Raw genomic sequence first — 68,732 nt, forward strand, 5'->3', positions numbered from 1 at the left:
GTTAGGGTTAGGGTTAGGGTTAGCATCAGCCCTAGGATAGTGTTAGGGTTAGGGTTAACATAAACCCTAGGATAGTGTTAGGGTTACGGTTAGGGTTATCATCAGGCCTAGGATAGTGTTAGGGTTAGGGTTAGGGTTAGCATCAGTTCAAGGATAGTGTTAGGGTTAGCGTTAGTGTTAGCATCAGCCCTAGGATAGTGTTAGGGTTAGGGTTAGCATCAGCCCTAGGATCGTGTTAGGGTTAGGGTTAGCATCAGCTCTAGGATAGTGTTAGGGATAGGGTTAGGGTTAGCATCAGCCCTAGGATAGTGTTAATGTTAGGGTTAGGGTTATCACCAGGCCTAGGATAGTGTGAGGGCTAGGGGTAGCATCAGACTTAGGATAGTGTTAGGGTTAGGGTTGGGTTAGCATCAGCCCTAGGTTGTGTTACGGTTAGGGTTAGCATCAGCCCTAGGAGAGTGTTAGGGTTAGGGATAGGTTTAGCATCAGGCCTAGGATAGTGTTAGGGTTAGGGTTAGCATCAGCCCTAGGAGAGTGTTACGGTTAGGGTTAGGGTTAGCATCAGCCCTAGGATAGTGTTAGGGTTAGGGTTAACATCAGCCCTAGGATAGTGTTAGGGTTGGGGTTAGCATCAGACCTAGGATAGTGTTAGGGTTAGGGTTAGGGTTAGCATCAGCCCAAGGATAGTGTAAGTGTTAGGGTTAGGGTTAGCATCAGGCCTAGGATAGTGTTAGGGTTAGGGTTAGGGTTAGCATCAGCCCTAGGATAGTGTTAGGGTTAGGGTTAACATCAGCCCTAGGATAGTGTTAGGGTTAGGGTTAGGGTTAGCATCAGCCCTAGGATAGTGTTAGGTTTAGGGTTAGCATCAGACCTAGGATAGTGTTAGGGTTAGGGTTAGGGTTAGCATCAGTCCTAGGATAGTGTTAGGGTTAGGGTTAGCATCAACCCTAGGATAGTGTTAGGGTTAGGGTTAGGGTTAGCATCAGCCCTAGGATAGTGTTAGGTTTAGGGTTAGCCTCAGCCCTAGGAGAGTGTTAGGGTTAGGGATAGGGTTAGCATCAGGCCTAGGATAGTGTTAGGGTTAGGATTATGGTTAGCATCAGCTTTAGGATAGTGTTAGGGTTAGGGTTAGCATCAGGCCTAGGATAGTGTTAGGGTTAGGGTTAGCATCAGCCCTAGGAGAGTGTTAGTGTTAGGGTTAGCATCAGCCCTAGGATAGTGTTAGGGTTAGGGTTAGGGTTAGCATCAGCCCTAGGATAGTGTTAAGGTTAGGGTTAGGGTTATCATCAGGCCCAGGATAGTGTGAGGGCTAGGGTTAGCATCAGCCCTACGATAGTGTTAGGGTTAGGGTTAGGGTTAGCACCAGGCCCAGGATAGTGTTAGTGTTAGGGTTAGCATCAGCCTTAGGATAGTGTTAGGGGTAGGGTTAGGGTTAGCATCAGCCGTAGGATAGTGTTTTGGTTAGCGTTAGCCTCAGCCCTAAGATAGTGTTAGAGTTATGGTTAGGGTTAGCATCAGCCCTAGGATAGTGTTAGGGTTAGGGTTAGGGTTAGCATCAGCCCTAGGATAGTGTTAGTGTTAGGGTTAGCATCATCCCTAGGATAGTGTTAGGGTTAGGGTTAGGGTTATCATCAGGCCTAGGATAGTGTTAGGGTTAGGGTTAGGGTTAGCATCAGCCCTAGGATAGTGTTAGGGTTAGGGTTATGGTTAGCATCAGCCCTGGGATAGTGTTAGGGTTAGGGTTAGCATCAGCCCTAGGATAGTGTTAGGGTTAGGGTTAGGGTTACCATCAGGCCTAGGATAGTGTTAGGGTTAGGGTTAGCATCAGCTCTAGGATAGTGTTAGATTTAGGGTTAGGGTTAGCATCAGCCCTAGGATAGGGTTAAGGTTAGGGTTAGGGTTATCATCAGGCCTAGGATAGTGTGAGGGCTAGGGTTAGCATCAGACTTAGGATAGTGTTAGGGTTAGGGTTAGGGTTAGCATCAGCCCTAGGATAGTGTTAGGGTTAGGGTTAGGGTTAGCATCAGCCCTAGGATAGTGTTAGGGTTAGGGTTAGCATCAACCCTAGGTTAGTGTTAGGGTTAGGGTTAGGGTTAACATCAGCCCTAGGATAGTGTTAGGGTTAGGGTTACCCTCAGACCTACAAGAGTGTTAGGGTTAGGGATAGGGTTAGCATCAGGCTTAGGATAGTGTTAGGGTTAGGGTTAGGGTTAGCATCAGCCCTATGATAGTGTTAGGGTTAGGGTTAGCATCAGGCCTAGGATAGTGTTATGGTTACGGTTAGCATCAGCCCTAGGAGAGTGTTAGGGTTAAGGTTAGGGTTAGCATCAGCCCTAGGATAGTGTTAGGGTTAGGGTTAACATCAGCCCTAGGATAGTGTTAGGGTTAGGGTTAGGGTTAGCATCAGCCCTAGGATAGTGTTAGGTTTAGGGTTAGCATCAGACCTAGGATAGTGTTAGGGTTAGGGTTAGTTTTAGCATCAGCCCTAGGATAGTGTAAGTGTTAGGGTTAGGGTTAGCATCAGGGCTAGGATAGTGTTAGGGTTAGGGTTAGCATCAGCCCTAGGATAGTGTTAGGGTTAGGGATAGGGTTAGCATCAGCCCTAGGATAGTGTTAGGGTTAGGGTTAGGGTTAGCATCAGCCCTAGGATAGTATTAGGGTTAGGGTTAGCATCAGCCCTAGGATAGTGTTAGTGTTAGGGTTAGCATCAGCCCTAGGATAGTGTTAGGGTTAGGGTTAGGGTTAGCATCCGCCCTAGGATAGTGTTAGGGTTAGGGTTAGGGTTAGCATCAGCCCTAGGAGAGTGTTAGGGTTAGGGTTAACATAAACCCTAGGATAGTGTTAGGGTTATGGTTAGGGTTATCATCAGGCCTAGGATAGTGTTAGGGTTAGGGTTAGGGTTAGCATCAGTTCAAGGATAGTGTTAGGGTTAGCGTTAGGGTTAGCATCAGCCCTAGGATAGTGTTAGGGTTAGGGTTAGCATCAGCCCTAGGATCGTGTTAGGGTTAGGTTTAGCATCAGCTCTAGGATAGTGTTAGGGATAGGGTTAGGGTTAGCATCAGCCCTAGGATAGTGTTAAGGTTAGGGTTAGGGTTATCACCAGGCCTAGGATAGTGTGAGGGCTAGGGTTAGCATCAGACTTAGGATAGTGTTAGCGTTAGGGTTAGGGTTAGCATCAGCCCTAGGATAGTGTTAGGGTTAGGGTTAGCATCAGCCCTAGGAGAGTGTTAGGGTTAGGGATAGGTTTAGCATCAGGCCTAGGATAGTTTTAGGGTTAGGGTTAGGGTTAGCATCAGCCCTAGGATAGTGTTAGGGTTAGGGTTAACATCAGCCCTAGGATAGTGTTAGGGTTAGGGTTAGGGTTAGCATCAGCCCTAGGATAGTGTTAGGTTTAGGGTTAGCATCAGACCTAGGATAGTGTTAGGGTTAGGGTTAGGGTTAGCATCAGTCCTAGGATAGTGTTAGGGTTAGGGTTAGCATCAACCCTAGGATAGTGTTAGGGTTAGGGTTAGGGTTAGCATCAGCCCTAGGATAGTGTTAGGTTTAGGGTTAGCCTCAGCCCTAGGAGAGTGTTAGGGTTAGGGATAGGGTTAGCATCAGGCCTAGGATAGTGTTAGGGTTAGGATTATGGTTAGCATCAGCTTTAGGATAGTGTTAGGGTTAGGGTTAGCATCAGCCCTAGGAGAGTGTTAGTGTTAGGGTTAGCATCAGCCCTAGGATAGTGTTAGGGTTAGGGTTAGGGTTAGGGTTAGCATCAGCCCTAGGATAGTGTTAAGGTTAGGGTTAGGGTTATCATCAGGCCCAGGATAGTGTGAGGGCTAGGGTTAGCATCAGCCCTACGATAGTGTTAGGGTTAGGGTTAGGGTTAGCACCAGGCCCAGGATAGTGTTAGTGTTAGGGTTAGCATCAGCCTTAGGATAGTGTTAGGGTTAGGGTTAGGGTGAGCATCAGCCGTAGGATAGTGTTTTGGTTAGCGTTAGCCTCAGCCCTAAGATAGTGTTAGAGTTATGGTTAGGGTTAGCATCAGCCCTAGGATAGTGTTAGGGTTAGGGTTAGGGTTAGCATCAGCCCTAGGATAGTGTTAGTGTTAGGGTTAGCACCATCCCTAGGATAGTGTTAGGGTTAGGGTTAGGGTTAGCATCCGCCCTAGGATAGTGTTAGGGTTAGGGTTAGGGTTAGCATCAGCCCTAGGATAGTGTTAGGGTTAGGGTTATGGTTAGCATCAGCCCTGGGATATTGTTAGGGTTAGGGTTAGCATCAGCCCTAGGATAGTGTTAGGGTTAGGGTTAGGGTTACCATCAGGCCTAGGATAGTGTTAGGGTTAGGGTTAGCATCAGCTCTAGGATAGTGTTAGATTTAGGGTTATGGTTAGCATCAGCCCTAGGATAGGGTTAAGGTTAGGGTTAGGGTTATCATCAGGCCTAGGATAGTGTGAGAGCTAGGGTTAGCATCAGACTTAGGATAGTGTTAGGGTTAGGGTTAGGGTTAGTATCAGCCCTATGATAGTGTTAGGGTTAGGGTTAGCATCAGCCCTAGGATAGTGTTAGGGTTAGGGTTAGGGTTAGCATCAGCCCTAGGATATTGTTAGGGTTAGGGTTAGCATCAACCCTAGGATAGTGTTAGGGTTAGGGTTAGGGTTAACATCAGCCCTAGGATAGTGTTAGGGTTAGGGTTAGCCTCAGCCCTAGGAGAGTGTTAGGGTTAGGGATAGGGTTAGCATCAGGCCTCGGATAGTGTTAGGGTTAGGGTTAGGGTTAGCATCAGCCCTATGATAGTGTTAGGGTTAGTGTTAGCATCAGGCCTAGGATAGTGTTATGGTTACGGTTAGCATCAGCCCTAGGAGAGTGTTAGGGTTAGGGTTAGGGTTAGCATCAGCCCTAGGATAGTGTTAGGGTTAGGGTTAACATCAGCCCTAGGATCGTGTTAGGGTTAGGGTTAACATAAACCCTAGGATAGTGTTAGGGTTATGGTTAGGGTTATCATCAGGCCTAGGATAGTGTTAGGGTTAGGGTTAGGGTTAGCATCAGTTCAAGGATCGTGTTAGGGTTAGGGTTAGCATCAGCTCTAGGATAGTGTTAGGGATAGGGTTAGGGTTAGCATCAGCCCTAGGATAGTGTTAAGGTTAGGGTTAGGGTTATCATCAGGCCTAGGATAGTGTGAGGGCTAATGTTAGCATCAGACTTAGGATAGTGTTAGGGTTAGGGTTAGGGTTAGCATCAGCCCTAGGATAGTGTTAGGGTTAGGGTTAGGGTTAGCATCAGCCCTAGGATAGTGTTAGGGTTAGGGTTAGCATCAACCCTAGGATAGTGTTAGGGTTAGGGTTAGGGTTAGCATCAGCCCTAGGATAGTGTTAGTGTTAGGGTTAGCATCAGCCCTAGGATAGTGTTAGGGTTAGGGTTAGTGTTAGGGTTAGCATCAGCCCTAGGATAGTGTTAGGGTTAGGGTTAACATAAACCCTAGGATAGTGTTAGGGTTATGGTTAGGGTTATCATCAGGCCTAGGATAGTGTTAGGGTTAGGGTTAGGGTTAGCATCAGTTCAAGGATAGTGTTAGGGTTAGCGTTAGTGTTAGCATCAGCCCTAGGATAGTGTTAGGGTTAGGGTTAGCATCAGCCCTAGGATCGTGTTAGGGTTAGGGTTAGCATCAGCTCTAGGATAGTGTTAGGGATAGGGTTAGGGTTAGCATCAGCCCTAGGATAGTGTTAATGTTAGGGTTAGGGTTATCACCAGGCCTAGGATAGTGTGAGGGCTAGGGGTAGCATCAGACTTAGGATAGTGTTAGGGTTAGGGTTAGGGTTAGCATCAGCCCTAGGATAGTGTTACGGTTAGGGTTAGCATCAGCCCTAGGAGAGTGTTAGGGTTAGGGATAGGTTTAGCATCAGGCCTAGGATAGTGTTAGGGTTAGGGTTAGCATCAGCCCTAGGAGAGTGTTAGGGTTAGGGTTAGGGTTAGCATCAGCCCTAGGATAGTGTTAGGGTTAGGGTTAACATCAGCCCTAGGATAGTGTTAGGGTTGGGGTTAGCATCAGACCTAGGATAGTGTTAGGGTTAGGGTTAGGGTTAGCATCAGCCCTAGGATAGTGTTAGGGTTAGGGTTAACATCAGCCCTAGGATAGTGTTAGGGTTAGGGTTAGGGTTAGCATCAGCCCTAGGATAGTGTTAGGTTTAGGGTTAGCATCAGACCTAGGATAGTGTTAGGGTTAGGGTTAGGGTTAGCATCAGTCCTAGGATAGTGTTAGGGTTAGGGTTAGCATCAACCCTAGGATAGTGTTAGGGTTAGGGTTAGGGTTAGCATCAGCCCTAGGATAGTGTTAGGTTTAGGGTTAGCCTCAGCCCTAGGAGAGTGTTAGGGTTAGGGATAGGGTTAGCATCAGGCCTAGGATAGTGTTAGGGTTAGGATTATGGTTAGCATCAGCTTTAGGATAGTGTTACGGTTAGGGTTAGCATCAGCCCTAGGAGAGAGTTAGTGTTAGGGTTAGCATCAGCCCTAGGATAGTGTTAGGGTTAGGGTTAGGGTTAGGGTTAGCATCAGCCCTAGGATAGTGTTAAGGTTAGGGTTAGGGTTATCATCAGGCCCAGGATAGTGTGAGGGCTAGGGTTAGCATCAGCCCTACGATAGTGTTAGGGTTAGGGTTAGGGTTAGCACCAGGCCCAGGATAGTGTTAGTGTTAGGGTTAGCATCAGCCTTAGGATAGTGTTAGGGTTAGGGTTAGGGTGAGCATCAGCCGTAGGATAGTGTTTTGGTTAGCGTTAGCCTCAGCCCTAAGATAGTGTTAGAGTTATGGTTAGGGTTAGCATCAGCCCTAGGATAGTGTTAGGGTTAGGGTTAGGGTTAGCATCAGCCCTAGGATAGTGTTAGTGTTAGGGTTAGCACCATCCCTAGGATAGTGTTAGGGTTAGGGTTAGGGTTAGCATCCGCCCTATTATAGTGTTTGGGTTAGGGTTAGGGTTAGCATCAGCCCTAGGATAGTGTTAGGGTTAGGGTTATGGTTAGCATCAGCCCTGGGATAGTGTTAGGGTTAGGGTTAGCATCAGCCCTAGGATAGTGTTAGGGTTAGGGTTAGGGTTACCATCAGGCCTAGGATAGTGTTAGGGTTAGGGTTAGCATCAGCTCTAGGATAGTGTTAGATTTAGGGTTATGGTTAGCATCAGCCCTAGGATAGGGTTAAGGTTAGGGTTAGGGTTATCATCAGGCCTAGGATAGTGTGAGGGCTAGGGTTAGCATCAGACTTAGGATAGTGTTAGGGTTAGGGTTAGGGTTAGTATCAGCCCTATGATAGTGTTAGGGTTAGGGTTAGCATCAGCCCTAGGATAGTGTTAGGGTTAGGGTTAGGGTTAGCATCAGCCCTAGGATATTGTTAGGGTTAGGGTTAGCATCAACCCTAGGATAGTTTTAGGGTTAGGGTTAGGGTTAACATCAGCCCTAGGATAGTGTTAGGGTTAGGGTTAGCCTCAGCCCTAGGAGAGTGTTAGGGTTAGGGATAGGGTTAGCATCAGGCCTCGGATAGTGTTAGGGTTAGGGTTAGGGTTAGCATCAGCCCTATGATAGTGTTAGGGTTAGTGTTAGCATCAGGCCTAGGATAGTGTTATGGTTACGGTTAGCATCAGCCCTAGGAGAGTGTTAGGGTTAGGGTTAGGGTTAGCATCAGCCCTAGGATAGTGTTAGGGTTAGGGTTAACATCAGCCCTAGGATCGTGTTAGGGTTAGGGTTAACATAAACCCTAGGATAGTGTTAGGGTTATGGTTAGGGTTATCATCAGGCCTAGGATAGTGTTAGGGTTAGGGTTAGGGTTAGCATCAGTTCAAGGATCGTGTTAGGGTTAGGGTTAGCATCAGCTCTAGGATAGTGTTAGGGATAGGGTTAGGGTTAGCATCAGCCCTAGGATAGTGTTAAGGTTAGGGTTAGGGTTATCATCAGGCCTAGGATAGTGTGAGGGCTAATGTTAGCATCAGACTTAGGATAGTGTTAGGGTTAGGGTTAGGGTTAGCATCAGCCCTAGGATAGTGTTAGGGTTAGGGTTAGGGTTAGCATCAGCCCTAGGATAGTGTTAGGGTTAGGGTTAGCATCAACCCTAGGATAGTGTTAGGGTTAGGGTTAGGGTTAGCATCAGCCCTAGGATAGTGTTAGTGTTAGGGTTAGCATCAGCCCTAGGATAGTGTTAGGGTTAGGGTTAGTGTTAGGGTTAGCATCAGCCCTAGGATAGTGTTAGGGTTAGGGTTAACATAAACCCTAGGATAGTGTTAGGGTTATGGTTAGGGTTATCATCAGGCCTAGGATAGTGTTAGGGTTAGGGTTACGGTTAGCATCAGTTCAAGGATAGTGTTAGGGTTAGCGTTAGTGTTAGCATCAGCCCTAGGATAGTGTTAGGGTTAGGGTTAGCATCAGCCCTAGGATCGTGTTAGGGTTAGGGTTAGCATCAGCTCTAGGATAGTGTTAGGGATAGGGTTAGGGTTAGCATCAGCCCTAGGATAGTGTTAATGTTAGGGTTAGGGTTATCACCAGGCCTAGGATAGTGTGAGGGCTAGGGGTAGCATCAGACTTAGGATAGTGTTAGGGTTAGGGTTAGGGTTAGCATCAGCCCTAGGATAGTGTTACGGTTAGGGTTAGCATCAGCCCTAGGAGAGTGTTAGGGTTAGGGATAGGTTTAGCATCAGGCCTAGGATAGTGTTAGGGTTAGGGTTAGCATCAGCCCTAGGAGAGTGTTAGGGTTAGGGTTAGGGTTAGCATCAGCCCTAGGATAGTGTTAGGGTTAGGGTTAACATCAGCCCTAGGATAGTGTTAGGGTTGGGGTTAGCATCAGACCTAGGATAGTGTTAGGGTTAGGGTTAGGGTTAGCATCAGCCCTAGGATAGTGTTAGGGTTAGGGTTAACATCAGCCCTAGGATAGTGTTAGGGTTAGGGTTAGGGTTAGCATCAGCCCTAGGATAGTGTTAGGTTTAGGGTTAGCATCAGACCTAGGATAGTGTTAGGGTTAGGGTTAGGGTTAGCATCAGTCCTAGGATAGTGTTAGGGTTAGGGTTAGCATCAACCCTAGGATAGTGTTAGGGTTAGGGTTAGGGTTAGCATCAGCCCTAGGATAGTGTTAGGTTTAGGGTTAGCCTCAGCCCTAGGAGAGTGTTAGGGTTAGGGATAGGGTTAGCATCAGGCCTAGGATAGTGTTAGGGTTAGGATTATGGTTAGCATCAGCTTTAGGATAGTGTTAGGGTTAGGGTTAGCATCAGGCCTAGGATAGTGTTAGGGTTAGGGTTAGCATCAGCCCTAGGAGAGTGTTAGTGTTAGGGTTAGCATCTGCCCTAGGATAGTGTTAGGGTTAGGGTTAGGGTTAGCATCAGCCCTAGGATAGTGTTAAGGTTAGGGTTAGGGTTATCATCAGGCCCAGGATAGTGTGAGGGCTAGGGTTAGCATCAGCCCTACGATAGTGTTAGGGTTAGGGTTAGGGTTAGCACCAGGCCCAGGATAGTGTTAGTGTTAGGGTTAGCATCAGCCTTAGGATAGTGTTAGGGTTAGGGTTAGGGTTAGCATCAGCCGTAGGATAGTGTTTTGGTTAGCGTTAGCCTCAGCCCTAAGATAGTGTTAGAGTTATGGTTAGGGTTAGCATCAGCCCTAGGATAGTGTTTGGGTTAGGGTTAGGGTTAGCATCAGCCCTAGGATAGTGTTAGTGTTAGGGTTAGCATCATCCCTAGGATAGTGTTAGGGTTAGGGTTAGGGTTAGCATCCGCCCTAGGATAGTGTTAGGGTTAGGGTTAGGGTTAGCATCAGCCCTAGGATAGTGTTAGGGTTAGGGTTATGGTTAGCATCAGCCCTGGGATAGTGTTAGGGTTAGGGTTAGCATCAGCCCTAGGATAGTGTTAGGGTTAGGGTTAGGGTTACCATCAGGCCTAGGATAGTGTTAGGGTTAGGGTTAGCATCAGCTCTAGGATAGTGTTAGATTTAGGGTTAGGGTTAGCATCAGCCCTAGGATAGGGTTAAGGTTAGGGTTAGGGTTATCATCAGGCCTAGGATAGCGTGAGGGCTAGGGTTAGCATCAGACTTAGGATAGTGTTAGGGTTACTGTTAGTGTTAGCATCAGCCCTAGGATAGTGTTAGGGTTAGGGTTAGCATCAGCCCTAGGATAGTGTTAGGGTTAGGGTTAGGGTTAGCATCAGCCCTAGGATAGTGTTACGATTAGGGTTAGCATCAACCCTAGGATAGTGTTAGGGTTAGGGTTAGGGTTAACATCAGCCCTAGGATAGTGTTAGGGTTAGGGTTAGCCTCAGCCCTAGGAGAGTGTTAGGGTTAGGGATAGGGTTAGCATCAGGCCTAGGATAGTGTTAGGGTTAGGGTTAGGGTTAGCATCAGCCCTATGATAGTGTTAGGGTTAGTGTTAGCATCAGGCCTAGGATAGTGTTATGGTTACGGTTAGCATCAGCCCTAGGAGAGTGTTAGGGTTAGGGTTAGGGTTAGCATCAGCCCTAGGATAGTGTTAGGGTTAGGGTTAACATCAGCCCTAGGATAGTGTTAGGGTTAGGGTTAGGGTTAGCATCATCCCTAGGATAGTGTTAGGTTTAGGGTTAGCATCAGACCTAGGATAGTGTTAGGGTTAGGGTTAGGGTTAGCATCAGCCCTAGGATAGTGTAAGTGTTAGGGTTAGGGTTAGCATCAGGGCTAGGATAGTGTTAGGGTTAGGGTTAGCATCAGCCCTAGGATAGTGTTAGGGTTAGGGATAGGGTTAGCATCAGCCCTAGGATAGTGTTAGGGTTAGGGTTAGGGTTAGCATCAACCCTAGGATAGTATTAGGGTTAGGGTTAGCATCAGCCCTAGGATAGTGTTAGGGTTAGGGTTAGGGTTAGCACCAGCCCTAGGATAGTGTTAGTGTTAGGGTTAGCATCACCCTTAGGATAGTGTTAGGGTTAGGGTTAGGGTTAGCATCAGCCGTAGGATAGTGTTTGGGTTAGGGTTAGCCTCAGCCCTAAGATAGTGTTAGAGTTAGGGTTAGGGTTAGCATCAGCCCTAGGATAGTGTTAGGGTTAGGGTTAGGGTTAGCATCAGCCCTAGGATAGTGTTAGTGTTAGGGTTAGCATCAGCCCTAGGATAGTGTTACGGTTAGGGTTAGGGTTAGCATCCGCCCTAGGATAGTGTTAGGGTTAGGGTTAGGGTTAGCATCAGCCCTAGGATAGTGTTAGGGTTAGCGTTAACATAAACCCTAGGATAGTGTTAGGGTTATGGTTAGGGTTATCATCAGGCCTAGGATAGTGTTAGGGTTAGGGTTAGGGTTAGCATCAGTTCAAGGATAGTGTTAGGGTTAGCGTTAGGGTTAGCATCAGCCCTAGGATAGTGTTAGGGTTAGGGTTAGCATCAGCCCTAGGATCGTGTTAGGGTTAGGGTTAGCATCAGCTCTAGGATAGTGTTAGGGATAGGGTTAGGGTTAGCATCAGCCCTAGGATAGTGTTAAGGTTAGGGTTAGGGTTATCATCAGGCCTAGGATAGTGTGAGGGCTAATGTTAGCATCAGACTTAGGATAGTGTTAGGGTTAGGGTTAGGGTTAGCATCAGCCCTAGGATAGTTTTAGGGTTAGGGTTAGGGTTAGCATCAGCCCTAGGATAGTGTTAGGGTTAGGGTTAGCATCAACCCTAGGATAGTGTTAGGGTTAGGGTTAGGGTTAACATCAGCCCTAGGATAGTGTTATGGTTAGGGTTAGGGTTAGCATCAGCCCTAGGATAGTGTTAGTGTTAGGGTTAGCATCAGCCCTAGGATAGTGTTAGGGTTAGGGTTAGGGTTAGCATCCGCCCTAGGATAATGTTAGGGTTAGGGTTAGGGTTAGCATCAGCCCTAGGATAGTGTTAGGGTTAGGGTTAACATAAACCCTAGGATAGTGTTAGGGTTATGGTTAGGGTTATCATCAGGCCTAGGATAGTGTTAGGGTTAGGGTTAGGGTTATCATCAGTTCAAGGATAGTGTTAGGGTTAGCGTTAGTGTTAGCATCAGCCCTAGGATAGTGTTAGGGTTAGGGTTAGCATCAGCCCTAGGATCGTGTTAGGGTTAGGGTTAGCATCAGCTCTAGGATAGTGTTAGGGATAGGGTTAGGGTTAGCATCAGCCCTAGGATAGTGTTAAGGTTAGGGTTAGGGTTATCACCAGGCCTAGGATAGTGTGAGGGCTAGGGGTAGCATCAGACTTAGGATAGTGTTAGGGTTAGGGTTAGGGTTAGCATCAGCCCTAGGATAGTGTTACGGTTAGGGTTAGCATCAGCCCTAGGAGAGTGTTAGGGTTAGGGATAGTTTTAGCATCAGGCCTAGGATAGTGTTAGGGTTAGGGTTAGGGTTAGCATCAGCCCTGGGATAGTGTTAGGGTTAGGGTTAGGATCAGGCCTAGGATAGTGTTAGGGTTAGGGTTAGCATCAGCCCTAGGAGAGTGTTAGTGTTAGGGTTAGCATCAGCCCTAGGATAGTGTTAGGGTTAGGGTTAGGGTTAGCATCAGCCCTAGGATAGTGTTAAGGTTAGGGTTAGGGTTATCATCAGGCCCAGGATAGTGTGAGGGCTAGGGTTAGCATCAGCCCTACGATAGTGTTAGGGTTAGGGTTAGGGTTAGAACCAGGCCCAGGATAGTGTTAGTGTTAGGGTTAGCATCAGCCTTAGGATAGTGTTAGGGTTAGGGTTAGGGTTAGCATCAGCCGTAGGATAGTGTTTTGGTTAGCGTTAGCCTCAGCCCTAAGATAGTGTTAGAGTTATGGTTAGGGTTAGCATCAGCCCTAGGATAGTGTTTGGGTTAGGGTTAGGGTTAGCATCAGCCCTAGGATAGTGTTAGTGTTAGGGTTAGCATCATCCCTAGGATAGTGTTAGGGTTAGGGTTAGGGTTAGCATCCGCCCTAGGATAGTGTTAGGGTTAGGGTTAGTGTTAGCATCAGCCCTAGGATAGTGTTAGGGTTAGGGTTATGGTTAGCATCAGCCCTGGGATAGTGTTAGGGTTAGGGTTAGCATCAGCCCTAGGATAGTGTTAGGGTTAGGGTTAGGGTTACCATCAGGCCTAGGATAGTGTTAGGGTTAGGGTTAGCATCAGCTCTAGGATAGTGTTAGATTTAGGGTTAGGGTTAGCATCAGCCCTAGGATAGGGTTAAGGTTAGGGTTAGGGTTATCATCAGGCCTAGGATAGTGTGAGGGCTAGGGTTAGCATCAGACTTAGGATAGTGTTAGGGTTACTGTTAGTGTTAGCATCAGCCCTAGGATAGTGTTAGGGTTAGGGTTAGCATCAGCCCTAGGATAGTGTTAGGGTTAGGTTTAGGGTTAGCATCAGCCCTAGGATAGTGTTACGGTTAGGGTTAGCATCAACCCTAGGATAGTGTTAGGGTTAGGGTTAGGGTTAACATCAGCCCTAGGATAGTGTTAGGGTTAGGGTTAGCCTCAGCCCTAGGAGAGTGTTAGGGTTAGGGATAGGGTTAGCATCAGGCCTAGGATAGTGTTAGGGTTAGGGTTAGGGTTAGCATCAGCCCTATGATAGTGTTAGGGTTAGTGTTAGCATCAGGCCTAGGATAGTGTTATGGTTACGGTTAGCATCAGCCCTAGGAGAGTGTTAGGGTTAGGGTTAGGGTTAGCATCAGCCCTAGGATAGTGTTAGGGTTAGGGTTAGGGTTAGCATCAGCCCTAGGATAGTGTTAGGGTTAGGGTTAGCATCAGCCCTAGGATAGTGTTACGGTTAGGGTTAGGGTTAGCATCCGCCCTAGGATAGTGTTAGGGTTAGGGTTAGGGTTAGCATCAGCCCTAGGATAGTGTTAGGGTTAGCGTTAACATAAACCCTAGGATAGTGTTAGGGTTATGGTTAGGGTTATCATCAGGCCTAGGATAGTGTTAGGGTTAGGGTTAGGGTTAGCATCAGTTCAAGGATAGTGTTAGGGTTAGCGTTAGGGTTAGCATCAGCCCTAGGATAGTGTTAGGGTTAGGGTTAGCATCAGCCCTAGGATCGTGTTAGGGTTAGGGTTAGCATCAGCTCTAGGATAGTGTTAGGGATAGGGTTAGGGTTAACATCAGCCCTAGGATAGTGTTAAGGTTAGGGTTAGGGTTATCATCAGGCCTAGGATAGTGTGAGGGCTAATGTTAGCATCAGACTTAGGATAGTGTTAGGGTTAGGGTTAGGGTTAGCATCAGCCCTAGGATAGTTTTAGGGTTAGGGTTAGGGTTAGCATCAGCCCTAGGATAGTGTTAGGGTTAGGGTTAGCATCAACCCTAGGATAGTGTTAGGGTTAGGGTTAGGGTTAACATCAGCCCTAGGATAGTGTTATGGTTAGGGTTAGGGTTAGCATCAGCCCTAGGATAGTGTTAGTGTTAGGGTTAGCATCAGCCCTAGGATAGTGTTAGGGTTAGGGTTAGGGTTAGCATCCGCCCTAGGATAATGTTAGGGTTAGGGTTAGGGTTAGCATCAGCCCTAGGATAGTGTTAGGGTTAGGGTTAACATAAACCCTAGGATAGTGTTAGGGTTATGGTTAGGGTTATCATCAGGCCTAGGATAGTGTTAGGGTTAGGGTTAGGGTTATCATCAGTTCAAGGATAGTGTTAGGGTTAGCGTTAGTGTTAGCATCAGCCCTAGGATAGTGTTAGGGTTAGGGTTAGCATCAGCCCTAGGATCGTGTTAGGGTTAGGGTTAGCATCAGCTCTAGGATAGTGTTAGGGATAGGGTTAGGGTTAGCATCAGCCCTAGGATAGTGTTAAGGTTAGGGTTAGGGTTATCACCAGGCCTAGGATAGTGTGAGGGCTAGGGGTAGCATCAGACTTAGGATAGTGTTAGGGTTAGGGTTAGGGTTAGCATCAGCCCTAGGATAGTGTTACGGTTAGGGTTAGCATCAGCCCTAGGAGAGTGTTAGGGTTAGGGATAGTTTTAGCATCAGGCCTAGGATAGTGTTAGGGTTAGGGTTAGGGTTAGCATCAGCCCTGGGATAGTGTTAGGGTTAGGGTTAGGATCAGGCCTAGGATAGTGTTAGGGTTAGGGTTAGCATCAGCCCTAGGAGAGTGTTAGTGTTAGGGTTAGCATCAGCCCTAGGATAGTGTTAGGGTTAGGGTTAGGGTTAGCATCAGCCCTAGGATAGTGTTAAGGTTAGGGTTAGGGTTATCATCAGGCCCAGGATAGTGTGAGGGCTAGGGTTAGCATCAGCCCTACGATAGTGTTAGGGTTAGGGTTAGGGTTAGAACCAGGCCCAGGATAGTGTTAGTGTTAGGGTTAGCATCAGCCTTAGGATAGTGTTAGGGTTAGGGTTAGGGTTAGCATCAGCCGTAGGATAGTGTTTTGGTTAGCGTTAGCCTCAGCCCTAAGATAGTGTTAGAGTTATGGTTAGGGTTAGCATCAGCCCTAGGATAGTGTTTGGGTTAGGGTTAGGGTTAGCATCAGCCCTAGGATAGTGTTAGTGTTAGGGTTAGCATCATCCCTAGGATAGTGTTAGGGTTAGGGTTAGGGTTAGCATCCGCCCTAGGATAGTGTTAGGGTTAGGGTTAGTGTTAGCATCAGCCCTAGGATAGTGTTAGGGTTAGGGTTATGGTTAGCATCAGCCCTGGGATAGTGTTAGGGTTAGGGTTAGCATCAGCCCTAGGATAGTGTTAGGGTTAGGGTTAGGGTTACCATCAGGCCTAGGATAGTGTTAGGGTTAGGGTTAGCATCAGCTCTAGGATAGTGTTAGATTTAGGGTTAGGGTTAGCATCAGCCCTAGGATAGGGTTAAGGTTAGGGTTAGGGTTATCATCAGGCCTAGGATAGTGTGAGGGCTAGGGTTAGCATCAGACTTAGGATAGTGTTAGGGTTACTGTTAGTGTTAGCATCAGCCCTAGGATAGTGTTAGGGTTAGGGTTAGCATCAGCCCTAGGATAGTGTTAGGGTTAGGTTTAGGGTTAGCATCAGCCCTAGGATAGTGTTACGGTTAGGGTTAGCATCAACCCTAGGATAGTGTTAGGGTTAGGGTTAGGGTTAACATCAGCCCTAGGATAGTGTTAGGGTTAGGGTTAGCCTCAGCCCTAGGAGAGTGTTAGGGTTAGGGATAGGGTTAGCATCAGGCCTAGGATAGTGTTAGGGTTAGGGTTAGGGTTAGCATCAGCCCTATGATAGTGTTAGGGTTAGTGTTAGCATCAGGCCTAGGATAGTGTTATGGTTACGGTTAGCATCAGCCCTAGGAGAGTGTTAGGGTTAGGGTTAGGGTTAGCATCAGCCCTAGGATAGTGTTAGGGTTAGGGTTAACATCAGCCCTAGGATAGTGTTAGGGTTAGGGTTAGGGTTAGCATCATCCCTAGGATAGTGTTAGGTTTAGGGTTAGCATCAGACCTAGGATAGTGTTAGGGTTAGGGTTAGGGTTAGCATCAGCCCTAGGATAGTGTAAGTGTTAGGGTTAGGGTTAGCATCAGGGCTAGGATAGTGTTAGGGTTAGGGTTAGCATCAGCCCTAGGATAGTGTTAGGGTTAGGGATAGGGTTAGCATCAGCCCTAGGATAGTGTTAGGGTTAGGGTTAGGGTTAGCATCAACCCTAGGATAGTATTAGGGTTAGGGTTAGCATCAGCCCTAGGATAGTGTTAGGGTTAGGGTTAGGGTTAGCACCAGCCCTAGGATAGTGTTAGTGTTAGGGTTAGCATCACCCTTAGGATAGTGTTAGGGTTAGGGTTAGGGTTAGCATCAGCCGTAGGATAGTGTTTGGGTTAGGGTTAGCCTCAGCCCTAAGATAGTGTTAGAGTTAGGGTTAGGGTTAGCATCAGCCCTAGGATAGTGTTAGGGTTAGGGTTAGGGTTAGCATCAGCCCTAGGATAGTGTTAGTGTTAGGGTTAGCATCAGCCCTAGGATAGTGTTACGGTTAGGGTTAGGGTTAGCATCCGCCCTAGGATAGTGTTAGGGTTAGGGTTAGGGTTAGCATCAGCCCTAGGATAGTGTTAGGGTTAGCGTTAACATAAACCCTAGGATAGTGTTAGGGTTATGGTTAGGGTTATCATCAGGCCTAGGATAGTGTTAGGGTTAGGGTTAGGGTTAGCATCAGTTCAAGGATAGTGTTAGGGTTAGCGTTAGGGTTAGCATCAGCCCTAGGATAGTGTTAGGGTTAGGGTTAGCATCAGCCCTAGGATCGTGTTAGGGTTAGGGTTAGCATCAGCTCTAGGATAGTGTTAGGGATAGGGTTAGGGTTAGCATCAGCCCTAGGATAGTGTTAAGGTTAGGGTTAGGGTTATCATCAGGCCTAGGATAGTGTGAGGGCTAATGTTAGCATCAGACTTAGGATAGTGTTAGGGTTAGGGTTAGGGTTAGCATCAGCCCTAGGATAGTTTTAGGGTTAGGGTTAGGGTTAGCATCAGCCCTAGGATAGTGTTAGGGTTAGGGTTAGCATCAACCCTAGGATAGTGTTAGGGTTAGGGTTAGGGTTAACATCAGCCCTAGGATAGTGTTATGGTTAGGGTTAGGGTTAGCATCAGCCCTAGGATAGTGTTAGTGTTAGGGTTAGCATCAGCCTTAGGATAGTGTTAGGGTTAGGGTTAGGGTTAGCATCCGCCCTAGGATAATGTTAGGGTTAGGGTTAGGGTTAGCATCAGCCCTAGGATAGTGTTAGGGTTAGGGTTAACATAAACCCTAGGATAGTGTTAGGGTTATGGTTAGGGTTATCATCAGGCCTAGGATAGTGTTAGGGTTAGGGTTAGGGTTATCATCAGTTCAAGGATAGTGTTAGGGTTAGCGTTAGTGTTAGCATCAGCCCTAGGATAGTGTTAGGGTTAGGGTTAGCATCAGCCCTAGGATCGTGTTAGGGTTAGGGTTAGCATCAGCTCTAGGATAGTGTTAGGGATAGGGTTAGGGTTAGCATCAGCCCTAGGATAGTGTTAAGGTTAGGGTTAGGGTTATCACCAGGCCTAGGATAGTGTGAGGGCTAGGGGTAGCATCAGACTTAGGATAGTGTTAGGGTTAGGGTTAGGGTTAGCATCAGCCCTAGGATAGTGTTACGGTTAGGGTTAGCATCAGCCCTAGGAGAGTGTTAGGGTTAGGGATAGGTTTAGCATCAGGCCTAGGATAGTGTTAGGGTTAGGGTTAGGGTTAGCATCAGCCCTGGGATAGTGTTAGGGTTAGGGTTAGGATCAGGCCTAGGATAGTGTTAGGGTTAGGGTTAGCATCAGCCCTAGGAGAGTGTTAGGGTTAGGGTTAGGGTTAGCATCAGCCCAAGGATAGTGTTAGGGTTAGGGTTATCATCAGCCCTAGGATAGTGTTAGGGTTAGGGTTAGCATCAGACCTACGATAGTGTTAGGGATAGGGTTAGGGTTAGCATCAGCCCTAGGATAGTGTAAGTGTTAGGGTTAGGGTTAGCATCAGGCCTAGGATAGTGTTAGGGTTAGGGTTAGGGTTAGCATCAGCCCAAGGATAGTGTTAGGGTTAGGGTTAGCATCAGCCCTAGGATAGTGTTAGGGTTAGGGTTAGGGTTAGCACCAGGCCCAGGATAGTGTTAGTGTTAGGGTTAGCATCAGCCTTAGGATAGTGTTAGGGTTAGGGTTAGGGTTAGCATCAGCCCTAGGATAGTGTTAGGGTTAGGGTTAGGGTTAGCATCAGCCCTAGGATAGTATTACGGTTAGGGTTAGCATCAGCCCTAGGATAGTGTTAGGGTTAGGGTTAGGGTTAGCACCAGGCCCAGGATAGTGTTAGTGTTAGGGTTAGCATCAGTCTTAGTATAGTGTTATGGTTAGGGTTAGGGTTAGCATCAGCCGTAGGATAGTGTTTGGGTTAGGGTTAGCCTCAGCCCTAAGATAGTGTTAGAGTTAGGGTTAGGGTTAGCATCAGCCCTAGGATAGTGTTAGGGTTAGGGTTAGGGTTAGCATCAGCCCTAGGATAGTGTTAGTGTTAGGGTTAGCATAAGCCCTAGGATAGTGTTAGGGTTAGGGTTAGGGTTAGCATCCGCCCTAGGATAGTGTTAGGGTTAGGGTTAGGATTATCATCAGCCCTAGGATAATGTTAGGGTTAGGGTTAAGATAAACCCTAGGATAGTGTTAGGGTTAGGGTTAGGGTTATCATCAGGCCTAGGATAGTGTTAGGGTTAGGGTTAGGGTTAGCATCAGTTCAAGGATAGTGTTAGGCTTAGCGTTAGGGTTAGCATCAGCCCTAGGATAGTGTTAGGGTTAGGGTTAGGGTTAGCATCAGCCCTAGGATAGTGTTAGGTTTAGGGTTAGCATCAGCACTAGGATAGTGTTAGGGTTAGGGTTAGGGTTATCGTAAGGCCTAGGATAGTGTTAGGGTTAGGGTTAGCATCAGCTCTAGGATAGTGTTAGGGTTAGGGTTAGGGTTAGCATCAGCCCTAGGATAGTGTTAAGGTTAGGGTTAGTGTTATCATCAGGCCTAGGATAGTGTGAGGGCTAGGGTTAGCATCAGACTTAGGATAGTGTTAGGGATAGGGTTAGGTTAGCATCAACCCTAGGATAGTGTTAGTGTTAGGTTTAGCATCAGCCCTAGGATAGTGTTAGGGTTAGGGTTATGGTTAGCATCAGCCCTAGGATAGTGTTAGTGATAGGGTTAGCATCAGCCCTAGGATAGTGTTAGGGTTAGGGTTAGGGTTAGCATCAGCCCTAGGATAGTGTTAGGGTTAGGGTTAGCATCAACCCTAGGATAGTGTTAGGGTTAGGGTTAGGGTTAGCATCAGCCCTAGGATAGTGTTACGGTTAGGGTTAGCATCAGCCCTAGGAGAGTGTTAGGGTTAGGGATAGGTTTAGCATCAGGCCTAGGATAGTGTTAGGGTTAGGGTTAGGGTTAGCATCAGCCCTGGGATAGTGTTAGGGTTAGGGTTAGGATCAGGCCTAGGATAGTGTTAGGGTTAGGGTTAGCATCAGCCCTAGGAGAGTGTTAGGGTTAGGGTTAGGGTTAGCATCAGCCCTAGGATAGTGTTAGGGTTAGGGTTAACATCAGCCCTAGGATAGTGTTAGGGTTAGGGTTAGCATCAGACCTAGGATAGTGTTAGGGTTAGGGTTAGGATTAGCATCAGCCCTAGGATAGTGTAAGTGTTAGGGTTAGGGTTAGCATCAGGCCTAGGATAGTGTTAGGGTTAGGGTTAGGGTTAGCATCAGCCCTAGGATAGTGTTAGGGTTAGGGTTAGCATCAGCCCTAGGATAGTGTTAGGGTTAGGGTTAGGGTTAGCACCAGGCCCAGGATAGTGTTAGTGTTAGGGTTAGCATCAGCCTTAGGATAGTGTTAGGGTTAGGGTTAGGGTTAGCATCAGCCCTAGGATAGTGTTAGGGTTAGGGTTAGGGTTAGCATCAGCCCTAGGATAGTATTACGGTTAGGGTTAGCCTCAGCCCTAAGATAGTGTTAGAGTTAGGGTTAGGGTTAGCATCAGCCCTAGCATAGTGTTAGGGTTAGGGTTAGGGTTAGCATCAGCCCTAGGATAGTGTTAGTGTTAGGGTTAGCATAAGCCCTAGGATAGTGTTAGGGTTAGGGTTAGGGTTAGCATCCGCCCTAGGATAGTGTTAGGGTTAGGGTTAGGATTATCATCAGCCCTAGGATAGTGTTAGGGTTAGGGTTAAGATAAACCCTAGGATAGTGTTAGGGTTAGGGTTATCATCAGGCCTAGGATAGTGTTAGGGTTAGGGTTAGGGTTAGCATCAGTTCAAGGATAGTGTTAGGCTTAGCGTTAGGGTTAGCATCAGCCCTAGGATAGTGTTAGGGTTAGGGTTAGGGTTAGCATCAGCCCTAGGATAGTGTTAGGTTTACTGTTAGCATCAGCACTAGGATAGTGTTAGGGTTAGGGTTAGGGTTATCATCAGGCCTAGGATAGTGTTAGGGTTAGGGTTAGCATCAGCTCTAGGATAGTGTTAGGGTTAGGGTTAGGGTTAGCATAAGCCCTAGGATAGTGTTAAGGTTAGGGTTAGTGTTATCATCAGGCCTAGGATAGTGTGAGGGCTAGGGTTAGCATCAGACTTAGGATAGTGTTAGGGTTAGGGTTAGGTTAGCATCAACCCTAGGATAGTGTTAGTGTTAGGTTTAGCATCAGCCCTAGGATAGTGTTAGGGTTAGGGTTATGGTTAGCATCAGCCCTAGGATAGTGTTAGTGATAGGGTTAGCATCAGCCCTAGGATAGTGTTAGGGTTAGGGTTAGGGTTAGCATCAGCCCTAGGATAGTGTTAGGGTTAGGGTTAGCATCAACCCTAGGATAGTGTTAGGGTTAGGGTTAGGGTTAGCATCAGCCCTAGGATAGTGTTAGGTTTAGGGTTAGTCTCAGCCCTAGGAGAGTGTTAGGGTTAGGGATAGGGTTAGCATCAGGCCTAGGATAGTGTTAGGGTTAGGGTTAACATAAACCCTAGGATAGTGTTAGGGTTATGGTTAGGGTTATCATCAGGCCTAGGATAGTGTTAGGGTTAGGGTTAGGGTTAGCATCAGTTCAAGGATAGTGTTAGGGTTAGCGTTAGTGTTAGCATCAGCCCTATGATAGTGTTAGGGTTAGGGTTAGCATCAGCCCTAGGATCGTGTTAGGGTTAGGGTTAGCATCAGCTCTAGGATAGTGTTAGGGATAGGGTTAGGGTTAGCATCAGCCCTAGGATAGTGTTAAGGTTAGGGTTAGGGTTATCACCAGGCCTAGGATAGTGTGAGGCCTAGGGGTAGCATCAGACTTAGGATAGTGTTAGGGTTAGGGTTAGGGTTAGCATCAGCCCTAGGATAGTGTTACGGTTAGGGTTAGCATCAGCCCTAGGAGAGTGTTAGGGTTAGGGATAGGTTTAGCATCAGGCCTAGGATAGTGTTAGGGTTAGGGTTATGGTTAGCATCAGCCCTGGGATAGTGTTAGGGTTAGGGTTAGGATCAGGCCTAGGATAGTGTTAGGGTTAGGGTTAGCATCAGCCCTAGGAGAGTGTTAGGGTTAGGGTTAGGGTTAGCATCAGCCCTAGGATAGTGTTAGGGTTAGGGTTAACATCAGCCCTAGGATAGTGTTAGGGTTAGGGTTAGGGTTAGCATCAGCCCTAGGATAGTGTTAGGGTTAGGGTTAGCATCAGACCTAGGATAGTGTTAGGGTTAGGGTTAGGGTTAGCATCAGCCCTAGGATAGTGTAAGTGTTAGGGTTAGGGTTAGCATCAGGCCTAGGATAGTGTTAGGGTTAGGGTTAGGGTTAGCATCAGCCCTAGGATAGTGTTAGGGTTAGGGTTAGCATCAGCCTTAGGATAGTGTTAGGGTTAGGGTTAGGGTTAGCATCAGCCCTAGGATAGTGTTAGTGTTAGGGTTAGGGTTAGCATCAGCCCTAGGATAGTATTAGGGTTAGGGTTAGCATCAGCCCTAGGATAGTGTTAGGGTTAGGGTTAGGGTTAGCACCAGGCCCAGGATAGTGTTAGTGTTAGGGTTAGCATCAGCCTTAGGATAGTGTTAGGGTTAGGGTTAGGGTTAGCATCAGCCGTAGGATAGTGTTTGGGTTAGGGTTAGCCTCAGCCCCAAGATAGTGTTAGAGTTAAGGTTAGGGTTAGCATCAGCATTAGGATAGTGTTAGGGTTAGGGTTAGGGTTAGCATCAGCCCTAGGATAGTGTTAGTGTTAGGGTTAGCATAAGCCCTAGGATAGTGTTAGGGTTAGGGTTAGGGTTAGCATCCGCCCTAGGATAGTGTTAGGGTTAGGGTTAGGATTAGCATCAGCCCTAGGATAGTGTTAGGGTTAGGGTTAGCATAAACCCTAGGATAGTGTTAGGGTTAGGGTTAGGGTTAACATCACGCCTAGGATAGTGTTAGGGTTAGGGTTAGGGTTAGCATCAGTTCAAGGATAGTGTTAGGCTTAGCGTTAGGGTTAGCATCAGCCCTAGGATAGTGTTAGGGTTAGGGTTAGGGTTAGCATCAGCCCTAGGATAGTGTTAGGTTTAGGGTTAGCATCAGCCCTAGGATAGTGTTAGGGTTAGGGTTAGGGTTATCATCAGGCCTAGGATAGTGTTAGGGTTAGGGTTAGCATCAGCTCTAGGATAGTGTTAGGGTTAGGGTTAGGGTTAGCATCAGTCCTAGGATAGTGTTAAGGTTAGGGTTAGGGTTATCATCAGGCCTAGGATAGTGTGAGGGCTAGGGTTATCATCAGACTTAGGATAGTGTTAGGGTTAGGGTTAGGTTAGCATCAACCCTAGGATAGTGTTAGTGTTAGGTTTAGCATCAGCCCTAGGATAGTGTTAGGGTTAGGGTTATGGTTAGCATCAGCCCTAGGATAGTGTTAGTGTTAGGGTTAGCATCAGCCCTAGGATAGTGTTAGGGTTAGGGTTAGGGTTACCATCAACCCTAGGATAGTGTTAGGGTTAGGGTTAGCATCAACCCTAGGACAGTGTTAGGGTTAGGGTTAGGGTTAGCATCAGCCCTAGGATAGTGTTAGGTTTAGGGTTAGTCTCACCCTAGGAGAGTGTTAGTGTTAGGGATAGGGTTAGCATAAGGACTAGGATAGTGTTAGGGTCAGGATTATGGTTAGCATCAGCTTTAGGATAGTGTTAGGGTTAGGGTTAGCATCAGGCCTAGGATAGTGTTAGGGTTAGGGATAGCATCAGCCCCAGGAGAGTGTTAGTGTTAGTGTTAGCATCAGCCCTAGGATAGTGTTAGGGTTAGGGTTAGGGTTAGCATCAGTCCTAGGATAGTGTTAAGGTTAGGGTTAGGGTTAGCACCAGGCCCAGGATAGTGTTAGTGTTAGGGTTAGCATCAGCCTTAGGATAGTGTTAGGGTTAGGGTTAGGGTTAGCAACGGCCGTAGGATAGTGTTTTGGTAAGCGTTAGCCTCAGCCCTAAGATAGTGTTAGAGTTAGGGTTAGGGTTAGCATCAGCCCTAGGATAGTGTGAGGGTTAGGGTTAGGGTTATCATCAGCCCTAGGATAGTGTTAATGTTAGGGTTAGCATCAGCCCTAGGATAGTGTTAGGGTTAGGGTTAGGGTTAGCATCCGCCCTAGGATAGTGTTAGGGTTAGGGTTAGGGTTAGCATCAGCCCTAGGATAGTGTTAGGGTTAGGGTTAACATAAACCCTAGGATAGTGTTAGGGTTAGGGTTAGGGTTATCATCAGGCCTAGGATAGTGTTAGGGTTAGGGTTAGGGTTAGCATCAGTTCAAGGATAGTGTTAGGCTTAGCGTTAGGTTTAGCATCAGCCCTAGGATAGTGTTAGGGTTAGGGTTATGGTTAGCATCAGCCCTAGGATAGTGTTAGGGTTAGGGTTAGCATCAGCCCTAGGATAGTGTTAGGGTTAGGGTTAGGGTTACCATCAGGCCTAGGATAGTGTTAGGGTTAGGGTTAGCATCAGCTCTAGGATAGTGTTAGATTTAGGGTTAGGGTTAGCATCAGCCCTAGGATAGTGTTAAGGTTAGGGTTAGGGTTATCATCAGGCCTAGGATAGTGTGAGGGCTAGGGTTAGCATCAGACTTACGATAGTGTTAGGGTTAGGGTTAGGGTTAGCATCAGCCCTAGGATAGTGTTAGGGTTAGGGTTAGCATCAGCCCTAGGATAGTGTTAGGGTTAGGGTTAGGGTTAGCATCAGCCCTAGGATAGTGTTAGGGTTAGGGTTAGCCTCAGCCCTAGGAGAGTGTTAGGGTTAGGGATAGGGTTAGCATCAGGCGTAGTATAGTGTTAGGGTTAGGGTTAGGGTAAGCATCAGCCCTATGATAGTGTTAGGGTTAGGGTTAGCATCAGGCCTAGGATAGTGTTAGGGTTACGGTTAGCATCAGCCCTAGGAGAGTGTTAGGGTTAGGGTTAGGGTTAGCATCAGCCCTAGGATAGTGTTAGGGTTAGGGTTAACATCAGCCCTAGGATAGTGTTAGGGTTAGGGTTAGGGTTAGCATCAGCCCTAGGGTAGTGTTAGGTTTAGGGTTAGCATCAGACCTAGGATAGTGTTAGGGTTAGGGTTAGGGTTAGCATCAGCCCTAGGATAGTGTAAGTGTTAGGGTTAGGGTTAGCATCAGGCCTAGGATAGTGTTAGGGTTAGGGTTAGCATCAGCCTTAGGATAGTGTTAGGGTTAGGGATAGGGTTAGCATCAGCCCTAGGATAGTGTTAGGGTTAGGGTTAGGGTTAGCATCAGCCCTAGGATAGTATTATGGTTAGGGTTAACATCAGCCCTAGGATAGTGTTAGGGTTAGGGTTAGGGTTAGCACCAGGCCTAGGATAGTGTTAGTGTTAGGGTTAGCATCAGCCTTAGGATAGTGTTAGGGTTAGGGTTAGGGTTAGCATCAGCCGTAGGATAGTGTTTGGGTTAGGGTTAGCCTCAGCCCTAAGATAGTGTTAGAGTTAGGGTTAGGGTTAGCATCAGCCCTAGGATAGTGTTAGGGTTAGGGTTAGGGTTAGCATCAGCCCTAGGATAGTGTTAGTGTTAGGGTTAGCATCAGCCCTAGGATAGTGTTAGGGTTAGGGTTAGGGATAGCATCCGCCCTAGGATAGTGTTAGGGTTAGGGTTAGGGTTAGCATCAGCCCTAGGATAGTGTTAGGGTTAGGGTTAGGGTTAGCATCACCCCTAGGATAGTGTTAGTGTTAGGGTTAGCATCAGCCCTAGGATAGTGTTAGGGTTAGGGTTAGTGTTAGCATCCGCCCTAGGATAGTGTTAGGGTTAGGGTTAGGGTTAGCATCAGCCCTAGGATAGTGTTAGGGTTAGGGTTAACATAAACCCTAGGATAGTGTTAGGGTTATGGTTAGGGTTATCATCAGGCCTAGGATAATGTTAGGGTTAGGGTTAGGGTTAGCATCAGTTCAAGGATAGTGTTAGGGTTAGCGTTAGGGTTAGCATCAGCCCTAGGATAGTGTTAGGGTTAGGGTTAGCATCAGCCCTATGATCGTGTTAGGGTTAGGGTTAGCATCAGCTCTAGGATAGTGTTAGGGATAGGGTTAGGGTTAGCATCAGCCCTAGGATAGTGTTAAGGTTAGGGTTAGGGTTATCATCAGGCCTAGGATAGTGTGAGGGCTAGGATTAGCATCAGACTTAGGATAGTGTTAGGGTTAGGGTTAGGGTTAGCATCAGCCCTAGGATAGTGTTAGGGTTAGGGTTAACATCAGCCCTAGGATAGTGTTAGGGTTAGGGTTAGGGTTAGCATCAGCCCTGGGATAGTGTTAGGGTTAGGGTTAGCATCAGCCCTAGGAGAGTGTTAGGGTTAGGGTTAGGGTTAGCATCAGCCCTAGGATAGTGTTAGGGTTGGGGTTAACATCAGCCCTAGGATAGTGTTAGGGTTAGGGTTAGGGTTAGCATCAGCCCTAGGATAGTGTTAGGTTTAGGGTTAGCATCAGACCTAGGATAGTGTTAGGGTTAGGGTTAGGGTTAGCATCAGCCCTAGGATAGTGTAAGTGTTAGGGTGAGGGTTAGCATCAGGCCTAGGATAGTGTTAGGGTTAGGGTTAGGGTTAGCATCAGCCAAAGGATAGTGTTAGGGTTAGGGTTAGCATCAGCCCTAGGATAGTGTTAGGGTTAGGGTTAGGGTTAGCACCAGGCCCAGGATAGTGTTAGTGTTAGGGTTAGCATCAGCCTTAGGATAGTGTTAGGGTTAGGGTTAGGGTTAGCATCAGCCCTAGGATAGTGTTAGGGTTAGGGTTAGGGTTAGCATCAGCCCTAGGATAGTATTAGGGTTAGGGTTAGCGTTAGCACCAGGCCGAGGATAGTGTTAGTGTTAGGGTTAGCATCAGCCTTAGGATAGTGTTAGGGTTAGGGTTAGGGTTAGCATCAGCCGTAGGATAGTGTTTGGGTTAGGGTTAGCAACAGCCCTAAGATAGTGTTAGAGTTAGGGTTAGGGTTAGCATCAGCCCTAGGATAGTGTTAGGGTTAGGGTTAGGGTTAGCATCAGCCCTAGGATAGTGTTAGTGTTAGGGTTAGCATAAGCCCTAGGATAGTGTTAGGGTTAGGGTTAGGGTCAGCATCCGCCCTAGGATAGTGTTAGGGTTAGGGTTAGGATTAGCATCAGCCCTAGGATAGTGTTAGGGTTAGGGTTAACATAAACCCTAGGATAGTGTTAGGGTTAGGGTTAGGGTTATCATCAGGCCTAGGATAGTGTTAGGGTTAGGGTTAGGGTTAGCATCAGTTCAAGGATAGTGTTAGGCTTAGCGTTAGGGTTAGCATCAGCCCTAGGATAGTGTTAGGGTTAGGGTTAGGGTTAGCATCAGCCCTAGGATAGTGTTAGGTTTAGGGTTAGCATCAGCCCTAGGATAGTGTTAGGGTTAGGGTTAGGGTTATCATCAGGCCTAGGATAGTCTTAGGGTTAGGGTTAGCATCAGCTCTAGGATAGTGTTAGGGTTAGGGTTAGGGTTAGCATCAGCCCTAGGATAGTGTTAAGTTTAGGGTTAGGGTTATCATCAGGCCTAGGATAGTGTGAGGGCTAGGGTTAGCATCAGACTTAGGATAGTGTTAGGGTTAGGGTTAGGTTAGCATCAACCCTAGGATAGTGTTAGTGTTAGGTTTAGCATCAGCCCTAGGATAGTGTTAGGGTTAGGGTTATGGTTAGCATCAGCCCTAGGATAGTGTTAGTGTTAGGGTTAGCATCAGCCCTAGGATAGTGTTAGGGTTAGGGTTAGGGTTAGCATCAGCCCTAGGATAGTGTTAGGGTTAGGGTTAGCATCAACCCTAGGATAGTGTTAGGGTTAGGGTTAGGGTTAGCATCAGCCCTAGGATAGTGTTAGGTTTAGGGTTAGTCTCACCCTAGGAGAGTGTTAGAGTTAGGGATAGGGTTAGCATCAGGCCTAGGATAGTGTTAGGGTTAGGATTATGGTTAGCATCAGCTTTAGGATAGTGTTAGTGTTAGGGTTAGCATCAGGCCTAGGATGGTGTTAGGGTTAGGGTTAGCATCAGCCCTAGGAGAGTGTTAGTGTTAGGGTTAGCATCAGCCCTAGGATAGTGTTAGGGTTAGGGTTAGGGTTAGCATCAGCCCTAGGATAGTGTTAAGGTTAGGGTTAGGGTTATCATCAGGCCCAGGATAGTGTGAGGGCTAGGGTTAGCATCACCCCTACGATAGTGTTAGCGTTAGGGTTAGGGTTAGCACCAGGCCCAGGATAGTGTTAGTGTTAGGGTTAGCATCAGCCTTAGGATAGTGTTAGGGTTAGGGTTAGGGTTAGCATCAGCCCTAGGATAGTGTTAGGGTTAGGGTTAACATCAGCCCTAGGATAGTGTTAGGGTTAGGGTTAGGGTTAGCATCAGCCCTAGGATAGTGTTAGGTTTAGGGTTAGCATCAGACCTAGGATAGTGTTAGGGTTAGGGTTAGGGTTAGCATCAGCCCTAGGATAGTGTAAGTGTTAGGGTTAGGGTTAGCATCAGGCCTAGGATAGTGTTAGGGTTAGGGTTAGGGTTAGCATCAGCCCTAGGATAGTGTTAGGGTTAGGGTTAGCATCAGCCCTAGGATAGTGTTAGGGTTAGGGTTAGGGTTAGCACCAGGCCCAGGATAGTGTTCGTGTTAGGGTTAGCATCAGCCCTAGGATAGTGTTAGGGTTAGGGTTAGGGTTAGCATCAGCCCTAGGATAGTGTTAGGGTTAGGGTTAGGGTTAGCATCAGCCCTAAGATAGTGTTAGAGTTAGGGTTAGGGTTAGCATCAGCCCTGGAATAGTGTTAGGGTTAGGGTTAGGGTTAGCATCAGCCCTGGGATAGTGTTAGTGTTAGGGTTAGCATAAGCCCTAGGATAGTGTTAGGGTTAGGGTTAGGGTTAGCATCCGCCCTAGGATAGTGTTAGGGTTAGGGTTAGGATTAGCATCAGCCCTAGGATAGTGTTAGGGTTAGGGTTAACATAAACCCTAGGATAGTGTTAGGGTTAGGGTTAGGGTTATCATCAGTCCTAGGATAGTGTTAGGGTTAGGGTTAGGGTTAGCATCAGTTCAAGGATAGTGTTAGGCTTAGCGTTAGGGTTAGCATCAGCCCTAGGATAGTATTAGGGTTAGGGTTAGGGTTAGCATCAGCCCTAGGATAGTGTTAGGTTTAGGGTTAGCATCAGCCCTAGGATAGTGTTAGGGTTTGGCTTAGGGTTATCATCAGGCCTAGGATAGTGTTAGGGTTAGGGTTAGCATCAGCTCTAGGATAGTGTTACTGTTAGGGTTAGGGTTAGCATCAGCCCTAGGATAGTGTTAAGGTTAGGGTTAGGGTTATCATCAGGCCTAGGATAGTGTGAGGGCTAGGGTTAGCATCAGACTTAGGATAGTGTTAGGGTTAGGGTTAGGTTAGCATCAACCCTAGGATAGTGTTAGTGTTAGGTTTAGCATCAGCCCTAGGATAGTGTTCGGGTTAGGGTTATGGTTAGCATCAGCCCTAGGATAGTGTTAGTGTTAGGGTTAGCATCAGCCCTAGGATAGTGCTAGGGTTAGGGTTAGGGTTAGCATCAGCCCTAGGATAGTGTTAAGGTTAGGGTTAGGGTTATCATCAGGCCCAGGATAGTGTGAGGGCTAGGGTTAGCATCAGCCCTACGATAGTGTTAGGGTTAGGGTTAGGGTTAGCACCAGGCCCAGGATAGTGTTAGTGTTAGGGTTAGCATCAGCCTTAGGATAGTGTTAGGGTTAGGGTTATGGTTAGCATCAGCCGTAGGATAGTGTTTTGGTTAGCGTTAGCCTCAGCCCTAAGGTAATGTTAGAGATAGGGTTAGGGTTACCCTCAGCCCTAGGATTGTGTTAGGGTTAGGGTTAGGGTTTGGGTTAGCATCAGCCCTAGGATAGTGTTATTGTTAGGGTTAGCATCAGCCCTAGGATAGTGTTAGGGTTAGGGTTAGGGTTAGCATCCGCCCTAGGATAGTGTTAGGGTTAGGGTTAGGGTTAGCATCAGCCCTAGGATAGTGTTATGGTTAGGGTTAGCATCAACCCTAGGATAGTGTTAGGGTTAGGGTTAGGGTTAGCATCAACCCTAGGATAGTGTTAGGGTTAGGGTTAGCCTCAGCCCTAGGAGAGTGTTAGGGTTAGGGATAGGGTTAGCATCAGGCCTAGGATAGTGTTAGGGTTAGGGTTAGGGTTAGCATCAGTCCTATGATAGTGTTAGGGTTAGGGTTAGCATCAGGCCTAGGATAGTGTTAGGGTTACGGTTAGCATCAGCCCTAGGAGAGTGTTAGGGTTAGGGTAAGGGTTAGCATCAGCCCTAGGATAGTGTTAGGGTTAGGGTTAACATCAGCCCTAGGATAGTGTTAGGGTTAGGGTTAGGGTTAGCATCAGCCCTAGGATAGTGTTAGGTTTAGGGTTAGGATCAGACCTAGGATAGTGTTAGGGTTAGGGTTAGGGTTAGCATCAGCCCTAGGATAGTGTATGTGTTAGGGTTAGGGTTAGCATCAGGCCTAAGATAGTGTTAGGGTTAGGGTTAGCATCAGCCCTAGGATAGTGTTAGGGTTAGGGATAGGGTTAGCATCAGCCCTAGGATAGTGTTAGGATTAGGGTTAGGGTTAGCATCAGCCCTGGGATAGTATTAGGGTTAGGGTTAGCATCAGCCCTAGGATAGTGTTAGGGTTAGGGTTAGGGTTAGCACCAGGCCGAGGATAGTGTTAGTGTTAGGGTTAGCATCAGCTTTAGGATAGTGTTAGGGTTAGGGTTAGGGTTAGCATCAGCCGTAGGATAGTGTTTGGGTTAGGGTTAGCCTCAGCCCTAAGATAGTGTTAGAGTTAGGGTTAGGGTTAGCATCAGCCCTAGGATAGTGTTAGGGTTAGGGTTAGGGTTAGCATCAGCCCTAGGAATGTGTTAGTGTTAGGGTTAGCATCAGCCCTAGGATAGTGTTAGGGTTAGGGTTAGGGTTAGCATCCGCCCTAGGATAGTGTTAGGGTTAGGGTTAGGGTTAGCATCAGCCCTAGGATAGTGTTAGGGTTAGGGTTAACATAAACCCTAGGATAGTGTTAGGTTTAGGGTTAGGGTTACCATCAGGCCTAGGATAGTGTTAGGGTTAGGGTTCGGGTTAGCATCAGTTCAAGGATAGTGTTAGGCTTAGCGTTAGGGTTAACATCAGCCCTAGGATAGTGTTAGGGTTAGGGATAGGGTTAGCATCAGCCCTAGGATAGTGTTAGGTTTAGGGTTAGCATCAGCCCTAGGATAGTGTTAGGGTTAGGGTTAGGGTTATCATCAGGCCTAGGATAGTGTTAGGTTTAGGGTTAGCATCAGCTCTAGGATACTGTTAGGGTTAGGGTTAGGGTTAGCATCAGCCCTAGGATAGTGTTAAGGTTAGGGTTAGGGTTATCATCAGGCCTAGGATAGTGTGAGGGCTAGGGTTAGCATCAGCTCTAGGATACTGTTAGGGTTAGGGTTAGGGTTAGCATCAGCCCTAGGATAGTGTTAGGGTTAGGGTTAGGATAGCATCAACCCTAGGATAGAGTTAGTGTTAGGTTTAGCATCAGCCCTAGGATAGTGTTAGGGTTAGGGTTATGGTTAGCATCACCCCTAGGATAGTGTTAGTGTTAGGGTTAGCATCAGCCCTAGGATAGTGTTAGGGTTAGGGTTAGGGTTAGCATCAGCCCTAGGATAGTGTTAGGGTTAGGGTTAGCATCAACCCAAGGATAGTGTTAGGGTTAGGGTTAGGGTTAGCATCAGCCCTAGGATAGTGTTAGGTTTAGGGTTAGTCTCTCCCTAGGAGAGTGTTAGGGTTAGGGATAGGGTTAGCATCAGGCCTAGGATAGTGTTAGGGTTAGGATTATGGTTAGCATCAGCTTTAGGATAGTGTTAGGGTTAGGGTTAGCATCAGGCCTAGGATAGTGTTAGGGTTAGGGTTAGCATCAGCCCTAGGAGAGATTTAGTGTTAGGGTTAGTATCAGCCCTAGGATAGTGTTAGGGTTAGGGTTAGGGTTAGCATCAGCCCTAGGATAGTGTTAAGGTTAGGGTTAGGGTTAGCACCAGGCCCAGGATAGTGTTAGTGTTAGGGTTAGCATCAGCCTTAGGATAGTGTTAGGGTTAGGGTTAGGGTTAGCAACAGCCGTAGGATAGTGTTTTGGTTAGCGTTAGCCTCAGCCCTAAGATAGTGTTAGAGTTAGGGTTAGGGTTAGCATCATCCCTAGGATAGTGTTAGGGTTAGGGTTAGGGTTATCATCAGCCCTAGGATAGTGTTAGTGTTAGGGTTAGCATCAGCCCTAGGATAGTGTTAGGGTTAGGGTTAGGGTTAGAATCCGCCCTAGGATAGTGTTAGGGTTAGGGTTAGGGTTAGCATCAGCCCTAGGATAGTGTTAGGGTTAGGGTTAACATAAACCCTAGGATAGTGTTAGGGTTAGGGTTAGGGTTATCATCAGGCCTAGGATAGTGTTAGGGTAGGGTTAGGGTTAGCATCAGTTCAAGGATAGTGTTAGGCTTAGCGTTAGGGTTAGCATCAGCCCTAGGATAGTGTTAGGGTTAGGGTTATGGTTAGCATCAGCCCTAGGATAGTGTTAGGGTTAGGGTTAGCATCAGCCCTAGGATAGTGTTAGGGTTAGGGTTAGGGTTACCATCAGGCCTAGGATAGTGTTAGGGTTAGGGTTAGCATCAGCTCTAGGATAGTGTTAGATTTAGGGTTAGGGTTAGCATCAGCCCTAGGATAGTGTTAAGGTTAGGGTTAGGGTTATAATCAGGCCTAGGATAGTGTGAGGGCTAGGGTTAGCATCAGACTTACGATAGTGTTAGGGTTAGGGTTAGGGTTAGCATCAGCCCTAGGATAGTGTTATGGTTAGGGTTAGCATCAGCCCTAGGATAGTGTTAGGGTTAGGGTTAGGGTTAGCATCAGCCCTAGGATAGTGTTAGCGTTAGGGTTAGCATCAGCCCTAGGATAGTGTTAGGGTTAGGGTTAGGGTTAGCATCAGCCCTACGATAGTGTTAGGGTTAGGGTTAGCATCAACCCTAGGATAGTGTTAGGGTTAGGGTTAGGGTTAGCATCAGCCCTAGGGTAGTGTTAGGGTTAGGGTTAGCCTCAGCCCTAGGAGAGTGTTAGGGTTAGGGATAGGGTTAGCATCAGGCCTAGGATAGTGTTAGGGTTAGGGTTAGGGTAAGCGTCAGCCCTATGATAGTGTTAGGGTTAGGGTTAGCATCAGGCCTAGGATAGTGTTAGGGTTACGGTTAGCATCAGCCCTATGAGAGTGTTAGGGTTAGGGTTAGGGTTAGCATCAGCCCTAGGATAGTGTGAAGGTTACGGTTAACATCAGCCCTAGGATTGTGTTAGGGTTAGGCTTAGGGTTAGCATCAGCCCTAGGATAGTGTTAGGTTTAGGGTTAGCATCAGACCTAGGATAGTGTTAGGGTTAGTGTTAGGGTTAGCATCAGCCCTAGGATAGTGTAAGTGTTAGGGTTAGGGTTAGCATCAGGCCTAGGATAGTGTTAGGGTTAGGGTTAGCATCAGCCAAAGGATAGTGTTAGGGTTAGGGATAGGGTTAGCATCAGCCCTTGGATAGTGTTAGGGTTAGGGTTAGGGTTAGCATCAACCCTAGGATAGTATTAGGGTTAGGGTTAGCATCAGCCCTAGGACAGTGTTAGGGTTAGGGTTAGGGTTAGCACCAGGCCTAGGATAGTGTTAGTGTTAGGGTTAGCATCAGCCTTAGGATAGTGTTAGGGTTAGGGTTAGGGTTAGCATCAGCCGTAGGATAGTGTTTGGGTTAGGGTTAGCCTCAGCCCTAAGATAGTGTTAGAGTTAGGGTTAGGGTTAGCATCAGCCCTAGGATAGTGTTAGGGTTAGGGATAGGGTTAGCATCAGCCCTAGGATAGTGTTAGTGTTAGGGTTAGCATCAGCCCTAGGATAGTGTTAGGGTTAGGGTTAGGGTTAGCATCCACCCTAGGATAGTGTTAGGGTTAGGGTTAGGGTTAGCATCAGCCCTAGGATAGTGTTAGGGTTAGGGTTAACATAAACCCTAGGATAGTGTTAGGTTTAGGGTTAGGGTTATCATCAGGCCTAGGATAGTGTTAGGGTTAAGGTTAGGGTTAGCATCAATTCAAGGATAGTGTTAGGCTTAGCGTTAGGGTTAACATCAGCCCTAGGATAGTGTTAGGGTTAGGGATAGGGTTAGCATCAGCCCTAGGATAGTGTTAGGTTTAGGGTTAGCATCAGCCCTAGGATAGTGTTAGGGTTAGGGTTGGGGTTATCATCAGGCCTAGGATAGTGTTAGGGTTAGGGTTAGCATCAGCTCTAGGATACTGTTAGGGTTAGGGTTAGGGTTAGCATCAGCCCTAGGATAGTGTTAAGGTTAGTGTTAGGGTTATCATCAGGCCTAGGATAGTGTGAGGGCTAGGGTTAGCATTAGACTTAGGATAGTGTTAGGGTTAGGGTTAGGTTAGCATCAACCCTAGGATAGAGTTAGTGTTAGGTTTAGCATCAGCCCTAGGATAGTGTTAGGGTTAGGGTTATGGTTAGCATCACCCCTAGGATAGTGTTAATGTTAGGGTTAGCATCAGCCCTAGGAAAGTGTTAGGGTTAGGGTTAGGGTTAGCATCAGCCCTAGGATAGTGCTAGGGTTAGGGTTAGCCTCAACCCTAGGATAGTGTTAGGGTTAGGGTTAGGGTTAGCATCAGCCCTAGGATAGTGTTATGTTTAGGGTTAGTCTCACCCTAGGAGAGTGTTAGGGTTAGGGATAGGGTTAGCATCAGGCCTAGGATAGTGTTAGCGTTAGGATTATGGTTAGCATCAGCTTTAGGATAGTGTTAGGGTTAGGGTTAGCATCAGGCCTAGGATAGTGTTAGGGTTAGGGTTAGCATCAGCCCTAGGAGAGTGTTAGTGTTAGGGTTAGTATCAGCCCTAGGATAGTGTTAGGGTTAGGGTTTGGGTTAGCATCAGCTCTAGGATAGTGTTAAGGTTAGGGTTAGGGTTAGCACCAGGCCCAGGATAGTGTTAGTGTTAGGGTTAGCATCAGCCTTAGGATAGTGTTAGGGTTAGGGTTAGGGTTAGCAACAGCCGTAGGATAGTGTTTTGGTTAGCGTTAGCCTCAGCCCTAAGATAGTGTTAGAGTTAGGGTTAGGGTTAGCATCAGCCCTAGGATAGTGTTAGGGTTAGGGTTAGGGTTATCATCAGCCCTAGGATCGTGTTAGGGTTAGGGTTAGGGTTAGCATCAGTTCAAGGATAGTGTTAGGGTTAGCGTTATGGTTAGCATCAGCCCTAGGATAGTGTTAGGGTTAGGGTTAGCATCAGCCCTAGGATAGTGTTAGGGTTAGGGTTAGGGTTAGCATCAGCCCTAGGATAGTGTTAGTGTTAGGGTTAGCATCAGCCCTAGGATAGTGTTAGGGTTAGGGTTAGGGTTAGCATCCGCCCTAGGATAGTGTTAGGGTTAGGGTTAGGGTTAGCATCAGCCCTAGGATAGTGTTAGGGTTAGGGTTAACATAAACCCTAGGATAGTGTTAGAGTTATGGTTAGGGTTATCATCAGGCCTAGGATAGTGTTAGGTTTAGGGTTAGGGTTAGCATCAGTTCAAGGATAGTGTTAGGGTTAGCGTTAGGGTTAGCATCAGCCCTAGGATAGTGTTAGGGTTAGGGTTAGCATCAGACCTAGAATCGTATTAGGGTTAGGGTTAGCATCAGCTCTAGGATAGTGTTAGGGATAGGGTTAGGGTTAGCATCAGCCCTAGGATAGTGTTAAGGTTAGGGTTAGGGTTATCATCAGGCCTAGGATAGTGTGAGGGCTAGGGTTAGCATCAGACTTAGGATAGTGTTAGGGTTAGGGTTAGGGTTAGTATCAGCCCTAGGATAGTGTTAGGGTTAGGGTTAGCATCAGCCCTAGGAGAGGGTTAGGGTTAGGGTTAGCATCAGCCCTAGGATAGTGTTAGGTTTAGGGTTAGCATCAGACCTAGGATAGTGTTAGGGTTAGGGTTAGGGTTAGCATCAGCCCTAGGATAGTGTAAGTGTTAGGGTTAGGGTTAGCATCAGGCCTAGGATAGTGTAAGGGTTAGGGTTAGCATCAGCCCTAGGATAGTGTTAGGATTAGGGTTAGGGTTAGCATCAGCCCTAGGATAGTATTAGGGTTAGGTTAAGCATCAGCCCTAGGATAGTGTTAGGGTTAGGGTTAGGGTTAGCACCAGGCCTAGGATAGTGTTAGTGTTAGGGTTAGCATCAGCCTTAGGATAGTGTTAGGGTTAGGGTTAGGGTTAGCATCAGCCGTAGGATAGTGTTTGGGTTAGGGTTAGCCTCAGCCCTAAGATAGTGTTAGAGTTAGGGTTAGGGTTAGCATCAGCCCTAGGATAGTGTTAGGGTTAGGGTTAGGGTTAGCATCAGCCCTAGGATAGTGCTAGGGTTAGGGTTAGCATCAACCCTAGGATAGTGTTAGGGTTAGGGTTAGGGTTAGCATCAGCCCTAGGATAGTGTTAGGTTTAGGGTTAGTCTCACCCTAGGAGAGTGTTAGGGTTAGGGATAGGGTTAGCATCAGGCCTAGGATAGTGTTAGGGTTAGGATTATGGTTAGCATCAGCTTTAGGATAGTGTTAGGGTTAAGGTTAGCATCAGGCCTAGGATAGTGTTAGGGTTAGGGTTAGCATCAGCCCTAGGAGAGTGTTAGTGTTAGGGTTAGTATCAGCCCTAGGATAGTGTTAGGGTTAGGGTTTGGGTTAGCATCAGCTCTAGGATAGTGTTAAGGTTAGGGTTAGGGTTAGCACCAGGCCCAGGATAGTGTTAGTGTTAGGGTTAGCATCAGCCTTAGGATAGTGTTAGGGTTAGGGTTAGGGTTAGCAACAGCCGTAGGATAGTGTTTTGGTTAGCGTTAGCCTCAGCCCTAAGATAGTGTTAGAGTTAGGGTTAGGGTTAGCATCAGCCCTAGGATAGTGTTAGGGTTAGGGTTAGGGTTATCATCAGCCCTAGGATCGTGTTAGGGTTAGGGTTAGGGTTAGCATCAGTTCAAGGATAGTGTTAGGGTTAGCGTTATGGTTAGCATCAGCCCTAGGATAGTGTTAGGGTTAGGGTTAGCATCAGCCCTAGGATAGTGTTAGGGTTAGGGTTAGGGTTAGCATCAGCCCTAGGATAGTGTTAGTGTTAGGGTTAGCATCAGCCCTAGGATAGTGTTAGGGTTAGGGTTAGGGTTAGCATCCGCCCTAGGATAGTGTTAGGGTTAGGGTTAGGGTTAGCATCAGCCCTAGGATAGTGTTAGGGTTAGGGTTAACATAAACCCTAGGATAGTGTTAGAGTTATGGTTAGGGTTATCATCAGGCCTAGGATAGTGTTAGGTTTAGGGTTAGGGTTAGCATCAGTTCAAGGATAGTGTTAGGGTTAGCGTTAGGGTTAGCATCAGCCCTAGGATAGTGTTAGGGTTAGGGTTAGCATCAGCCCTAGAATCGTGTTAGGGTTAGGGTTAGCATCAGCTCTAGGATAGTGTTAGGGATAGGGTTAGGGTTAGCATCAGCCCTAGGATAGTGTTAGGGTTAGGGTTAGGGTTAGTATCAGCCCTAGGATAGTGTTAGGGTTAGGGTTAGCATCAGCCCTAGGAGAGGGTTAGGGTTAGGGTTAGCATCAGCCCTAGGATAGTGTTAGGTTTAGGGTTAGCATCAGACCTAGGATAGTGTTAGGGTTAGGGTTAGGGTTAGCATCAGCCCTAGGATAGTGTAAGTGTTAGGGTTAGGGTTAGCATCAGGCCTAGGATAGTGTTAGGGTTAGGGTTAGCATCAGCCCTAGGATAGTGTTAGGATTAGGGTTAGGGTTAGCATCAGCCCTAGGATAGTATTAGGGTTAGGGTAAGCATCAGCCCTAGGATAGTGTTAGGGTTAGGGTTAGGGTTAGCACCAGGCCTAGGATAGTGTTAGTGTTAGGGTTAGCATCAGCCTTAGGATAGTGTTAGGGTTAGGGTTAGGGTTAGCATCAGCCGTAGGATAGTGTTTGGGTTAGGGTTAGCCTCAGCCCTAAGATAGTGTTAGAGTTAGGGTTAGGGTTAGCATCAGCCCTAGGATAGTGTTAGGGTTAGGGTTACGGTTAGCATCAGCCCTAGGACAGTGTTAGTGTTAGGGTTAGCATCAGCCCTAGGATAGTGTTAGGGTTAGGGTTAGGGTTAGCATCCGCCCTAGGATAGTCTTAGGGTTAGGGTTACTGTTAGCATCAGCCCTAGGATAGTGTTAGGGTTAGGGTTAACATAAACCCTAGGATAGTGTTAGGGTTATGGTTAGGGTTATCATCAGGCCTAGGATAGTGTTAGGGTTAGGTTTAGGGTTAGCATCAGTTCAAGGATAGTGTTAGGGTTAGCGTTAGGGTTAGCATCAGCCCTAGGATAGTGTTAGTGTTAGGGTTAGCATCAGCCGTAGGATAGTGTTAGGGTTAGGGTTAGGGTTAGCATCAGCCGTAGGATTGTGTTTTGGTTAGCGTTAGCCTCAGCCCTAAGATAGCGTTAGAGTTAGGGTTAGGGTTAGCATCAGACCTAGGATAGTGTTAGGGTTAGGGTTAGGGTTAGCATCAGCCCTAGGATAGTGTTAGTGTTAGGGTTAGCATCAGCCCTAGGATAGTGTTAGGGTTAGGGTTAGGGTTAGCATCCGCCCTAGGATAGTGTTAGGGTTAGGGTTAGGGTTAGCATCAGCCCTAGGATAGTGTTAGGGTTAGGGTTAACATAAACCCTAGGATAGTGTTAGGGTTAGGGTTAGGGTTATCATCAGGCCTAGGATAGTGTTAGGGTTAGGGTTAGGGTTAGCATCAGTTCAAGGATAGTGTTAGGCTTAGCGTTAGCGTTAGCATCAGCCCTAGGATAGTGTTAGGGTTAGGGTTCTGGTTAGCATCAGCCCTAGGATAGTGTTAGGGTTAGGGTTAGCATCAGCCCTAGGATAGTGTTAGGGTTAGGGTTAGGGTTATCATCAGGCCTAGGATAGTCTTAGGGTTAGGGTTAGCATCAGCTCTAGGATAGTGTTAGATTTAGGGTTAGGGTTAGAATCAGCCCTAGGATAGTGTTAAGGTTAGGGTTAGGGTTATCATCAGGCCTAGGATAGTGTGAGGGCTAGGGTTAGCATCAGACTTAGGATAGTGTTAGGGTTAGGGTTAGGGTTAGCATCAGCCCTATGATAGTGTTAGGGTTAGGGTTAGCATCAGCCCTAGGATAGTGTTAGGGTTAGGGTTAGGGTTAGCATCCGGCCTAGGATAGTGTTAGGGTTAGGGTTGGCATCTGCCCTAGGATAGTGTTAGGGTTAGGGATAGGGTTAGCATCAGCCCTAGGATAGTGTTAGGGTTAGGGTTAGGGTTAGCATCAGCCCTAGGATGGTATTAGGGTTAGGGTTAGCATCAGCCCTAGGATAGTGTTAGGGTTAGGGTTAGGGTTAGCACCAGGCGTAGGATAGTGTTAGTGTTAGGGTTAGCATCAGCCTTAGGATAGTGTTAGGGTTAGGGTTAGGGTTAGCATCCGCCCTAGGATAGTGTTAGGGTTAGGATTAGGGTTAGCATCAGCCCTAGGATAGTGTTAGTGTTAGGGTTAGCATCAGCCCTAGGATAGTGTTAGGGTTAGGGTTAGGGTTAGCATCCGCCCTAGGATAGTGTTAGGGTTAGGGTTAGGGTTAGCATCAGCCCTAGGATAGTGTTAGGGTTAGGGTTAACATAAACCCTAGGATAGTGTTAGGGTTAGGGTTAGGGTTATCATCAGGCCTAGGATAGTGTTAGGGTTAGGGTTAGGGTTAGCATAAGTTCAAGGATAGTGTTAGGGTTAGCGTTAGAGTTAGCATCAGCCCTAGGATACTGTTAGGGTTAGGGTTAGCATCAGCCCTAGGATAGTGTTAGGGTTAGGGTTAGGGTTATCATCAGGCCTAGGATAGTGTTAGGGTTAGGGTTAGCATCAGCTCTAGGATAGTGTTAGGGATAGGGTTAGGGTTAGCATCAGCCCTAGGATAGTGTTAAGGTTAGGGTTAGGGTTATCATCAGGCCTAGGATAGTGTGAGGGCTAGGGTTACCATCAGACTTAGGATAGTGTTAGGGTTAGGGTTAGGGTTAGCATCAGCCCTAGGATAGTGTTAGGGTTAGGGTTAGGGTTAGCACCAGGCGAAGGATAGTGTTAGTGTTAGGGTTAGCATCAGCCTTAGGATAGTGTTAGGGTTAGGGTTAGGGTTAGCATCAGCCGTAGGATAGTGTTTGGGTTAGGGTTAGCCTCAGCCCTAAGATAGTGTTAGAGTTAGGGTTAGGGTTAGCATCAGCCCTAGGATACTGTTAGGGTTAGGATTAGGGTTAGCATCAGCCCTAGGATAGTGTTAGTGTTAGGGTTAGCATCAGCCCTAGGATAGTGTTAGGGTTAGGGTTAGGGTTAGCATCCGCCCTAGGATAGTGTTAGTGTTAGGGTTAGGGTTAGCATCAGCCCTAGGATAGTGTTAGGGTTAGGGTTAACATGAACCCTAGGATAGTGTTAGGGTTAGGGTTAGGGTTTTCATCAGGCCTAGGATAGTGTTAGGGTTAGGGTTAGGGTTAGCATAAGTTCAAGGATAGTGTTAGGGTTAGCGTTAGAGTTAGCATCAGCCCTAGGATAGTGTTAGGGTTAGGGTTAGCATCACCCCTAGGATAGTGTTAGGGTTAGGGTTAGGGTTATCATCAGGCCTAGGATAGTGTTAGGGTTAGGGTTAGCATCAGCTCTAGGATAGTGTTAGGGATAGGGTTAGGGTTAGCATCAGCCCTAGGATAGTGTTAAGGTTAGGGTTAGGGTTATCATCAGGCCTAGGATAGTGTGAGGGCTAGGGTTAGCATCAGACTTAGGATAGTGTTAGGGTTAGGGATAGGTTTAGCATCAGGCCTAGGATAGTGTTAGGGTTAGGGTTAGGGTTAGCATCAGCCCTGGGATAGTGTTAGGGTTAGGGTTAGCATCAGGCCTAGGATAGTGTTAGGGTTATGGTTAGCATCAGCCCTAGGAGAGTGTTAGGGTTAGGGTTAGGGTTAGCATCAGCACTCGGATAGTGTTAGGGTTAGGGTTAACATCAGACCTAGGATAGTGTTAGGGTTAGGGTTAGGGTTAGCATCAGCCCTAGGATAGTGTAAGTGTTAGGGTTAGGGTTAGCATCAGGCCTAGGATAGTGTTAGGGTTAGGGTTAGCATCAGCCCTAGGAGAGTGTTAGGGTTAGGGATAGGTTTAGCATCAGGCCTAGGATAGCGTTAGGGTTAGGGTTAGGGTTAGCATCAGCCCTGGGATAGTGTTAGGGTTAGGGTTAGCATCAGGCCTAGGATAGTGTTAGGGTTAGGGTTAGCATCAGCCCTAGGAGAGTGTTAGGGTAGGGTTAGGGTTAGCATCAGCCCTAGGATAGTGTTAGGTTTAGGGTTAACATCAGCCCTAGGATAGTGTTACGGTTAGGGTTAGGGTTAGCATCAGCCCTAGTATAGTGTTAGGGTTAGGGTTAGGGTTCGCATCAGCCCTAAGATAGTATTAGGGTTAGGGTTAGCATCAGCCCTAGGATAGTGTTAGGGTTAGGGTTAGGGTTAGCACCAGGCCCAGGATACTGTTAGTGTTAGGGTTAGCATCAGCCTTAGGATAGTGTTAGGGTTAGGGTTAGGGTTAGCATCAGCCGTAGGATAGTGTTTGGGTTAGGGTTAGCCTCAGCCCTAAGATAGTGTTAGAGTTAGGGTTAGGGTTAGCATCAGCCCTAGGATAGTGTTAAGGTTAGGGTTAGGGTTAGCATCAGCCCTAGGATAGTGTTAGTGTTAGGGTTAGCATCAGCCCCAGGATAGTGTTAGGTTTAGGGTTAGGGTTAGCATCCGCCCTAGGTTAGGTTTAGGGTTAGGGTTAGGACTAGCATCAGCCCTAGGATAGTGTTAGGGTTAGGGTTAAAATAAACCCTAGGATAGTGTTAGGGTTAGGGTTAGGGTTATCATCAGGCCTAGGATAGTGTTAGGGTTAGGGTTAGGGTTAGCATCAGTTCAAGGATAGTGTTAGGCTTAGCGTTAGGGTTAGCATCAGCCGTAGGATAGTGTTAGGGTTAGGGTTAGGGTTAGCATCAGCCCTAGGATAGTGTTAGGGTTAGGGTTAGCATCAGCCCTAGGATAGTGTTAAGGTTAGGGTTAGGGTTATCATCAGGCCTAGGATAGTGTGAGGGCTAGGGTTAGCATCAGACTTAGGATAGTGTTAGGGTTAGGGTTAGGATTAGCATCAGCCCTAGGATAGTGTTAGGGTTAGGGTTAGGGTTAGCACCAGGCGAAGGATAGTGTTAGTGTTAGGGTTAGCATCAGCCTTAGGATAGTGTTAGGGTTAGGGTTAGGGTTAGCATCAGCCGTAGGATAGTGTTTGGGTTAGGGTTAGCCTCAGCCCTAAGATAGTGTTAGAGTTAGGGTTAGGGTTAGCATCAGCCCTAGGATACTGTTAGGGTTAGGATTAGGGTTAGCATCAGCCCTAGGATAGTGTTAGTGTTAGGGTTAGCATCAGCCCTAGGATAGTGTTAGGGTTAGGGTTAGGGTTAGCATCCGCCCTAGGATAGTGTTAGGGTTAGGGTTAGGGTTAGCATCAGCCCTAGGATAGTGTTAGGGTTAGGGTTAACATAAACCCTAGGATAGTGTTAGGGTTAGGGTTAGGGTTATCATCAGGCCTAGGATAGTGTTAGGGTTAGGGTTAGCATCAGCTCTAGGATAGTGTTAGGGATAGGGTTAGGGTTAGCATCAGCCCTGGGATAGTGTTAGGGTTAGGGTTAGCATCAGGCCTAGGATAGTGTTAGGGTTATGGTTAGCATCAGCCCTAGGAGAGTGTTAGGGTTAGGGTTAGGGTTAGCATCAGCACTCGGATAGTGTTAGGGTTAGGGTTAACATCAGACCTAGGATAGTGTTAGGGTTAGGGTTAGGGTTAGCGTCAGCCCTAGGATAGTGTAAGTGTTAGGGTTAGGGTTAGCATCAGGCCTAGGATAGTGTTAGGGTTAGGGTTAGCATCAGCCCTAGGAGAGTGTTAGGGTTAGGGATAGGTTTAGCATCAGGCCTAGGATAGTGTTAGGGTTAGGGTTAGGGTTAGCATCAGCCCTGGGATAGTGTTAGTGTTAGGGTTAGCATCAGGCCTAGGATAGTGTTAGGGTTAGGGTTAGCATCAGCCCTAGGAGAGTGTTAGGGTTAGTGTTAGGGTTAGCATCAGCCCTAGGATAGTGTTAGGTTTAGGGTTAACATCAGCCCTAGGATAGTGTTACGGTTAGGGTTAGGGTTAGCATCAGCCCTAGGATAGTGTTAGGGTTAGGGTTAGGGTTCGCATCAGCCCTAAGATAGTATTAGGGTTAGGGTTAGCATCAGCCCTAGGATAGTGTTAGGGTTAGGGTTAGGGTTAGCACCAGGCCCAGGATACTGTTAGTGTTAGGATTAGCATCAGCCTTAGGATAGTGTTAGGGTTAGGGTTAGGGATAGCATCAGCCGTAGGATAGTGTTAAGGTTAGGGTTAGGGTTAATATCAGGCCTAGGATAGTGTGAGGGCTAGCGTTAGCATCAGACTTAGGATAGTGTTAGTGTTAGGGTTAGGGTTAGCATCAGCCCTAGGATAGTGCTAGGGTTAGGTTTAGCATCAGCCCTAGGATAGTGTTAGGGTTAGGGTTAGGGTTAGCATCAGCCCTTGGATAGTGTTAGGGTTAGGGTTAGCATCAGCCCTAGGATAGTGTTAGGGTTAGGGTTAACATAAACCCTAGGATAGTGTTAGGGTTAGGGTTAGGGTTATCATCAGGCGTAGGATAGTGTTAGGGTTAGGGTTAGGGTTAGCATCAGCCCAGGGATAGTGTTAGGTTTAGGGTTAGCATCAGCCCTAGGATAGTGTTAGGGTTAGGGTTAGGGTTATCATCAGGCCTAGGATAGTGTTAGTGTTAGGGTTAGCATCAGCCCTAGGATAGTGTTAGGGTTAGGGTTAGGGTTAGCATCAGCCCTGGGATAGTGTTCGGGTTAGGGTTAGCATCAGCCCTAGGATAGTGTTAGGGTTAGGGTTAGGGTTAGCATCAGGCCTAGGATAGTGTTAGGGTTAGGGTTAGCATCAGCCCTAGGATAGTGTTTTGGTTAGGGTTAGGGTTAGCATCAGCCTTAGGATAGTGTTAGGGTTAGGGTTAGCCTCAGCCCTAAGATAGTGTTAGAGTTAGGGTTAGGGTTAGCATCAGCCCTAAGATAGTGTTAGGGTTAGGGTTAGGGTTAGCATCAGCCCTAGGATAGTGTTAGTGTTAGGGTTAGCATCAGCCCTAGGATAGTGTTAGGGTTCGGGTTAGGGTTAGCATCCGCCCTAGGATAGTGTTAGGGTTAGGGATAGGGTTAGCATCAGCCCTAGGATAGTGTTAGGGTTATGGTTAGGTTTAGCATCAGCCCTAGGATAGTGTTAGGGTAAGGGTTAGGGTTAGCATCAGTCCTAGGATAGTGTTAGGGTTACGGTTAGAATCAGCCCTAGGATAGTGTTAGGGTTAGGGTTAGGGTTAGCATCAGCCCTAGGATAGTGTTAGGTTTAGGGTTATGGATATCATCAGGCCTAGGATATTGTTAGGGTTAGGGTTAGCATCAGCCCTAGGATAGTGTTAGTGTTAGGGTTAGGGTTAGCATCAGCCCTAGGATAGTGTTAGGGTTAGGGTTAGGGTTAGCATCAGCCCTAGGATAGTGTTAGGGTTAGGGTTAGGGTTAGCATCAGGCCTAGGATAGTGTTAGGGTTAGGGTTAGCATCAGCCCTAGGATAGTGTTAGGGTTAGGGTTAGGGTTAGCATCAGCCCTAGGATAGTGTCAGGGTTAGGGTTAGCATCAACCCTAGGATAGTGTTTGGGTTAGGGTTAGGGTTAGCATCAGCCCTAGGATAGTGTTAGTTTTAGGGTTAGTCTGAGCCCTAGGAGAGTGTTAGGGTTAGGGAGAGGGTTAGCTTCAGGCCTAGGATAGTGTTAGGGTTAGGGTTAGGGTTAGTATCAGGCCTAGGATCGTGTTAGGGTTACGGTTAGAATCAGCCCTAGGATAGTGTTAGGGTTAGGGTTAGGGTTAGCATCAGCCCTAGGATAGTGTTAGGTTTAGGGTTAGGGATATCATCAGGCCTAGGATATTGTTAGGGTTAGGGTTAGCATCAGCCCTAGGATAGTGTTAGAGTTAGGGTTAGTGTTAGCATCAGCCCTAGGTTAGTGTTAGGGTTAGGGTTAGGGTTAGCATCAGCCCTAGGATAGTGTTAGGGTTAGGCTTAGGGTTAGCATCAGCCCTAGGATATTATTAGGGTTAGGGTTAGCATCAGCCCTAGGATAGTGTTAGGGTTAGGGTTAGGGTTAGCACCGGGCCTAGGATAGTGTTAGTGTTAGGGTTAGCATCAGCCTTAGGATAGTGTTAGGGTTAGGGTTAGGGTTAGCATCAGCCATAGGATAGTGTTAGGGATAGGGTTAGCCTCAGCCCTAGGATAGTGTTAGAGTTAGGGTTAGGGTTAGCAACAGCCCTAGGATAGTGTTAGGGTTAGGGTTAGGGTTACCATCAGCCCTAGGATAGTGTTAGTGTTAGGGTTAGCATCAGCCCTAGGATAGTGTTAGGGTTAGGGTTAGGGTTAGCATCAGCCCTAGGATAGTATAAGGGTTAGGGTTAGGGGTAGGGTTAGCCTTAGCATCAGCTCTAGGATAGTGTTAGGGTTAGAGTTAGGGTTAGCATCAGCCCTAGGATAGTGTTAGGGTTAGGGTTAGGGTTATCATCAGGCCTAGGATAGTGTTAGGGTTAGGGTTAGGGTTAGCATCATTTCAAGGATAGTGTTAGACTTAGCGTTAGGGTTAGCATCAGCCCTAGCATAGTGTTAGGGTTAGGGTTAGGGTTAGCATCAGCCCTAGGATAGTGTTAGGGTTAGGGTTAGGGTTAGCATCTGCCCTAGGATAGTGTTAGGGTTAGGGATAGGGTTAGCATCAGCCCTAGGATAGTGTTAGGGTTATGGTTAGGTTTAGCATCAGCCCTAGGATAGTGTTAGGGTAATGGTTAGGGTTAGCATCAGGCCTAGGATAGTGTTAGGGTTACGGTTAGAATCAGCCCTATGATAGTGTTAGGGTTAGGGTTAGGGTTAGCATCAGTTCAAGGATAGTGTTAGGGTTAGCGTTAGGGTTAGCATCAGCCCTAGGATAGTGTTAGGGTTAGGGTTAGCCTCAGCCCTAAGATAGTGTTATAGTTAGGGTTAGGGTTAGCATCAGCCCTAGGATAGTGTTAGGGTTAGGATTAGGGTTAGCATCAGCCCTAGGATAGTGTTAGTGTTAGGGTTAGCATCAGCCCTAGGATAGTGTTAGGGTTAGGGTTAGGGTTAGCATCCTCCCTAGGATAGTGTTAGGGTTAGGGTTAGGGTTAGCATCAGCCCTAGGATAGTGTTAGGGTTAGGGTTAACATAAACCCTAGGATAGTGTTAGGGTTAGGTTTAGGGTTATCATCAGGCCTAGGATAGTGTTAGGGTTAGGGTTAGGGTTAGCATAAGTTCAAGGATAGTGTTAGGGTTAGCGTTAGAGTTAGCATCAGCCCTAGGATAGTGTTAGGGTTAGGGTTATCATCAGGCCTAGGATAGTGTTAGGGTTAGGGTTAGGGTTATCATCAGGCCTAGGATAGTGTTAAGGTTAGGGTTAGGGTTATCATCAGGCCTAAGATAGTGTGAGGGCTAGGGTTAGCATCAGACTTAGGATAGTGTTAGGGTTAGGGTTAGCATCAGCCCTAGGAGAGTGTAGGGTTAGGGATAGGTTTAGCATCAGGCCAAGGATAGTGTTAGGGTTAGGGTTAGGGTTAGCATCAGCCCTGGGATAGTGTTAGGGTTAGGGTTAGCATCAGGCCTAGGATAGTGTTAGGGTTATGGTTAGCATCAGCCCTAGGAGAGTGTTAGTGTTCGGGTTAGGGTTAGCATCAGCCCTCGGATAGTGTTAGGGTTAGGGTTAACATCAGCCCTAGGATAGTGTTAGGGTTAGGGTTAGGGTTAGCATCAGCCCTAGGATAGTGTTAGGTTTAGGGTTAGCATCAGACCTAGGATAGTGTTAGGGTTAGGGTTAGGGTTAGCATCAGCCCTAGGATAGTGTTAGGGTTAGGGTTAGCATCAACCCTAGGATAGTGTTAGGGTTAGGGTTAGGGTTAGCATCAGCCCTAGGATAGTGTTAGGGTTAGGGTTAGCCTAAGCCCTAGGAGAGTGTTAGGGTTAGGGATAGGGTTAGCATCAGGCCTAGGATAGTGTTAGGGTTACGGTTAGCATCAGCCCTAGGAGAGTGTTAGGGTTAGGGTTAGGGTTAGCATCAGCCCTAGGATAGTGTTAGGGTTAGGGTTAACATCAGCCCTAGGATAGTGTTAGGGTTAGGGTTAGGGTTAGCATCAGCCCTAGGATAGTGTTAGGTTTAGGGTTAGCATCAGACCTAGGATAGGGTTAGGGTTAGGGTTAGGGTTAGCATCAGCCCTAGGATAGTGTAAGTGTTAGGGTTAGGGTTAGCATCAGGCCTAGGATAGTGTTAGGGTTAGGGTTAGCATCAGCCCAAGATAGTGTTAGGGTTAGGGATAGGGTTAGCGTCAGCCCTAGGGTAGTGTTAGGGTTAGGGTTAGGGTTAGCATCAGCCCTAGGATAGTGTTAGGGTTAGGGTTAGCATCAGCCCTAGGATAGTGTTAGGGTTAGGGTTAGGGTTAGCATCAGCCCTAGGATATTGTTAGGGTTAGGGTTAACATAAACCCTAGGATAGTGTTAGGGTTAGGGTTAGGGTTATCATCAGGCCTAGGATAATGTTAGGGTTAGGGTTTGGGTTAGCATCAGTTCAAGGATAGTGTTAGGGTTAGCGTTAGGGTTAGCATCAGCCCTAGGATAGTGTTAGGGTTAGGGTTAGGGTTAGCATCAGCCCTAGGATAGTGTTAGGGTTAGGGTTAGGGTTATCATCAGGCCTAGGATAGTGTTAGGGTTAGGGATAGCATCAGCTCTAGGATAGTGTTAGGGATAGGGTTAGGGTTAGCATCAGCCCTAGGATAGTGTTAAGGTTAGGGTTAGGGTTACCATCAGGCCTAGGATAGTGTGTGTTCTAGGGTTAGCATCAGACTTAGGATAGTGTTAGGGTTAGGGTTAGGGTTAGCATCAGCCCTAGGATAGTGTTAGGGTTAGGGTTAGCATCAGCCCTAGGAGAGTGTTAAGGTTAGGGATAGGTTTAGCATCAGGCCTAGGATAGTGTTAGGGTTAGGGTTAGGGTTAGCATCAGCCCTGGGATAGTGTTAGGGTTAGGGTTAGCATCAGGCCTAGGATAGTGTTAGGGTTAGGGTTAGCATCAGCCCTAGGAGAGTGTTAGGGTTAGGGTTAGGGTTAGCATCAGCCCTAGGATAGTGTTAGGTTTAGGGTTAACATCAGCCCTAGGATAGTGTTAGGGTTAGGGTTAGGGTTAGCATCAGCCCTAGGATAGTGTTAGGTTTAGGGTTAGCATCAGACCTAGGATAGTGTTAGGGTTAGGGTTAGGGTTAGCATCAGCCCTAGGATAGTGTAAGTGTTAGGGTTAGGGTTAGCATCCGGCCTAGGATAGTGTTAGGGTTAGGGTTGGCATCTGCCCTAGGATAGTGTTAGGGTTAGGGATAGGGTTAGCATTAGCCCTAGGATAGTGTTAGGGTTAGGGTTAGGGTTAGCATCAGCCCTAGGATGGTATTAGGGTTAGGGTTAGCATCAGCCCTAGGATAGTGTTAGGGTTAGGGTTAGGGTTAGCACCAGGCGTAGGATAGTGTTAGTGTTAGGGTTAGCATCAGCCTTAGGATAGTGTTAGGGTTAGGGTTAGGGTTAGCATCAGCCGTAGGATAGTGTTTGGGTTAGGGTTAGCCTCAGCCCTAAGATAGTGTTAGAGTTAGGGTTAGGGTTTGCATCAGCCCTAGGATAGTGTTAGGGTTAGGATTAGGGTTAGCATCAGCCCTAGGATAGTGTTAGTGTTAGGGTTAGCATCAGCCCTAGGATAGTGTTAGGGTTGGGGTTAGGGTTAGCATCCGCCCTAGGATAGTGTTAGGGTTAGGGTTAGGGTTAGCATCAGCCCTAGGATAGTGTTAGGGTTAGGGTTAACATAAACCCTAGGATAGTGTTAGGGTTAGGGTTAGGGTTATCATCAGGCCTAGGATAGTGTTAGGGTTAGGGTTAGGGTTAGCATAAGTTCAAGGATAGTGTTAGGGTTAGCGTTAGAGTTAGCATCAGCCCTAGGATAGTGTTAGGGTTAGGGTTAGCATCAGCCCTAGGATAGTGTTAGGGTTAGGGTTAGGGTTATCATCAGGCCTAGGATAGTGTTAGGGTTAGGGATAGCATCAGCTCTAGGATAGTGTTAGGGATAGGGTTAGGGTTAGCATCAGCCCTAGGATAGTGTTAAGGTTAGGGTTAGGGTTATCATCAGGCCTAGGATAGTGTGAGGGCTAGGGTTAGCATCAGACTTAGGATAGTGTTAGGGTTAGGGTTAGGGTTAGCATCAGCCCTAGGATAGTGTTAGGGTTAGGGTTAGGGTTAGCATCAGCCCTAGGATATTGTTAGTGTTAGGGTTAGCATCAGCCCTAGGATAGTGTTAGGGTTCGGGTTAGGGTTAGCATCCGCCCTAGGATAGTGTTAGGGTTAGGGATAGGGTTAGCATCAGCCCTAGGATAGTGTTAGGGTTATGGTTAGGTTTAGCATCAGCCCTAGGATAGTGTTAGGGTAAGGGTTAGGGTTAGCATCAGTCCTAGGATAGTGTTAGGGTTACGGTTAGAATCAGGCCTAGGATAGTGTTAGGGTTAGGGTTAGGGTTAGCATCAGCCCTAGGATAGTGTTAGGTTTAGGGTTATGGATATCATCAGGCCTAGGATATTGTTAGGGTTAGGGTTAGCATCAGCCCTAGGATAGTGTAAGTGTTAGGGTTAGGGTTAGCATCAGGCCTAGGATAGTGTTAGGGTTAGGGTTAGCATCAGCCCAAGATAGTGTTAGGGTTAGGGATAGGGTTAGCGTCAGCCCTAGGGTAGTGTTAGGGTTAGGGTTAGGGTTAGCATCAGCCCTAGGATATTGTTAGGGTTAGGGTTAACATAAACCCTAGGATAGTGTTAGGGTTAGGGTTAGGGTTATCATCAGGCCTAGGATAATGTTAGGGTTAGGGTTTGGGTTAGCATCAGTTCAAGGATAGTGTTAGGGTTAGCGTTAGGGTTAGCATCAGCCCTAGGATAGTGTTAGGGTTAGGGTTAGGGTTAGCATCAGCCCTAGGATAGTGTTAGGGTTAGGGTTAGGGTTATCATCAGGCCTAGGATAGTGTTAGGGTTAGGGATAGCATCAGCTCTAGGATAGTGTTAGGGATAGGGTTAGGGTTAGCATCAGCCCTAGGATAGTGTTAAGGTTAGGGTTAGGGTTACCATCAGGCCTAGGATAGTGTGAGTTCTAGGGTTAGCATAAGACTTAGGATAGTGTTAGGGTTAGGGTTAGGGTTAGCATCAGCCCTAGGATAGTGTTAGGGTTAGGGTTAGCATCAGCCCTAGGAGAGTGTTAAGGTTAGGGATAGGTTTAGCATCAGGCCTAGGATAGTGTTAGGGTTAGGGTTAGGGTTAGCATCAGCCCTGGGATAGTGTTAGGGTTAGGGTTAGCATCAGGCCTAGGATAGTGTTAGGGTTAGGGTTAGCATCAGCCCTAGGAGAGTGTTAGGGTTAGGGTTAGGGTTAGCATCAGCCCTAGGATAGTGTTAGGTTTAGGGTTAACATCAGCCCTAGGATAGTGTTAGGGTTAGGGTTAGGGTTAGCATCAGCCCTAGGATAGTGTTAGGTTTAGGGTTAGCATCAGACCTAGGATAGTGTTAGGGTTAGGGTTAGGGTTAGCATCAGCCCTAGGATAGTGTAAGTGTTAGGGTTAGGGTTAGCATCCGGCCTAGGATAGTGTTAGGGTTAGGGTTGGCATCTGCCCTAGGATAGTGTTAGGGTTAGGGATAGGGTTAGCATCAGCCCTAGGATAGTGTTAGGGTTAGGGTTAGGGTTAGCATCAGCCCTAGGATGGTATTAGGGTTAGGGTTAGCATCAGCCCTAGGATAGTGTTAGGGTTAGGGTTAGGGTTAGCACCAGGCGTAGGATAGTGTTAGTGTTAGGGTTAGCATCAGCCTTAGGATAGTGTTAGGGTTAGGGTTAGGGTTAGCATCAGCCGTAGGATAGTGTTAAGGTTAGGGTTAGGGTTATCATCAGGCCTAGGATAGTGTGAGGGCTAGGGTTAGCATCAGACTTAGGATAGTGTTAGGGTTAGGGTTAGGGTTAGCATCAGCCCTAGGATAGTGTTAGGGTTAGGGTTAGGGTTAGCATCAGCCCTAGGATATTGTTAGTGTTAGGGTTAGCATCAGCCCTAGGATAGTGTTAGGGTTCGGGTTAGGGTTAGCATCCGCCCTAGGATAGTGTTAGGGTTAGGGATAGGGTTAGCATCAGCCCTAGGATAGTGTTAGGGTTATGGTTAGGTTTAGCATCAGCCCTAGGATAGTGTTAGGGTAAGGGTTAGGGTTAGCATCAGTCCTAGGATAGTGTTAGGGTTACGGTTAGAATCAGGCCTAGGATAGTGTTAGGGTTAGGGTTAGGGTTAGCATCAGCCCTAGGATAGTGTTAGGTTTAGGGTTATGGATATCATCAGGCCTAGGATATTGTTAGGGTTAGGGTTAGCATCAGCCCTAGGATAGTGTAAGTGTTAGGGTTAGGGTTAGCATCAGGCCTAGGATAGTGTTAGGGTTAGGGTTAGCATCAGCCCAAGATAGTGTTAGGGTTAGGGATAGGGTTAGCGTCAGCCCTAGGGTAGTGTTAGGGTTAGGGTTAGGGTTAGCATCAGCCCTAGGATATTGTTAGGGTTAGGGTTAACATAAACCCTAGGATAGTGTTAGGGTTAGGGTTAGGGTTATCATCAGGCCTAGGATAATGTTAGGGTTAGGGTTTGGGTTAGCATCAGTTCAAGGATAGTGTTAGGGTTAGCGTTAGGGTTAGCATCAGCCCTAGGATAGTGTTAGGGTTAGGGTTAGGGTTAGCATCAGCCCTAGGATAGTGTTAGGGTTAGGGTTAGGGTTATCATCAGGCCTAGGATAGTGTTAGGGTTAGGGATAGCATCAGCTCTAGGATAGTGTTAGGGATAGGGTTAGGGTTAGCATCAGCCCTAGGATAGTGTTAAGGTTAGGGTTAGGGTTACCATCAGGCCTAGGATAGTGTGAGTTCTAGGGTTAGCATAAGACTTAGGATAGTGTTAGGGTTAGGGTTAGGGTTAGCATCAGCCCTAGGATAGTGTTAGGGTTAGGGTTAGCATCAGCCCTAGGAGAGTGTTAAGGTTAGGGATAGGTTTAGCATCAGGCCTAGGATAGTGTTAGGGTTAGGGTTAGGGTTAGCATCAGCCCTGGGATAGTGTTAGGGTTAGGGTTAGCATCAGGCCTAGGATAGTGTTAGGGTTAGGGTTAGCATCAGCCCTAGGAGAGTGTTAGGGTTAGGGTTAGGGTTAGCATCAGCCCTAGGATAGTGTTAGGTTTAGGGTTAACATCAGCCCTAGGATAGTGTTAGGGTTAGGGTTAGGGTTAGCATCAGCCCTAGGATAGTGTTAGGTTTAGGGTTAGCATCAGACCTAGGATAGTGTTAGGGTTAGGGTTAGGGTTAGCATCAGCCCTAGGATAGTGTAAGTGTTAGGGTTAGGGTTAGCATCCGGCCTAGGATAGTGTTAGGGTTAGGGTTGGCATCTGCCCTAGGATAGTGTTAGGGTTAGGGATAGGGTTAGCATCAGCCCTAGGATAGTGTTAGGGTTAGGGTTAGGGTTAGCATCAGCCCTAGGATGGTATTAGGGTTAGGGTTAGCATCAGCCCTAGGATAGTGTTAGGGTTAGGGTTAGGGTTAGCACCAGGCGTAGGATAGTGTTAGTGTTAGGGTTAGCATCAGCCTTAGGATAGTGTTAGGGTTAGGGTTAGGGTTAGCATCAGCCGTAGGATAGTGTTTGGGTTAGGGTTAGCCTCAGCCCTAAGATAGTGTTAGAGTTAGGGTTAGGGTTTGCATCAGCCCTAGGATAGTGTTAGGGTTAGGATTAGGGTTAGCATCAGCCCTAGGATAGTGTTAGTGTTAGGGTTAGCATCAGCCCTAGGATAGTGTTAGGGTTGGGGTTAGGGTTAGCATCCGCCCTAGGATAGTGTTAGGGTTAGGGTTAGGGTTAGCATCAGCCCTAGGATAGTGTTAGGGTTAGGGTTAACATAAACCCTAGGATAGTGTTAGGGTTAGGGTTAGGGTTATCATCAGGCCTAGGATAGTGTTAGGGTTAGGGTTAGGGTTAGCATAAGTTCAAGGATAGTGTTAGGGTTAGCGTTAGAGTTAGCATCAGCCCTAGGATAGTGTTAGGGTTAGGGTTAGCATCAGCCCTAGGATAGTGTTAGGGTTAGGGTTAGGGTTATCATCAGGCCTAGGATAGTGTTAGGGTTAGGGTTAGCATCAGCTCTAGGATAGTGTTAGGGATAGGGTTAGGGTTAGCATCAGCCCTAGGATAGTGTTAAGGTTAGGGTTAGGGTTATCATCAGGCCTAGGATAGTGTGAGGGCTAGGGTTAGCATCAGACTTAGGATAGTGTTAGGGTTAGGGTTAGGGTTAGCATCAGCCCTAGGATAGTGTTAGGGTTAGGGTTAGGGTTAGCATCAGCCCTAGGATATTGTTAGTGTTAGGGTTAGCATCAGCCCTAGGATAGTGTTAGGGTTCGGGTTAGGGTTAGCATCCGCCCTAGGATAGTGTTAGGGTTAGGGATAGGGTTAGCATCAGCCCTAGGATAGTGTTAGGGTTATGGTTAGGTTTAGCATCAGCCCTAGGATAGTGTTAGGGTAAGGGTTAGGGTTAGCATCAGTCCTAGGATAGTGTTAGGGTTACGGTTAGAATCAGGCCTAGGATAGTGTTAGGGTTAGGGTTAGGGTTAGCATCAGCCCTAGGATAGTGTTAGGTTTAGGGTTATGGATATCATCAGGCCTAGGATATTGTTAGGGTTAGGGTTAGCATCAGCCCTAGGATAGTGTTAGTGTTAGGGTTAGGGTTAGCATCAGCCCTAGGATAGTGTTAGGGTTAGGGTTAGGGTTAGCATCAGCCCTAGGATAGTGTTAGGGTTAGGGTTAGGGTTAGCATCAGGCCTAGGATAGTGTTAGGGTTATAGTTAGCATCAGCGCTAGGATAGTGTTAGGGTTAGGGTTAGGGTTAGCATCAGCCCTAGGATAGTGTCAGGGTTAGGGTTAGCATCAACCCTAGGATAGTGTTTGGGTTAGGGTTAGGGTTAGCATCAGCCCTAGGATAGTGTTAGTTTTAGGGTTAGTCTGAGCCCTAGGAGAGTGTTAGGGTTAGGGAGAGGGTTAGCATCAGGCCTAGGATAGTGTTAGGGTTAGGGTTAGGGTTAGTATCAGGCCTAGGATCGTGTTAGGGTTACGGTTAGAATCAGCCCTAGGATAGTGTTAGGGTTAGGGTTAGGGTTAGCATCAGCCCTAGGATAGTGTTAGGTTTAGGGTTAGGGATATCATCAGGCCTAGGATATTGTTAGGGTTAGGGTTAGCATCAGCCCTAGGATAGTGTTAGAGTTAGGGTTAGTGTTAGCATCAGCCCTAGGTTAGTGTTAGGGTTAGGGTTAGGGTTAGCATCAGCCCTAGGATAGTGTTAGGGTTAGGGTTAGGGTTAGCATCAGCCCTAGGATATTATTAGGGTTAGGGTTAGCATCAGCCCTAGGATAGTGTTAGGGTTAGGGTTAGGGTTAGCACCGGGCCTAGGATAGTGTTAGTGTTAGGGTTAGCATCAGCCTTAGGATAGTGTTAGGGTTAGGGTTAGGGTTAGAATCAGCCATAGGATAGTGTTAGGGATAGGGTTAGCCTCAGCCCTAGGATAGTGTTAGAGTTAGGGTTAGGGTTAGCAACAGCCCTAGGATAGTGTTAGGGTTAGGGTTAGGGTTACCATCAGCACTAGGATAGTGTTAGTGTTAGGGTTAGCATCAGCCCTAGGATAGTGTTAGGGTTAGGGTTAGGGTTAGCATCAGCCCTAGGATAGTATAAGGGTTAGGGTTAGGGGTAGGGTTAGCCTTAGCATCAGCTCTAGGATAGTGTTAGGGTTAGAGTTAGGGTTAGCATCAGCCCTAGGATAGTGTTAGGGTTAGGGTTAGGGTTATCATCAGGCCTAGGATAGTGTTAGGGTTAGGGTTAGGGTTAGCATCATTTCAAGGATAGTGTTAGACTTAGCGTTAGGGTTAGCATCAGCCCTAGCATAGTGTTAGGGTTAGGGTTAGGGTTAGCATCAGCCCTAGGATAGTGTTAGGGTTAGGGTTAGGGTTAGCATCCGCCCTAGGATAGTGTTAGGGTTAGGGATAGGGTTAGCATCAGCCCTAGGATAGTGTTAGGGTTATGGTTAGGTTTAGCATCAGCCCTAGGATAGTGTTAGGGTAAGGGTTAGGGTTAGCATCAGGCCTAGGATAGTGTTAGGGTTACGGTTAGAATCAGCCCTATGATAGTGTTAGGGTTAGGGTTAGGGTTAGCATCAGTTCAAGGATAGTGTTAGGGTTAGCGTTAGGGTTAGCATCAGCCCTAGGATAGTGTTAGGGTTAGGGTTAGCCTCAGCCCTAAGATAGTGTTATAGTTAGGATTAGGGTTAGCATCAGCCCTAGGATAGTGTTAGGGTTAGGATTAGGGTTAGCATCAGCCCTAGGATAGTGTTAGTGTTAGGGTTAGCATCAGCCCTAGGATAGTGTTAGGGTTAGGGTTAGGGTTAGCATCCTCCCTAGGATAGTGTTAGGGTTAGGGTTAGGGTTAGCATCAGCCCTAGGATAGTGTTAGGGTTAGGGTTAACATAAACCCTAGGATAGTGTTAGGGTTTGGGTTAGGGTTATCATCAGGCCTAGGATAGTGTTAGGGTTAGGGTTAGGGTTAGCATAAGTTCAAGGATAGTGTTAGGGTTAGCGTTAGAGTTAGCATCAGCCCTAGGATAGTGTTAGGGTTAGGGTTATCATCAGGCCTAGGATAGTGTTAGGGTTAGGGTTAGGGTTATCATCAGGCCTAGGATAGTGTTAAGGTTAGGGTTAGGGTTATCATCAGGCCTAAGATAGTGTGAGGGCTAGGGTTAGCATCAGACTTAGGATAGTGTTAGGGTTAGGGTTAGCATCAGCCCTAGGAGAGTGTAGGGTTAGGGATAGGTTTAGCATCAGGCCAAGGATAGTGTTAGGGTTAGGGTTAGGGTTAGCATCAGCCCTGGGATAGTGTTAGGGTTAGGGTTAGCATCAGGCCTAGGATAGTGTTAGGGTTATGGTTAGCATCAGCCCGAGGAGAGTGTTAGTGTTCGGGTTAGGGTTAGCATCAGCCCTCGGATAGTGTTAGGGTTAGGGTTAACATCAGCCCTAGGATAGTGTTAGGGTTAGGGTTAGGGTTAGCATCAGCCCTAGGATAGTGTTAGGTTTAGGGTTAGCATCAGACCTAGGATAGTGTTAGGGTTAGGGTTAGGGTTAGCATCAGCCCTAGGATAGTGTTAGGGTTAGGGTTAGCATCAACCCTAGGATAGTGTTAGGGTTAGGGTTAGGGTTAGCATCATCCCTAGGATAGTGTTAGGGTTAGGGTTAGCCTAAGCCCTAGGAGAGTGTTAGGGTTAGGGATAGGGTTAGCATCAGGCCTAGGATAGTGTTAGGGTTACGGTTAGCATCAGCCCTAGGAGAGTGTTAGGGTTAGGGTTAGGGTTAGCATCAGCCCTAGGATAGTGTTAGGCTTAGGGTTAACATCAGCCCTAGGATAGTGTTAGGGTTAGGGTTAGGGTTAGCATCAGCCCTAGGATAGTGTTAGGTTTAGGGTTAGCATCAGACCTAGGATAGGGTTAGGGTTAGGGTTAGGGTTAGCATCAGCCCTAGGATAGTGTAAGTGTTAGGGTTAGGGTTAGCATCAGGCCTAGGATAGTGTTAGGGTTAGGGTTAGCATCAGCCCAAGATAGTGTTAGGGTTAGGGATAGGGTTAGCGTCAGCCCTAGGGTAGTGTTAGGGTTAGGGTTAGGGTTAGCATCAGCCCTAGGACAGTGTTAGGGTTAGGGTTAGCATCAGCCCTAGGATAGTGTTAGGGTTAGGGTTAGGGTTAGCATCAGCCCTAGGATATTGTTAGGGTTAGGGTTAACATAAACCCTAGGATAGTGTTAGGGTTAGGGTTAGGGTTATCATCAGGCCTAGGATAATGTTAGGGTTAGGGTTTGGGTTAGCATCAGTTCAAGGATAGTGTTAGGGTTAGCGTTAGGGTTAGCATCAGCCCTAGGATAGTGTTAGGGTTAGGGTTAGGGTTAGCATCAGCCCTAGGATAGTGTTAGGGTTAGGGTTAGGGTTATCATCAGGCCTAGGATAGTGTTAGGGTTAGGGATAGCATCAGCTCTAGGATAGTGTTAGGGATAGGGTTAGGGTTAGCATCAGCCCTAGGATAGTGTTAAGGTTAGGGTTAGGGTTACCATCAGGCCTAGGATAGTGTGAGGGCTAGGGTTAGCATCAGACTTAGGATAGTGTTAGGGTTAGGGTTAGGGTTAGCATCAGCCCTAGGATAGTGTTAGGGTTAGGGTTATCATCAGCCCTAGGAGAGTGTTAAGGTTAGGGATAGGTTTAGCGTCAGGCCTAGGATAGTGTTAGGGTTAGGGTTAGGGTTAGCATCAGCCCTGGGATAGTGTTAGGGTTAGGGTTAGCATCAGGCCTAGGATAGAGTTAGGGTTAGGGTTAGCATCAGCCCTAGGAGAGTGTTAGGGTTAGGGTTAGGGTTAGCATCAGCCCTAGGATAGTGTTAGGTTTAGGGTTAACATCAGCCCTAGGATAGTGTTAGGGTTAGGGTTAGGGTTAGCATCAGCCCTAGGATAGTGTTAGGTTTAGGGTTAGCATCAGACCTAGGATAGTGTTAGGGTTAGGGTTAGGGTTAGCATCAGCCCTAGGATAGTGTAAGTGTTAGGGTTAGGGTTAGCATCCGGCCTAGGATAGTGTTAGGGTTAGGGTTGGCATCTGCCCTAGGATAGTGTTAGGGTTAGGGATAGGGTTAGCATCAGCCCTAGGATAGTGTTACGGTTAGGGTTAGGGTTAGCATCAGCCCTAGGATGGTATTATGGTTAGGGTTAGCATCAGCCCTAGGATAGTGTTAGGGTTAGGGTTAGGGTTAGCACCAGGCGTAGGATAGTGTTAGTGTTAGGGTTAGCATCAGCCTTAGGATAGTGTTAGGGTTAGGGTTAGGGTTAGCATCAGCCGTAGGATAGTGTTTGGGTTAGGGTTAGCCTCAGCCCTAAGATAGTGTTAGAGTTAGGGTTAGGGTTTGCATCAGCCCTAGGATAGTGTTAGGGTTAGGATTAGGGTTAGCATCAGCCCTAGGATAGTGTTAGTGTTAGGGTTAGCATCAGCCCTAGGATAGTGTTAGGGTTGGGGTTAGGGTTAGCATCCGCCCTAGGATAGTGTTAGGGTTAGGGTTAGGGTTAGCATCAGCCCTAGGATAGTGTTAGGGTTAGGGTTAACATAAACCCTAGGATAGTGTTAGGGTTAGGGTTAGGGTTATCATCAGGCCTAGGATAGTGTTAGGGTTAGGGTTAGGGTTAGCATAAGTTCAAGGATAGTGTTAGGGTTAGCGTTAGAGTTAGCATCAGCCCTAGGATAGTGTTAGGGTTAGGGTTAGCATCAGCCCTAGGATAGTGTTAGGGTTAGGGTTAGGGTTATCATCAGGCCTAGGATAGTGTTAGGGTTAGGGTTAGCATCAGCTCTAGGATAGTGTTAGGGATAGGGTTAGGGTTAGCATCAGCCCTAGGATAGTGTTAAGGTTAGGGTTAGGGTTATCATCAGGCCTAGGATAGTGTGAGGGCTAGGGTTAGCATCAGACTTAGGATAGTGTTAGGGTTAGGGTTAGGGTTAGCATCAGCCCTAGGATAGTGTTAGGGTTAGGGTTAGGGTTAGCATCAGCCCTAGGATATTGTTAGTGTTAGGGTTAGCATCAGCCCTAGGATAGTGTTAGGGTTCGGGTTAGGGTTAGCATCCGCCCTAGGATAGTGTTAGGGTTAGGGATAGGGTTAGCATCAGCCCTAGGATAGTGTTAGGGTAATGGTTAGGTTTAGCATCAGCCCTAGGATAGTGTTAGGGTAAGGGTTAGGGTTAGCATCAGTCCTAGGATAGTGTTAGGGTTACGGTTAGAATCAGCCCTAGGATAGTGTTAGGGTTAGGGTTAGGGTTAGCATCAGCCCTAGGATAGTGTTAGGTTTAGGGTTATGGATATCATCAGGCCTAGGATATTGTTAGGGTTAGGGTTAGCATCAGCCCTAGGATAGTGTTAGTGTTAGGGTTAGGGTTAGCATCAGCCCTAGGATAGTGTTAGGGTTAGGGTTAGGGTTAGCATCAGCCCTAGGATAGTGTTAGGGTTAGGGTTAGGGTTAGCATCAGGCCTACGATAGTGTTAGGGTTATAGTTAGCATCAGCCCTAGGATAGTGTTAGGGTTAGGGTTAGGGTTAGCATCAGCCCTAGGATAGTGTCAGGGTTAGGGTTAGCATCAACCCTAGGATAGTGTTTGGGTTAGGGTTAGGGTTAGCATCAGCCCTAGGATAGTGTTAGTTTTAGGGTTAGTCTGAGCCCTAGGAGAGTGTTAGGGTTAGGGAGAGGGTTAGCATCAGGCCTAGGATAGTGTTAGGGTTAGGGTTAGGGTTAGTATCAGGCCTAGGATCGTGTTAGGGTTACGGTTAGAATCAGCCCTAGGATAGTGTTAGGGTTAGGGTTAGGGTTAGCATCAGCCCTAGGATAGTGTTAGGTTTAGGGTTAGGGATATCATCAGGCCTAGGATATTGTTAGGGTTAGGGTTAGCATCAGCCCTAGGATAGTGTTAGAGTTAGGGTTAGTGTTAGCATCAGCCCTAGGTTAGTGTTAGGGTTAGGGTTAGGGTTAGCATCAGCCCTAGGATAGTGTTAGGGTTAGGGTTAGGGTTAGCATCAGCCCTAGGATATTATTAGGGTTAGGGTTAGCATCAGCCCTAGGATAGTGTTAGGGTTAGGGTTAGGGTTAGCACCGGGCCTAGGATAGTGTTAGTGTTAGGGTTAGCATCAGCCTTAGGATAGTGTTAGGGTTAGGGTTAGGGTTAGCATCAGCCATAGGATAGTGTTAGGGATAGGGTTAGCCTCAGCCCTAGGATAGTGTTAGAGTTAGGGTTAGGGTTAGCAACAGCCCTAGGATAGTGTTAGGGTTAGGGTTAGGGTTACCATCAGCACTAGGATAGTGTTAGTGTTAGGGTTAGCATCAGCCCTAGGATAGTGTTAGGGTTAGGGTTAGGGTTAGCATCAGCCCTAGGATAGTATAAGGGTTAGGGTTAGGGGTAGGGTTAGCCTTAGCATCAGCTCTAGGATAGTGTTAGGGTTAGAGTTAGGGTTAGCATCAGCCCTAGGATAGTGTTAGGGTTAGGGTTAGGGTTATCATCAGGCCTAGGATAGTGTTAGGGTTAGGGTTAGGGTTAGCATCATTTCAAGGATAGTGTTAGACTTAGCGTTAGGGTTAGCATCAGCCCTAGCATAGTGTTAGGGTTAGGGTTAGGGTTAGCATCAGCCCTAGGATAGTGTTAGGGTTAGGGTTAGGGTTAGCATCCGCCCTAGGATAGTGTTAGGGTTAGGGATAGGGTTAGCATCAGCCCTAGGATAGTGTTAGGGTTATGGTTAGGTTTAGCATCAGCCCCAGGATAGTGTTAGGGTAAGGGTTAGGGTTAGCATCAGGCCTAGGATAGTGTTAGGGTTACGGTTAGAATCAGCCCTAGGATAGTGTTAGGGTTAGGGTTAGGGTTAGCATCAGTTCAAGGATAGTGTTAGGGTTAGCGTTAGGGTTAGCATCAGCCCTAGGATAGTGTTAGGGTTAGGGTTAGCCTCAGCCCTAAGATAGTGTTATAGTTAGGGTTAGGGTTAGCATCAGCCCTAGGATAGTGTTAGGGTTAGGATTAGGGTTAGCATCAGCCCTAGGATAGTGTTAGTGTTAGGGTTAGCATCAGCCCTAGGATAGTGTTAGGGTTAGGGTTAGGGTTAGCATCCTCCCTAGGATAGTGTTAGGGTTAGGGTTAGGGTTAGCATCAGCCCTAGGATAGTGTTAGGGTTAGGGTTAACATAAACCCTAGGATAGTGTTAGGGTTAGGGTTAGGGTTATCATCAGGCCTAGGATAGTGTTAGGGTTAGGGTTAGGGTTAGCATAAGTTCAAGGATAGTGTTAGGGTTAGCGTTAGAGTTAGCATCAGCCCTAGGATAGTGTTAGGGTTAGGGTTATCATCAGGCCTAGGATAGTGTTAGGGTTAGGGTTAGGGTTATCATCAGGCCTAGGATAGTGTTAAGGTTAGGGTTAGGGTTATCATCAGGCCTAAGATAGTGTGAGGGCTAGGGTTAGCATCAGACTTAGGATAGTGTTAGGGTTAGGGTTAGCATCAGCCCTAGGAGAGTGTAGGGTTAGGGATAGGTTTAGCATCAGGCCTAGGATAGTGTTAGGGTTAGGGTTAGGGTTAGCATCAGCCCTGGGATAGTGTTAGGGTTAGGGTTAGCATCAGGCCTAGGATAGTGTTAGGGTTATGGTTAGCATGAGCCCTAGGAGAGTGTTAGGGTTAGGGTTAACATCAGCCCTAGGATAGTGTTAGGGTTAGGGTTAGGGTTAGCATCAGCCCTAGGATAGTGTTAGGTTTAGGGTTAGCATCAGACCTAGGATAGTGTTAGGGTTAGGGTTAGGGTTAGCATCAGCCCTAGGATAGTGTTAGGGTTAGGGTTAGCATCAACCCTAGGATAGTGTTAGGGTTAGGGTTAGGGTAAGCATCAGCCCTAGGATAGTGTTAGGGTTAGGGTTAGCCTCAGCCCTAGGAGAGTGTTAGGGTTAGGGATAGGGTTAGCATCAGGCCTAGGATAGTGTTAGGGTTACGGTTAGCATCAGCCCTAGGAGAGTGTTAGGGTTAGGGTTAGGGTTAGCATCAGCCCTAGGATAGTGTTAGGGTTAGGGTTAACATCAGCCCTAGGATAGTGTTAGTGTTAGGGTTAGGGTTAGCATCAGCCCTAGGATAGTGTTAGGTTTAGGGTTAGCATCAGACCTAGGATAGGGTTAGGGTTAGGGTTAGGGTTAGCATCAGCCCTAGGATAGTGTAAGTGTTAGGGTTAGGGTTAGCATCAGGCCTAGGATAGTGTTAGGGTTAGGGTTAGCATCAGCCCAAGATAGTGTTAGGGTTAGGGATAGGGTTAGCGTCAGCCCTAGGGTAGTGTTAGGGTTAGGGTTAGGGTTAGCATCAGCCCTAGGATAGTGTTAGGGTTAGGGTTAGGGTTAGCATCAGCCCTAGGATGGTATTAGGGTTAGGGTTAGCATCAGCCCTAGGATAGTGTTAGGGTTAGGGTTAGGGTTAGCACCAGGCGTATGATAGTGTTAGTGTTAGGGTTAGCATCAGCCTTAGGATAGTGTTAGGGTTAGGGTTAGGGTTAGCATCAGCCGTAGGATAGTGTTTGGGTTAGGGTTAGCCTCAGCCCTAAGATAGTGTTAGAGTTAGGGTTAGGGTTAGCATCAGCCCTAGGATAGTGTTAGGGTTAGGATTAGGGTTAGCATCAGCCCTAGGATAGTGTTAGTGTTAGGGTTAGCATCAGCCCTAGGATAGTGTTAGGGTTGGGGTTAGGGTTAGCATCCGCCCTAGGATAGTGTTAGGGTTAGGGTTAGGGTTAGCATCAGCCCTAGGATAGTGTTAGGGTTAGGGTTAACATAAACCCTAGGATAGTGTTAGGGTTAGGGTTAGGGTTATCATCAGGCCTAGGATAGTGTTAGGGTTAGGGTTAGGGTTAGCATAAGTTCAAGGATAGTGTTAGTGTTAGCGTTAGAGTTAGCATCAGCCCTAGGATAGTGTTAGGGTTAGGGTTAGCATCAGCCCTAGGATAGTGTTAGGGTTAGGGTTAGGGTTATCATCAGGCCTAGGATAGTGTTAGGGTTAGGGTTAGCATCAGCTCTAGGATAGTGTTAGGGAGAAGGTTAGGGTTAGCATCAGCCCTAGGATAGTGTTAAGGTTAGGGTTAGGGTTATCATCAGGCCTAGGATAGTGTGAGGGCTAGGGTTAGCATCAGACTTAGGATAGTGTTAGGGTTAGGGTTAGGGTTAGCATCAGCCCTAGGATAGTGTTAGGGTTAGGGTTAGGGTTAGCACCAGGCGTAGGATAGTGTTAATGTTAGGGTTAGCATCAGCCTTAGGATAGTGTTAGGGTTAGGATTAGGGTTAGCATCAGCCGTAGGGTAGTGTTTGGGTTAGGGTTAGCCTCAGCCCTAAGATAGTGTTAGAGTTAGGGTTAGGGTTAGCATCAGCCCTAGGATAGTGTTAGGGTCAGGATTAGGGTTAGCATCAGCCCTAGGATAGTGTTAGTGTTAGGGTTAGCATCAGCCCTAGGATAGTGTTAGGGTTAGGGTTAGGGTTAGCATCCGCCCTAGGATAGTGTTAGGGTTAGGGTTAGGGTTAGCATCAGCCCTAGGATAGTGTTAGGGTTAGGGTTAACATAAACCCTAGGATAGTTATAGGGTTAGGGTTAGGGTTATCATCAGGCCTAGGATAGTGTTAGGGTTAGGGTTAGGGTTAGCGTAAGTTCAAGGATAGTGTTAGGGTTAGCGTTAGATTTAGCATCAGCCCTAGGATAGTGTTAGGGTTAGGGTTAGCATCAGCCCTAGGATAGTGTTAGGGTTAGGGTTAGGGTTATCATCAGGCCTAGGATAGTGTTAGGGTTAGGGTTAGCATCAGCTCTAGGATAGTGTTAGGGATAGGGTTAGGGTTAGCATCAGCCCTAGGATAGTGTTAAGGTTAGGGTTAGGGTTATCATCAGGCCTAGGATAGTGTGAGGGCTAGGGTTAGCATCAGACTTAGGATAGTGTTAGGGTTAGGGATAGGTTTAGCATCAGGCCTAGGATAGTGTTAGGGTTAGGGTTAGGGTTAGCATCAGCCCTGGGATAGTGTTAGGGTTAGGGTTAGCATCAGGCCTAGGATAGTGTTAGGGTTATGGTTAGCATCAGCCCTAGGAGAGTGTTAGGGTTAGGGTTAGGGTTAGCATCAGCACTCGGATAGTGTTAGGGTTAGGGTTAACATGAGACCTAGGATAGTGTTAGGGTTAGGGTTAGGGTTAGCATCAGCCCTAGGATAGTGTAAGTGTTAGGGTTAGGGTTAGCATCAGGCCTAGGATAGTGTTAGGGTTAGGGTTAGCATCAGCCCTAGGAGAGTGTTAGGGTTAGGGATAGGTTTAGCATCAGGCCTAGGATAGTGTTAGGGTTAGGGTTAGGGTTAGCATCAGCCCTGGGATAGTGTTAGGGTTAGGGTTAGCATCAGGCCTAGGATAGTGTTAGGGTTAGGGTTAGCATCAGCCCTAGGAGAGTGTTAGGGTTAGGGTTAGGGTTAGCATCAGCCCTAGGATAGTGTTAGGTTTAGGGTTAACATCAGCCCTAGGATAGTGTTACGGTTAGGGTTAGGGTTAGCATCAGCCCTAGGATAGTGTTAGGGTTAGGGTTAGGGTTCGCATCAGGCCTAGGATAGTATTAGGGTTAGGGTTAGCATCAGCCCTAGGATAGTGTTAGGGTTAGGGTTAGGGTTAGCACCAGGCCCAGGATACTGTTAGTGTTAGGGTTAGCATCAGCCTTAGGATAGTGTTAGGGTTAGGGTTAGGGTTAGCATCAGCCGTAGGATAGTGTTTGGGTTAGGGTTAGCCTCAGCCCTAAGATAGTGTTAGAGTTAGGGTTAGGGTTAGCATCAGCCCTAGGATAGTGTTAAGGTTAGGGTTAGGGTTAGCATCAGCCCTAGGATAGTGTTAGTGTTAGGGTTAGCATCAGCCCTAGGATAGTGTTAGGGTTAGGGTTAGGGTTAGCATCCGCCCTAGGATAGGGTTAGGGTTAGGGTTAGGATTAGCATCAGCCCTAGGATAGTGTTAGGGTTAGGGTTAACATAAACCCTAGGATAGTGTTAGGGTTAGGGTTAGGGTTATCATCAGGCCTAGGATAGTGTTAGGGTTAGGGTTAGGGTTAGCATCAGTTCAAGGATAGTGTTAGGCTTAGCGTTAGCGTTAGCATCAGCCCTAGGATAGTGTTAGGGTTAGGGTTAGGGTTAGCATCAGCCCTAGGATAGTGTTAGGGTTAGGGTTAGCATCAGCCCTAGGATAGTGTTAGGGTTAGGGTTAGGGTTATCATCAGGCCTAGGATAGTGTTAGGGTTAGGGTTAGCATCAGCTCTAGGATAGTGTTAGGGTTAGGCTTAGGGTTCGCATCAGCCCTAGGATAGTGTTAAGGTTAGGGTTAGGGTTAATATCAGGCCTAGGATAGTGTGAGGGCTAGCGTTAGCATCAGACTTAGGATAGTGTTAGTGTTAGGGTTAGGGTTAGCATCAGCCCTAGGATAGTGCTAGGGTTAGGTTTAGCATCAGCCCTAGGATAGTGTTAGGGTTAGGGTTAGGGTTAGCATCAGCCCTTGGATAGTGTTAGGGTTAGGGTTAGCATCAGCCCTAGGATAGTGTTAGGGTTAGGGTTAACAAAAACCCTAGGATAGTGTTAGGGTTAGGGTTAGGGTTATCATCAGGCGTAGGATAGTGTTAGGGTTAGGGTTAGGGTTAGCATCAGCCCTGGGATAGTGTTAGGTTTAGGGTTAGCATCAGCCCTAGGATAGTGTTAGGGTTAGGGTTAGGGTTATCATCAGGCCTAGGATAGTGTTAGGGTTAGGGTTAGCATCAGCCCTAGGATAGTGTTTTGGTTAGGGTTAGGGTTAGCATCAGCCTTAGGATAGTGTTAGGGTTAGGGTTAGCCTCAGCCCTAAGATAGTGTTAGAGTTAGGGTTAGGGTTAGCATCAGCCCTAGGATAGTGTTAGGGTTAGGGTTAGGGTTAGCATCAGCCCTAGGATAGTGTTAGTGTTAGGGTTAGCATCAGCCCTAGGATAGTGTTAGGGTTCGGGTTAGGGTTAGCATCCGCCCTAGGATAGTGTTAGGGTTAGGGATAGGGTTAGCATCAACCCTAGGATAGTGTTAGGGTTATGGTTAGGTTTAGCATCAGGCCTAGGATAGTGTTAGGGTTACGGTTAGAATCAGCCCTAGGATAGTGTTAGGGTTAGGGTTAGGGTTAGCATCAGCCCTAGGATAGTGTTAGGTTTAGGGTTATGGATATCATCAGGCCTAGGATATTGTTAGGGTTAGGGTTAGCATCAGCCCTAGGATAGTGTTAGGGTTAGGGTTAGGGTTAGCATCAGCCCTAGGATAGTGTTAGGTTTAGGGTTAGGGTTAGCATCAGCCCTAGGATAGTGTTAGGGTTAGGGTTAGGGTTAGCATCAGGCCTAGGATAGTGTTAGGGTTAGGGTTAGCATCAGCCCTAGGATAGTGTTAGGGTTAGGGTTAGGGTTAGCATCAGCCTTAGGATAGTGTCAGGGTTAGGGTTAGCATCAACCCTAGGATAGTGTTTGGGTTAGGGTTAGGGTTAGCATCAGCCCTAGGATAGTGTTAGGGTTAGGGTTAGTCTGAGCCCTAGGAGAGTGTTAGGGTTAGAGAGAGGGTTAGCATCAGGCCTACGATAGTGTTAGGGTTAGGGTTAGGGTTAGTATCAGGCCTAGGATCGTGTTAGGGTTACGGTTAGAATCAGCCCTAGGATAGTGTTAGGGTTAGGGTTAGGGTTAGCATCAGCCCTAGGATAGTGTTAGGTTTAGGGTGAGGGATATCATCAGGCCTAGGATATTGTTAGGGTTAGGGTTAGCATCAGCCCTAGGATAGTGTTAGAGTTAGGGTTAGTGTTAGCATCAGCCCTAGGTTAGTGTTAGGGTTAGGGTTAGGGTTAGCATCAGCCCTAGGATAGTGTTAGGGTTAGGGTTAGGGTTAGCATCAGCCCTAGGATATTATTAGGGTTAGGGTTAGCATCAGCCCTAGGATAGTGTTAGCGTTAGGGTTAGGGTTAGCACCGGGCCTAGGATAGTGTTAGTGTTAGGGTTAGCATCAGCCTTAGGATAGTGTTAGGGTTAGGGTTAGGGTTAGCATCAGCCATAGGATAGTGTTAGGGATAGGGTTAGCCTCAGCCCTAGGATAGTGTTAGAGTTAGGGTTAGGGTTAGCAACAACCCTAGGATAGTGTTAGGGTTAGGGTTAGGGTTACCATCAGCCCTAGGATAGTGTTAGTGTTAGGGTTAGCATCAGCCCTAGGATAGTGTTAGGGTTAGGGTTAGGGTTAGCATCAGCCCTAGGATAGTATAAGGGTTAGGGTTAGGGGTATTGTTAGCCTTAGTATCAGCTCTAGGATAGTGTTAGGGTTAGAGTTAGGGTTAGCATCAGCCCTAGGATAGTGTTAGGGTTAGGGTTAGGGTTATCATCAGGGCTAGGATAGTGTTAGGGTTAGGGTTAGGGTTAGCATCATTTCAAGGATAGTGTTAGACTTAGCGTTAGGGTTAGCATCAGCCCTAGCATAGTGTTAGGGTTAGGGTTAGGGTTAGCATCAGCCCTAGGATAGTGTTAGGGTTAGGGTTAGGGTTAGCATCCGCCCTAGGATAGTGTTAGGGTTAGGGATAGGGTTAGCATCAGCCCTAGGATAGTGTTAGGGTTATGGTTAGGTTTAGCATCAGCCCTAGGATAGTGTTAGGGTAAGGGTTAGGGTTAGCATCTGGCCTAGGATAGTGTTAGGGTTACGGTTAGAATCAGCCCTAGGATAGTGTTAGGGTTAGGGTTAGGGTTAGCATCAGTTCAAGGATAGTGTTAGGGTTAGCGTTAGGGTTAGCATCAGCCCTAGGATAGTGTTAGGGTTAGGGTTAGGGTTAGCATCAGCCCTAGGATAGTGTTAGGGTTAGGGTTAGCATCAGCCCTAGGATAGTGTTAGGGTTAGGGTTAGGGTTATCACCAGGCCTAGGATAGTGTTAGGGTTAGGGTTAGCATCACCTCTAGGATAGTGTTAGGGATAGGGTTAGGGTTAGCATCAGCCCTAGGATAGTGTTAAGGTTAGGGTTAGGGTTATCATCAGGCCTAGGATAGTGTGAGGGCTAGGGTTAGCATCAGACTTAGGATAGTTTTAGGGTTAGTGTTAGGGTTAGCATCAGCCCTAGGATAGTGTTAGGGTTAGGATTAGCATCAGCCCTAGGATAGTGTTAGTGTTAGGGTTAGGGTTAGCATCAGGCCTAGGATAGTGTTAGGGTTAGGGTTAGGGTTAGCATCAGTTCAAGGATAGTGTTAGGGTTAGCGTTAGGGTTAGCATCAGCCCTAGGATAGTGTTAGGGTTAGGGTTAGGGTTAGCATCAGCCCTGGGATAGTGTTAGGTTTAGGGTTATCATCAGCCCTAGGATAGTGTTAGGGTTAGGGTTAGGGTTATCATCAGGCCTAGGATAGTGTTAGGGTTAGGGTTAGCATCAGCCCTAGGATAGTGTTAGGGTTAGGGTTAGGGTTAGCATCAGCCCTGGCATAGTGTTAGGGTTAGGGTTAGCATCAGCCCTAGGATAGTGTTAGGGTTAGGGTTAGGGTTAGCATCAGGCCTAGGATAGTGTTAGGGTTAGGGTTAGCATCAGCCCTAGGATAGTGTTTGGGTTAGGGTTAGGGTTAGCATCAGCCGTAGGATAGTGTTAGGGTTAGGGTTAGCCTCAGCCCTAAGATAGTGTTAGAGTTAAGGTTAGGGTTAGCATCAGCCCTAGGATCGTGTTAGGGTTAGGGTTAGGGTTAGCATCAGCCCTAGGATAGTGTTAGTGTTAGGGTTAGCATCAGCCCTAGGATAGTGTTAGGGTTATGGTTAGGGTTAGCATCCACCCTAGGATAGTGTTAGGGTTAGGGATAGGGTTAGCATCAGCCCTAGGATAGTGTTAGGGTTATGGTTAGGTTTAGCATCAGCCCTAGGATAGTGTTAGGGTAAGGTTTAGGGTTAGCATCAGACCTAGGATAGTGTTAGGGTTACGGTTAGAATCAGCCCTAGGATAGTGTTAGGGTTAGGGTTAGGGTTAGCATCAGCCCTAGGATAGTGTTAGGTTTAGGGTTATGGATATCATCAGGCCTAGGATATTGTTAGGGTTAGGGTTAGCATCAGACCTAGGATAGTGTTAGGGTTAGGGTTAGGGTTAGCATCAGCCCTAGGATAGTGTTAGGGTTAGGGTTAGGGTTAGCATCAGCCCTAGGATAGTGTTAGGGTTAGGGTTAGGGTTAGCATCAGGCCTAGGATAGTGTTAGGGTTAGGGTTAGCATCAGCCCTAGGATAGTGTTAGGGTTAGGGTTAGGGTTAGCATCAGCCCTAGGATAGTGTCAGGGTTAGGGTTAGCATCAACCCTAGGA

The sequence above is a fragment of the Lemur catta genome, chromosome 12 (assembly GCF_020740605.2).
Source record: "Lemur catta isolate mLemCat1 chromosome 12, mLemCat1.pri, whole genome shotgun sequence".
Lineage (NCBI taxonomy): Eukaryota > Metazoa > Chordata > Mammalia > Primates > Lemuridae > Lemur > Lemur catta.